General features: G+C 38.7%; 1 protein-coding gene across 2 annotated transcripts; it reads left to right on the top strand.

Moving 5' to 3' along the window:
- Positions 1 to 3,576: 3,576 nt before the first annotated feature.
- On the top strand, positions 3,577 to 43,854 carry CRISPLD1 (cysteine rich secretory protein LCCL domain containing 1). 2 transcript variants are annotated; one of them, XM_004602380.2, is made up of 15 exons: positions 3,577 to 3,665; positions 4,612 to 4,931; positions 23,640 to 23,758; positions 24,449 to 24,581; positions 26,029 to 26,144; positions 26,846 to 26,946; positions 29,475 to 29,615; positions 30,015 to 30,075; positions 30,181 to 30,247; positions 30,366 to 30,496; positions 32,124 to 32,167; positions 32,264 to 32,336; positions 35,507 to 35,582; positions 39,074 to 39,204; positions 42,846 to 43,854. In XM_004602380.2, exons 2-15 carry the CDS (start codon positions 4,674 to 4,676, stop codon positions 42,895 to 42,897), a joined length of 1,503 nt encoding a protein of 500 aa, XP_004602437.1. In that variant the 5' UTR covers positions 3,577 to 3,665; positions 4,612 to 4,673; the 3' UTR covers positions 42,898 to 43,854. The 2 variants fall into 2 exon arrangements, with proteins under 2 accessions (XP_004602437.1, XP_054983837.1); XM_055127862.1 differs by lacking the exons at positions 3,577 to 3,665; positions 4,612 to 4,931; positions 23,640 to 23,758; positions 26,029 to 26,144 and having other exon boundaries at positions 24,514 to 24,581.
- Positions 43,855 to 60,948: the final 17,094 nt, after the last annotated feature.

Here is a 60,948-nt window from a genome sequence, read left to right as displayed (position 1 = left end):
GCCAAGTAGTTTTCACACAATTGTGCTGACTTCACTAGTTTATCAAGCTTTAACATTTAAAATTTTGCAGTTTAAATGACTATATGTTATTTTTATACAAAAGTTTTAAGAATCAAGTACATACACAGATTTCACTCTTACCTGTTATAATAGAAAATGGACTTGGTAGCAATGCGGTGAGAAAACAGGCATTGCCTTGTCTAAAATTGAAAATCTGAGTTATAAAACTATGTAGAAGGTGGAATGCCAAGAGGTGTTTATTCACCCCAAAATGTTCAAGGATAGAATAAAACACACAAGATAGATATACATATGCATATATGTATGTATGCATGAATATATATACACTTCTATAAAGACTATGTATCAAATATAGAGATATATACATAAATATATATTTATACATGTATATAAAGATACATTATAAATGTGTGCAGGAATAGAAAGTAATCACAGCATGAGGAAAACATGACATAATTTGAAGAAAATATCTTCTTTCTAGAAATATTTATCAGAGTGCTTTGAATTGCAAGTAGCTGAGTATCCAAGTATCCAAGGTTAGTATTTAGCATCAGTCAATTATCATTAATTCTAAAATGACAGTCTGACATTACTTTAGAGGGTGAACACCCCATATTAAGTGTGAGGCTTGGAACACGCCACAGGCTTAGAAAAGGTATGAAAGGCTGGGTATTGTTTAGGGCAATTAATAAAACTTAATAAGACTTTGAATAAGAGTGAAGCAATGTGAGGGCTGGAGAAACAGTACAGCGGGTAGGGCATTTGCCTTGCACAAACTGACCTGGGTTTCTTCCCTTGCACCACATATGGTCCCAGGAGCACTGACAGGAGTGATCCCTGAACACAGAGGAGGGATCCCTGAACACAGAGGCAGTGGGGCTGTACCACTGCCGAATACAGCGAATACAGCCCCGAAACAAAAAAGGAAGAAAGGGACAAAGGGAGGGAGGAAAGGAGGGAGGAAGGGAGGGAGGAAGGGAGGGAGAAGGGAGGAAAGAAGGAAGGAAGGAAGGAAGGAAGGAAGGAAGGAAGGAAGGGATAGAAGGAAGGAAGGAAGGGAAAAAAGGAAGGAAGGAAGGAAGGAAGGAAAAAAGGAAGGAAGGAAGGAAGGAAAAAAGGAAGGAAGGCAGGAAGGAAGGCAGGAAGGAAGGAAGGAAGGAAGGAAGGAAGGAAGGAAGGAAGGAAGGAAGGAAAGAAGGAAGGAAAGAGGGAAGGAAGGAAGGAAGGCAGGCAGGAAGGAAGGAAGGAAGGAAGGAAGGAAGAAGAAAAAAAGGAAGGAAGGAAAGGAGGGAGGAAGGAAGGAAGGAAGGAAGGAAGGAAGGAAGGAAGGAAGGAAGGAAGGAAGGAAGGAAGGAAGGAAAGAAGGAAAGAAGGAATGCTAGAAGCAACCAAGGCTTTGCAGTGACAACCTTTGCTATATAAACTGAAGTCTGAAGTGTCACTTTTACACACATTCTGTGCAGACAAGAACGTTAATCCAATCTACATGCAGATTTCTCAGTAACAAAAATGTGAATAGTATCATCTTTGGGTATTCGTGAATGTTACTTTGATTTTTATTCTTTCACATATATATTAAATTAGGTGTGCCAAGATACTTTGAGATATGCATGTTTGACACAACAAATCACTCTTTTTTATATACAAATATGACTTTTAATGCTAACTTGGAAGACAAGGGAATACAAAGTCAAGGGTTACACAATGATTTTTTTCTGGGCAAAGTATTTGGAGTTAAAATATGAAAACTAAGTTTTAATTTAGGAATTCAGGTGCCCAATTTGTACAGTGTTTGAAAATGTTTATAATAAATACACTCGAGTCAATCAATATGTTTAAATCTCACTTCCCTGTTATTTTAATTTCTTTTGTCCCAATTTCTCTTTGAAAATGCTTACTTCAATTTTTAAAAATTTCGGAATATACCATTTAATATATTGAAATACCGCATTTAATGTAATGATATGCCACATTCAATACCTCCTTAGAATTTCAGAATAAAAACTCATCTTCAGTTGCTAGCTGAAGTGAGAGTTCTTTTATCACACACCTTTGGGGTCTTTCATTAGTTTTCCAAATCCTGTGCATGAGTTATTTAAAAACAATTGAAAAATACATATAAGTCTAACAGTCTTTCTGTGCCTAGACTGCTGTAAAATTTTTAAAATTTTACCTCTGAAAGTGGGTCGTGCACCCCTCTTGCATCTCTGTGCCTTTCCGTTGTGGTGAAGTTTCCTTTATGTATTACAGTGAATTTTCCTTTCATGTTCATCAGTGACTAAGATTTATATTTTGGGAAGTGTAGTTGAATGGTGACAGCAGTGTGGGATGATTTCTGAGTTACTAACAGACTGTTTAACTTCTCGTACTCTAGGAAAGAAGATGGGGGTTGGGGATGCAACAGTAAATAGAATAAAAGCTACTGCTTCTACCTGTGTAGGCACCATTACACTGCACTATGTGAACATTGGTGAATTTGAAATTAGAAAACTTCCTGCTACAAACCATCTTAGACGGTCTGCAGTGAAATGGACTCCCCCCCCTTTTTTTTATATCTTTAAAAATATTTCTGTCAACAGCTCAGATTAATTAACTGGGAGACATCCTTTATATCAGATCCAGGAATTTCTACACCATTCGGTACGAAAACAAAACTGTAGTGCCTTGGGACGCAGAGTTACACATTTTATTGGTGAAGCGGAACAGTGCCCCCAGCAATTCCTAGTGACAGATCACCCCATTATTCTAAGCAACAGCTTCCCTATCTGGTCATCATCAAAGTTTAATGGGGTTCAAGACAGCCGCACTGGATCCTGGAAATTGAAATGCCTGGAGAAAAACCAAAGGAAAAACCCCCTTCCTCGCAATCTGCCCCCCAGTTCCACTTTGGATACCTCCGGGACAGGTGGCGGTAAGCCCACCCGGGCTGACGGCGCCGGATCTCTCCCACAAAGGTGGCTTAAGTCTCAGCATCTTAGGGAGGAGCCAGGAGGCCCCTCTCGGGCGCGGGGAGGAGCTGGGCCCCCTGGAATACACCTCCCAGGTCTGCAAAGCCCAGAGCCCGCCCACAAAGGCCCGCGTCCAGGCTCGGCGGGGCGCGGGAGGGGCCGCGCGGCTGCTGCTCGTTCCCGCCTCGGGCCCCCGGCCAGAGTGGGGTGGAAGCGGGGGTGGGCGAGGAGGGGCGCTCGGGTCACGTGCGCGCGCGGGGACCTCAATAAAAGTCCGGGAGCGCCTGGGAGCGGCGGAAGCGCCCTGCGCCCGGGCTCAGCTCAGTGCACCGCGGTGCCACCGAGCCGGACCTCGCGGTGGCTCCAGCTCCTGCCCCCGAGCCGCGCTCGGGTCCCCGCCCCTGGCTCCGGCAGATCTAACGCCCAGGGACGCTGGACCCGCACCCGGGCAAGCTCCGCAGGCCGCTGGCTCCCTCTCGGCTCGCGCTTGGGAGCACTTGCCAGATTCCTCTTCCCGCCCCTAAAGGAGCGGCACAGGCTCGCGTCCCCCTGCAGCGGGCGCCCCGGTGGCCCAAGGACGCGCCGCGCTCCGGCCCTTTCTGGAGCCCCGAGTCCCGCGGTGGGGGTGGGCGGGCGGCTCTGGGAGACGGATCTCCGGGCGGGCTCGGCTCTGGCTGGGAACTGCACACTGGAGAGGTAAGGGCGTTTCTCGAGCGCGCGGCGGGGCTTGTCCGCCTCCCGCCCGCTGCAAACCCTTCTTTTAGTCTCTTTAAATCGTCTTCAGTGTAAGCAGAACTTCAGGGGTGGCCGCCGGGTGGACGGGCAGCTCGGGGTGCCACGCGGGGCTGCAGGAGCTGGTGGGTTCCACCGGCGCCCGCGGGGTCGCGCGCTTCCCGCTCCAGGCAACTTTGTGCGCCTGCGGGGTTGGCCTGGGAACCTTGGTGGCTGGGATGCTTTATCGGGTGGCGGCTTAGGAACAGACTTTCCAGGAACAAATGACTGTTGTGCACTTCTTGACCTGGCTCAGAGCAAACTTTCCCCAGTGACTGCCTGTATTCATTGACGACGTTCGTTTTCTGGGTCCTCTAGATGTACCCGCGAATATCTGTATACACATGAGTCCTTAGTTATTTAATGAAGCATTCATCACCTTGCCGTGGCTAGTAGAATGTTGTGGCTCTTCTAAATGCAAGTCCAAGATGGTCCACTGAGATAAAATAGCTTGAGCCAGAGAGAAACGTGAACCTCTAGACTGATTTAAAAAAATGAAATTTTAAAAAGTAACATAGAAATATCACGTTCTGCGTCTGTAATACGTTTTGCAGGCTATCAGTAACATATGGTTATTGAAAACCAGGTAGTGTATAGAAATGGTTTCCAAACTTTGATTCTTTCGAGCTACATTGTCAATTTTTTTCTAATGCATATATCTTAAAAAAAAATGATTGCCTCTCATATGGGAACGATGCGTTGTGAACGAGTCTCGTGAAGGAAAACTGTGTTGGAGGTCAATTCTTGTTTACATGTGTGTGCATTTTGTTAGCATCATACAGAGAAGTCAAACCGGAACACCCCTCTGTCAATTTTTCATGATTATTGTCTCTCCGAATCTTCACCTTAATCACACTCCATGTCATTTTAGCCCGCAGGAGTGGACGAGCCTGGCTTGGAGATTTTCCCGAGGAAACCGTGAGGTCATTCACTATGAAGGGTACCGCGAGGGAGTGGCTCGGCGTAACCACAGTGCTATTCATGGCTAGAGCAGCTTCTGCCATGGTGGTTCCTAATGCCACTTTTTTGGAGAAACTTTTGGAAAAGTACATGGACGAAGACGGTGAGTGGTGGACGGCCAAGCAGAGAGGGAAGAGGGCCATCACGGACAATGACATGCAGAGTATCTTGGACCTCCATAACAAATTGCGAAGTCAGGTGTACCCAACAGCTTCTAATATGGAGTATATGGTAAGGAAAATTTGCAACGGGTATGTACAAAGAAATTTTTAACACATGATTTCAGCTTTCACGATTAGACTTTCCCTCACGCTATTGTTTGATTTTTCAAATCATTTGTCCTGTTCGAAAACAATTATGAAATTAAAAAAAAGATTTGCATTGAATATATTCCTTGCCTTTTTTTTTTTTGGTTAGTGCTCCTCTCAAAGAGCTTTCTGAAATTCAAAGAATTAAACACCAAAGGATGCAATATTTCTGATAGATGCAGTGATTCTAAGTGCTTTAATTCCTAATCTCTGAAAATACCTTCATAGAAAATGCCTAGACCATTGGTGTGTGTTCTGGCATTTAAGAGACTTAGAAGAACAATTACTTAGGAATTTGGAACCGGTATAAGCTTCTTGAGATTAGTGGGCTTGGCCAATAATTTGAAGAAGCTTCTGGGTAGCGTATCTATTAATATATATCTTTTTGAGTGGGCCTTTATTTCTTACTAATATATACATAACATATTGTAAAGGGGACATTCCAGTGGTTGTCTTGATATCGCCTTCTGAATTTATTTTTCACCTTTGAAATGTGAAAATGTGACCTTATACTTCTACTCTTAGAGTACATTAGTACTATGTTAGGAAATGAAACTGCTTTTTAAGTCTGTCAGCATTTGTTATTAATATACAACTTTATGCCTAATTTATTCAGAAAATAAATAATCTAGAAAAATTATTCAGAATATTATTCAGGATAAATTTAGAAAAGATATTCTGTATAATTATTCTGAGAAATTATTCAGAATACATTATTCAGAAAAAAGATTGGAATACCTTAAAATTAAGAAATTAAAAAATATTTCATACTAGCATAAATTAGGAATGTATTAACAAAAACAGCTAATAAATTGTGATTTGTGTTTGCAAAATGTTTTGTTTGTTGACATTGGGAATAACAATTTTCTTTTGGATACATTGCAAGATACAGTTTATTTAATGCTGTCAAGGCATTTTTTCCTATATTCATTAGTTTTGATGAGTTCTCCAATTAGATAACTTTCATGAAACACTGATCAATTCACATTACCTATTAAAAGATATGGTACATATATATGTGTATACATACACATCTATCAATATATATATACATATGTCGATACACTGATAAATTCATGTAACCTATTAAAAGACATACATATATACATTATATGTATACATATACATATGTGTGTATTATATATATATATATATATATTGATATGTTGGCTACACCTAGTGATGCTCAGGGGTTACTCCCGGCTCTTCATTCAGGGTTTACTTTTGGCAGTGCTCTGGGGACCAAATGCTGGGAATCAAACCCAGGTGGCCATGTGCAAGGCACGTGCAAGTGCTGTACCACTGTACTATCTCTCCAGCCCCAAAGTACTTATATTATTTTAACTGAAAGAGTATTTTACCCTTAGAGAACCCAAGAGAACATTCAGGAAAACTCAGAAATTAAGAAGTGAGTCTGATATTCTCAGGGATTAGATCCTGGCGCTGATGTTCCCCTAGTGGTGTGATTTATTGGGGCTTTTCCCTCATTTCTAGTCTGTGTACTCATACCCCAGGGTTCTTCTGAGGACTGAATGAGATAACTTGTGTAAAGATTAGCACGTTGTCAGGCATACTGCTAGTAACCTTTCTGAGACTTGTAATTAATTTTATGTCTCACACACTTCAAATAAGTTCTATGAGGAATGTTTAGCTCATTTCAAACTTCTGGTCGCATGACATCAGTAATGTCTCATCTTTCTACTTTTTCTGTATTTTAGTGTTTGTCCAGAGTAAACATGAATGAATCCTTCATCCATGAGTTTTCAAAGAGAGATAACCAATTACGGAACTTTTCCAAGTATGCCATTGTATGCCTGTTTCTTGTGAATTGGTACTCAGTGCCTTTTTATTTAAAATAAGGAAGTATTTGGAAGTCCAAACCCACACACACAAAAAATCTGAGAGTATTTTTATTTGTTTTAAGTAGTATGGAAAAAATGAAAGAATAGTCTTGTGATGATTTTCACATCTGACTTCCAAAGAAAATAACAATTGTATGATGTCTGGTTTTAAGGTGTTCATATGTCATTTTTTAAAAAACAAGTTTCTGATCTCATTTTATTCTTGAAATGTAGATTTAGAAACCAGTCAGGGTTTGTGTTGTGTTGCCCTTAGATACTGTTAGCACTGGAGCTACCTGGGCTATTAACTGAATTACCCAGCAATTGTAGTAGTGGAAAATAGCTTTTAGAATACACATTTAAGGGGAAGGTTGAAAAAAAGTCTTTTATTTGAAATATAATTGACTTACATATTGCATAGTAAAAATGTTTCTCAATTTTGGGAAAATAAAAAGTTAAAATTTAAGTAGCCATTTAGCACAGCGGGTAGGGCGTTTGTTTGCCTTGCACGCAGCCAACCCGGGTTCAATTCCTCCATCCCTCTGTCCCTCTTGGAGAGCCTGGCAAGCTACTGAGAGTATCCCGCCCACACGGCAGAGCCTGGCAAGCTCCCCCGGGGTGTATTGGATATGCCAAAAACAGTAACAAGTCTCACAATGGAGATGCTACTGGTGCCTGTTCGAGCAAATCGATGAACAACTGGATGACAGTGCTACAGTGCTTTATTTAAGTATTTAGTTCCTCAACTCTTTCGGTTTCTTTTTTTGTTTTTGTTTTTTCAACCACACCTGGCTCTGTACTCAGGGATCACTCTTACATTGTCCAGTGGAACTATTTATGGTGCCAGGATCAAACCCCCGTTGCCTGCCTGCATTATCTCTCTCTGTGGCCCCTCAGCTGTTTATTATTATAATGTAGCTATTATTTGAGCAGTCCTTCAAAGTGCATTTATTCTGAAAAACCAAAATTCAAAACTGGCTAGAATTGCTACTAATTTTTTCTAGATTCTGCCTCAAAGCTTTTGAATCCATCTCTTCTCTCCATTCTCATCCTTGCTCATTATTTTGCACCTAGGTTGGTAGAACCAATTCCAGTCCAGTTCTGTTCTAGCCCACCTTCCTCACAGTTACTAAAGACACTTTGCCCTCAAATAAATCTTGCTGCTGGAGAAACAGTACAGCAGGTAGGGCATTTGACTTACATATGGCCGCCCTATAGTCTTCTGAGCACTACTCAGAAATGTGCACAGGGATAAGGGGTAAGCCTAGAGCACTGCAGGGTCTGGGTTCCCCACTCCTGACGCCCCCCCCCCTGCAAAAAAAAAAAATCTGTGGTGGTTCATGGTAGAGCCTTGCAAGCTCCGAGTGGCGTATTCGGTATGCCAAAAACAAAAAAAGTAACAATTCTCACAATGGGGACGTTACTGGTGCCCACTAAATCGATGAACAATGGGAGGACAGTACTACAGTGCCAAGGTGGTGGTTAATTAGCTGCATAAAACTATTAACTCCTTAACTCCTGGCTGCTCACAAGTTAGAGTCCACCCAGATTTGCTTTTTAAAAAAAAATCAGATCTTGCCCAGTTAGACCCATAGGCTTCAGCTCTATTGTGTGTATTTAAATCTGTGCAACTACGTTTAATTACTCATTTAATTACTATTCTTTCAAGACAATTCTGTTTTCTCGTGCCTCTGTGTCTCTTTACTCATTTGTTCAGTTTCCTGTGTGTCCAGGCTCCAACCTGTTTTCTAAGGCTAAGCATGAAAGTTGTCTTTCCTGCACAGCCTTCTTCTCTAAGCCCCATTCTCCTGCTCCATTCCTTTCTCGCGCTTAATGTGTTCATTTAAGCCTACTTAGAGTATTAAAAGTTGATTAAAATGAAACATTTGCTTTCCAAGACTTTGCAAATTCCTAGAAGGCTAAGTTTCTTACCTAGAAGAGTAAGACTCAGGGACTGGAGAGTTGGTAGAGGGTAGGGCGCTTGCTTTGCATGTAACTGACCCGAATTTGATCCCTGGCACCCCTATGGTCCCTAGAGGACTGCCAGGAGTGATATCTGATTGAAGAGCCACGAGTAAGCCTCAGCAACACTGGGTGTGCCCAAACGAATAAATAGAAATCATCAGTCATCTCTATGACCCTGCAACATACACAGCTTTTCATTAAGTATTTATAGCTTGATTATTGTTTAATATTGATTACTCTTAAAAACTTCAAATATAGGGGCCGGAGCGATAGCACAGCGGGTAGGGCGTTTGCCTTGCACGCGGCCGACTTGGGTTCGATCCCCGGCATCCCATATGGTCACCCAAGCACCGCCAGGAGTAATTCCTGAGTGCAAAAGCCAGGAATAACCCCTGAGCAATGCTAGGTGTGACCCAAAAAGCAAAAAAAAAAACTTCAAATATAAGCTGAAAGAAGGGACATAGAAGAATTAGTACTGTTACATGTGATGGAAGCATAAAGGACATGTAAGAAAGAGAAATTTTGAGGCTCTGGAATATAGGATTTTACCAATCCCATGGTACTGATATGGTAAACTGAAAATACTGATATTGAAGGTATAAATAACTCATAATAGTAGCACTGTCATCCCGTTCATTGATTTGCTCCAGCGGGCACCAGTAACGTCTCCATTGTGAGACTTGTTACTGTTTTTGGCTTATTGAATGTGCCAAGGGTAGCCTGCCAGGCTCTGCCGTGAAGGCGGGATTCTCTCGGTAGCTTGCCGGGCTCTCCGAGAGGGGCAGAGGAATTGAACCTGGGTCGACCATGTGCAAGGCAAATGCCCTACCCGCTGTGCTATTGCTCCAGTCCAAGTAGCTCACAATATTGAAGTAATTTAATATTTTCTTATTTTCATAAAAAATAATCATGGGCCACTAAAATTTTCCCTGAGTATAGAATAGTAAAAATGTCACATCTTCTGAAACTTATTTAACAGACCTATGTAGTGAGTACCTCTTGGTTACTTCAGAATTATAGAACTCCTGAAGCAGAGGTTCCCAGCTTATGTAGACTGAGTGATAATACTTTGATGCCTTTCTTAAAAAAAATAAAAATAAATTCATCCCCTTCCTGGAAATGTAACTCTTCAAGTAAACAAACAGAAAAGCCCCGCTATAGTCTCCCTTCTCCCACCATCACTGCAGCGCCCCCTAGAGGATGGCATCACCTGCTTTGGAAAATACCACAGCTGAAAGCACCCGAGATTGATGAGAAGCCAAAGGAGTTAATTGAGGTAGAAAGTGTACCTAAGTCTAGTGTAAAGGACGTGTAAAGGACATATGAGCCAATTATTCAAGACTTTCGCCGCTACGATCATTATTTCCATGCCTTAGAGAACTGTTGAGAGACGTTCATCTGGGAGGTTGATGGCTGTGCCTGCTTGCTCTCACCTCACATGTGGGTGAGTCTATGGGCAGAACGTTGGCACAGGACGTTTCCAAATGTAGAACAAAATACATTTAATTCCTTTTGCGAGGCAGCCAAAGGCTCTGAGCCAGACACCACAGTGGTACTTTTGGTTCCTGTTAATGAAAACAATGGCCTATTTCAGTTTGTCATTTGCATCCTAGACTATGCTTAACGTTGGAGATCAAGTTTTGGTTTGGCTTTGCTTGTCTTTTTCTTTCCAGACTTCTGTATAGCAGAAAATTCTACAAACTGAGATAAGGGACAATTTACTGCTAATTTGAGTTTTGCACTATTACTGTTCCTAGCCCAAATCCGGCTTGAAAAAAAGACATCTTTAGGGCTGTGTCATATGTCAGACACTGTTTAGGACCCAGCAGTAAAACACAGCCAACATTCTTGCTCGAATAAAATAGATGTAAAGACCCTGGATCTTCAAGTAACTAGCCCAGAGTCAAAGTGGGGAATGAAGCAGAATTCCAGGATTTAACTGAGAATTTAATACAGGTCATAGTAAAAAAATCCCTCTTCGTGGTTGTGAGTTGCTCCGGCAACTCTGATAATTAATATTTTTTCGATTTTATTTACCATCAGTAGTATCCAAACTAAATGGAGGTTAAAGGTAAGATGGCCTTATAATTTGTTTACCCAAAGCTCAGTGTTTGCATTTTTCTTTTCTTGCAGTTAAAAGTTTTATTGCAACTGTTAATTTCTTTTTTTTAAAGTTGCTTTCTTGTATTGGCACTTGACTGATAATTTTTAAAAGTTAAAATAATTTGAAAGTGTATGCTTATTTAAAATATGGTTTTATTTCGGGGGGCAGTGCATTGGTGATTTCAATATCTATCTGAGCAAAGTGCTCTTACATACCACTTCTTTTGGATTTAGCACTTACCCTGGAATTCTCCATGCTTTAAAGATTTCTCTTTAATGTAAGAGACCATCTAGGACTTTTTAATTTTCGGAGAAGTGAAATCATTCCAATAAGAACACGGAGCACCCAGATCCAGAAAAAAATACCACAAAAATTTGAAATTGTTTTTGTTATTTATTGCTTCATTCAGCACATACTTGGAGTTTACCATCTGCCAAACACTGTTTAGGACCCAGCAGTAAAACACAGCCAACATTCTTGCTCGAATAAAATAGCTATAAAGACCCTAGATCTTCAAGTAACTAGCCCAGAGTCAAAGTGGGGAATGAAGCAGAATTCCAGGATTTAATTGAGTTTTTAGTACAGGTCATAGTAAAAATTTCTCTTCATGGTAAAAATCACCACCTACATGGTGAGATTATTTAAAGTATTTGAGCGATGAAGTACAGACTCTTACTCAAACTTAGGAACTTTTTATCTTGGTTGAGAACAGATAAGTGGTGGCAGGTGGGATATTGAGTGAACATGGATACAAAACTCTTGCAATAATCCATCCAGCCGTTGACTGTAACCAAAAATGTGAGTCGGGTGGTAGCCAGGAAGTGAAGTGAGTGAGAAATGGCAAGTGTGGATAAACACTAAAATCCATTTGCAGTCATAACCTTGAGAAATTCAAGATTTCTGTGTTGGAAAAATAATGAAATCTACTAGCAGCCCCTGATTATTTTAGTTCTGCTGCAAAAATCTAAATCCACCCAGGTCCTTGCTGTGGTGTTGTAAAAAATTGGTAGTAATTTCCTTACTGATTGAAATACTAGTGAGTGCACCAGAGAGACAGACAGTAAAGGAGTAAAGGGGGCCAGGTGTTTCCTCTCTATGCAGCAGCCCCTTGTTCAGTGCTCAGTACTGCAGGGATTGACTCCAGAGCGGAGCCAGGAGTAACACCTTCTGGTGTGATCCAACCCTATTCCCAAACCCATAGATATAAGTGGGATTTTTAATATAAGGTTCTGTTATGGCTACAGAGATTTCAGAAATCACTTTGTTACATGATATACATTTTGTCAAGACAAATCCAAGAGTCAGAGATGATGGGACTTGCACTTTACTGCTGTACACAGTATGATTCTCCCCCTCCCTACCCTAAATCAGTCTACTTGAACTTTAGCCTGGAACACAACAGGACTGTGGCCCAGTTCCTGTCCAGAATACCCTTTCCAGGGCCCATAGTGCATTTGCCAACCTGGGTTTAATCCCTGGCACCCCTGTGGTCCCCAGAGCACCCCCCAGGAGTGATTCCTGAGTGCAGAATCAGGAGTAACCCTTGAGCATCGCCAGGTGTAGTTTAGAAACAAACAAACAAAAATATCCAGTTGCAGTAGTGTTATATAGTGCAATTTATATATAGTGTAATACCAGTTTACTGTCGTAAGGTATGTAATTGAGATTTTATTTGTTTTGGAAAATCTATCACAGACAGATTTGGGTATGAAGTATGGCTATGCAGTATTTGTCCAAAGAGGTAAAAGCATTAGAGTTGCCATTCTCTGTCAGGAAAGAATGTGGATAGACCAGTTTTAAGTTAGAGTCTGTGGCTCAATTTTTAACATTGTAAACAGAAGATTTAACTTAAGTATTCAAGTAGATTGTCTAGGATTCAGTTAGATAAATGACAGTTAAGTGCATGTAATCTGATCTGGAACTTACAGTTAGGATTCATCCATTAAGAGTGATGTTTAGTTAAGGGTATTTCTCTTAGATATTGTTTAGCTGTGCTCTCTTTTATTAATGGAATTTACACAATGTTCAATAAATTATATATCATTTAAGTTCTCATTGAAAATTTTACTAATTCAGTTAGTCAGATGTTTAGTATTGCACATGTTCATATAAGCTATATATGTATAAAATATTTAATTCATTGGAAGATGTCAAAAATTGGAATGTAAGGACTTATCTGGTGAAAGAATTATAGTATAAGTAATTCCTCATTTTCTTAAATATGTGCTGCTGCCTTCATAATTTTAAGAAGTTACAAAAGACTTTTTTACCTGAAACCTATCAACGAAATCATCAGCAATACCATCAAAACACACCCTGAAGCCAGCCGCCTGTTCCATTTTCACTGGTGTGATCCCGCTTTCAGACACTGTCGTCTCTAGTTTGGACTGTAGCAGTGATGTCCTCAGTATTTCTGCTTTCATAAGGCAGTACGTGATTTCATCAAGCTGAAAATAAAAATTTCTTGGGTGTTTTGTTTTGGGGACACACCTGGCTGTGCTCAGGGATCACTCCTGGCAGGGCTTAGGGGAGCCTATAGAGTGCCTGGGATTGAACCCTGGTCAGCTGCATGTAAGGCCTGTGCCCTACCCACTGTACTCTCTCTCTGGTTTTATTTATTTTTTTGTTTGGGGGCCATAACCGAAGGTGCTCAGGGCTTACTCCTGGCTCTGCATTCAGAGATCACTCCTGGCAGACTCAGCGAACCATATAGTGTATAGGGGAAGCAAGGCAAGCTCCCTATCCACAGTATATCATTCCAGCCAGCGGGGTTTATTTTTAAAGTACTGTGGTAGTAGCTAGTACTCTCAAGTGCAGCTATAGACCAAGTAGTGTTTTACAATTAAATTAAAAATAAATGCAAAATGCACATAGTTTAACAGGAAGATTATGGAGATCTTGAGCCAGCTTGGATCACTGGGTTACTAAATTCCTCAAAAACAAGACCCTGGATCTTATTCATTCTTTCTCTCTTTTAATACTTGGTTTAAAATAATAAGATGTGATTAACTATATAGGTAATTGGTAGGAAAGACAACAAATTTACTGCATTGGCACATCTCATAAACCATATAGGTAATACCTCTGTGTATATTAGACACAATTTAGTAAGCATTATATATATACATATATGTGAAACATGATTTAGTTGGCATTGCACATTTTATGTTTTATTTTTAACCAAAAAATGTTGGAATCAATCATCAGGAAACAGAATAGGAAAATAAAGGATTTTTTTGTTCTGACTTTGGAAAGCAGCTAGGTAATGACTTTAGTGATGGAAATAAGGAAAGCTTTAGCCCATTGCTAGTCCAACTTTTCCGTGAGGCACAGTTACAGACTTACAAACTTTTCGTGCTTAAGTTTCAGTCATACACTGATCATGTACCCATCCCCTCCACTAGAACCCATTCTCCACTTTAATGAGAATGAAAAGGTGCTGGAAATCTTGTTGAACGTTTGGATTTTGTGGAGATCAGAGACATAGTACAGAGTGAAAGGCATTTGCCTTTTATGCAGCCTACCTGGCCCAGCTTAGGATTCCTCAAGCACGGGCAGGTGTGTCCCCCCAACAAAACAAAAAGTATATTAACAAAATACAGGTTTTGGTTTAGTCGACCTAGTGTGGTGCCCCACATACTGTATTTGTAACAAGTTCAAGGTGAGGTGACAGCTGCTGTTTTGCAAACCCCACTTCAGCTTTCTGGGGAAAACTTTATATAAATTAAACATGAAATGTTGACTCAAGAATTCATCTTTTCTCTTTTCCTTTTCTTACCTGTAACACCTATTTTATCTCTTTACGGTTACAACTATGAGTGCAGAAAAGCAGAAAATATTTCATTACTTTTAAGAAATACATAAAGGGGCCTGAGAGATAGTGCAAGACCTAATGTGCTTGCCTTGTACGTGGGAGGCACGGGTTCGAGCCTCAGCACCACATATATGCCTTTGACTGCCATCAGGAGTGATTCTTGAGCACAGAGCCAAGAGTAAATCCTAAGCACCCCACCAGATGCAACTCTTTACCTGCCACCTCACCTCCCAAATCCTTAGAAACTAAAAAGATGAATAAACTTGAAAATAAGACTCACCAATAGAATATTAGATATGATACAAGGTTGAGCACAGGAATTCTTTCTAATATGTATGTTGAAGAGTGCGAAGGTATTGGGTACATGACATAAATTTAATTTTTATACTCGTGATGTGGAAAATCCATATCTGAAGTCCTGAGTGACTGACTGATATGTCCCAAGGACCTGTTGTGAGACTAGATGAAGTTGATAGGAAGGAAAGCAAAATGACGAAATGAGTAGTTTATTTTGGGGGGTAGGGGGCACTTAAACTGATGGGAATGAGTAGATATATTTCTATCTGCAAAGAAAGGGCAGAGAGGCTAGTTCATAGAGTACACAGAAAGTAGCATCTAAATCAGTAAACGTAACTCTGTTTTAGAGGTGGATTTTTGCCATTCTTTATTACGTGTCTTTTTTAGCATATATTTTGCTAAGTTCTATCACCTTTGTATATTTTCAGAATTTTGCCTACCATTCTTGTTTCTTGTTAGTGAATTTCTCCTTTTCTTTCAAGACTCACCTAAAGAATAATCTTTTGTCCAGTCCTACTGAGTTATTGTACTCCCTCCCTAGTTCCCTGGCTTTTGTGGCATTTCGTTCTTTGTCTGCCCTTAATTCTTATTTACTGCTGTCTTTTTTTTCTAGCTTTACATTCCTTTGGGAAGAGAGACCGTGTTTTAGAAGTTTTTGTATTCCCCAGCCAACTGACACACACAATCAGCTCAATTTATGCTAACTGGAAGGTAGAAAAGTGGAATGAATAAATAAAAACATAGCTATCTAGATTCTCAATCATGTATTTCAAGTGGGCAGAATGAAAATGAATAATTTATGCAATTTCATTTTGACAGGTAAACCCTACTAGAAAACTGTTAAGAAAACTAGAGCATTTCATTCTTTCCAATGCAAAATTGTGTTTATGTTTTGCATAGATATATGATTATGTATATATGTGTATTTTTATTTCTTTTTTTTGGAGGGTATGAGGCAATCCCAACTTCCAAGCAGTGGTCAGGAATCCAAAGGACTTCTCAGCCAACCAGTGATTCATTGTGAGGTCCAAGGGATGAGGTGCTGCTTGCATCCTGAGATGTCAGGAATTACCCAGCCAGGCTGGTGATGCTCGGGCAATGAACCCTCCATCTGGAAAGGCTTAGGGGATATTGTCATACCCAAAATGGAAGTGGGGTCAGCTATGTGCAAGGTTTGTGCCTTAACCCCTGTGTTTTCTCGCCAACTCCTTAGATAAATGTTTTTAAAACTCAGGAGCTTTTTTAAAAAAGTTTTTTGGGCACACTGAGCAGTGCTCAGGGGTTTCTCCTGGCTCTGCACTCAGAAATCACTTCTGATAGAGCTTGGGGACCACCTGGGATGCAGGAATCAGACACAGGTCGGCCGTTTGCAAGGCAAGCGAACTGCCCTCTGCACTATCTCTCCAGTCCCCAAACACAGTCGCTTTCTGGTTTGGCTAAACTCATCCTAGAATAGTGAGGCAAGGGTCTGAGTCAGTATTGAATTCCAGTGACTTTGAGGGTTAAATTGGAAGAGATGGCCTGATCCCTCCATAGAGATGCAGCCTTCCAGCTTTAATAATCAGAATGCTATGCATTTAGCTGGAGAACTATCTTCAAGCTGGAAATAATGATATGGTAAGAAGCACGAGTTAGTATAGTTTAAACTGCACATAAATCTTTAAAGAATTCCTGAGTACAGTAGTAATCAGCAAAACCTCCACAGTAGAAGAACATTTTTAGATATTTTTCTGGAAAAGTTACAGTGCCTGTGTGGAAGGGACTGTGGTAGACCGCATATGGAGTGTGAGTTAATTATTGGTGAGATATTGTTATGAAAATATGTGCCCAGTAGATGATTGAAAGAAGCATTAGGGTCTGTGAGGACTGATTCATAGCTCAAATATGGAGCCCTGCGATGGTATCTTTTTCCTGGTATGATTTAAAAAAGCCTTGTTACAACCAATGTGACTATGGGCAGAGTTGGTCCATATAGTGCCATGAATTTTCCTTCTCTGTGTGTCTATAAGGAAACATTTCATTGGCATGCTTTGGAAGTAAGAGTTTGACTTTCGTAAGTGAAATATTCATTTTAAGGGATTTCCAGACTTTGGGTCCAGTAACTGTTGAGACTAACCTTGCATATGTTGTCACCTAAATGTCAGGAGTCCTGGGCAACATTAATGGAAATAGCATCTTGGAAACTTAATGTGAGCAAGGTCTTAAATTAGAATGTTTGTTGTCAGAAGGTTCAAAGCAAAGCCATAAGTCACTTTAAAATTTGCCTTGTAGCTACAATGAGATTATTTCCTTTTTCACTGGAACTTTAGATGTCAGTCATCCTATTTTTTTTCAATCATTCAAAATTTGGGGTTTGAGTTTCTTGTCTGTTTGCATGAATATCAGCATTGTTTCAGCAAAGAAAATCAAACAGATTCTAATTTGTTAGGAAGATTGAATTTTGGAGCTAAAGCTAATGGTACTTGGGGCTCACTCCTGGCATTACTTGGTGGATCATACACTGACAGGAGTCAGACCAGACCAGCTGTATGCTAGGTTAGCATCTTAGCCTCTAAACGGCTTTTAAAGAAATAATGTTATAAAAAGAACTGTCACTGTCACTGCTCATTGATTTGCTCGAGTGGGCACCAGTAACGTCTCCATCGTGAGACTTGTTGTCACTGTTTTTGGCATATTGAATACGTCCCGGGTAGCCTGCCAGGCTTTGCCGTTTGGGCGAGAGACTCTTGGTAGCTTGCCAGGCTCTCTGAGAGGGGTGCAAGAATCAAACCCTGGTTGGCCGAGTGCAAGGCAAACACCCTACCCACTGTGCTATCGCGCCAGCCCATAAAAAGAAGAACATTTATCAATATTGAATATGAAACAGGTAACATATTAAACGTTAAAAACACAAATTCTGAGGTATTTTTGGAGCAATAGCACAGTGGGTAGGGTGTATGCCTTGCACGCAGCCAATCTGGGTTTGATTCCTCCGTTCCTCTTGGAGAGCCTGGCAAGCTACCAAGAGTTTGCACCTGCATGGCAGAGCCTGGCAAGCTACCCATGGCGTATTCAATATGCCAAGAACTGTAACAAGTCTCACAATGGAGACGTTACTGGTGCCCTCTCGAGCAAATCGATGAACAACGGGATGACAGTGCTATAGTGCTATAGTGTAGATAAATTAATCTATATTAAGTCATTCAATATTCTTTTAGATATTAGTTGCTCAGGAACAGATGTCAAAAGAGTTTACAGAATGAAAGAATGAAGAGTAATTTTACATATTTGTGGGCAGGCCTAGGACCCCACTCTGTGTGTAGCCTGGAGGACTTACTCCTTGTTCTATATTTCAGGGGTGCAGGTGTTCTCTTTGAAATCTGAACCTCTTGCATTTTTCCTGTAACTACAAAGTCTTTCAGAAACAAGTGAAGCACAGTAGTTAAACACCTGAGGTAATTTCCAATTTGGAAGGAATGCATTACTGCTGCTTCCTAGAAGGTTTTTTATTTGATAACTTAGTCACAAAAACAACATGCACTCTTTTCACATGGGTTGATTTACTTTTTCCATTGATGTTTGATTGTTAATTATATTCTGATAATAGCACTGACAGGGAGAAAGGAATGCGACTTTAAATTCTATATGATGAGGCTTCATTTGGAATGTGAAGCTCAAGTCTCATGAACTGTTCAAATGTACGATTTTGGTAGCCAAACTTGTTCAATCTTGGAGGTCAAATTATTACAATAGAGAGGGATCACTTTGACAGTTTATTACTTCAGGTTTTTTGGATCACACTTTTTTAATTTAAAGAATCAAACACAAGAATTATTTGAGGAGTTTGATTTTGACCTATGATGGATAATTAAAATAATTGTTTTCCCACAAATGTTGGCCCAACAGCCAACATTTTAAGATCATAGTTAAAAAGACAAGCATTTGATTTTCTTCAGCCACTTCTACATTGATGAGCTGCTGAAAAAAATCCCGGAGAAGGAGAAAGTATCAAAGGGAAAGAAAATGAAAGTTACAATGACTGTTTTGCTCTAATCTACTGTGATGATACACCTTACTGGTAAGGTAGCTACATTAGCTATTAAAAATATATCTTGATTAATTTCTAGCTTCCCTTGTCTAATTCAAGAACAATATGGCAGATATACTGTTACAGAATGAATTTATACACTCATTCATATTTTACAAGGGTGGCAGTCAATGGAATTTCTGTACATGTATAGATAACTACATAATTTCAGATTTCTGTAAGTACTATAATTATTAAGATTATTATTTATCTCTAGGCTTACTTCTGAAAATTTTTTTGTCAAGTTTAAGATTTTTCATTATACTTTCCATATAGTGCTGTCTTACTATATGTGGAACCGACTTAAAATACAATTGGAGCCTAAGAATGGTAATTGAATTCTACAATTTTTTAGTAAGAAGACTTCTTTGAAAATGTTTCTAGTCTCTAAGATGGAGCAGCTATGGATGTAGTTGAAAAATAAGTGGTTTTGGTTCCTACACACCTCAAATGAGCATTTTATAAAGGAATGGTAATTTTCAGTTTGGTTTTACTTCAAATTAGCTCTGGGTGAATAGTTCAGGAGGAAAATATGGAAGCCTGCTGGCCATCTTGCTTTAATTTACAAACCTGAACTTAAATAGAAATATATAGAAACAAACCTACATTTAAATGGGATGGGTATGAATTGTTGGCAGTCTAAGAACCTGAAATATTATGTTGTGTCATAAAAATAGACATCCTCTGCTGTTGTTATGTTACAGTATTTCTTCAGTTACATTTTCAGTGCTTTTTTTCCCCAAACGTAATCTTCAGTTGAACTTGACCTAAATATGTATGCTGTACTAGGTTTTAAAATAGGTGATTATTTGGGGGACTAAAAAGATCATACTATGTGAAGGCACATATGTTAAGTGTGGCTGATCCCATTTCGATCCCTGGCACCATGTGGTCCCAGGACTATCAGTGAATGTGGTCCTAAAAGAGCATCAGTAAATATGGTGGTCCAGGTAACCCATGGCATCACAGGACCTCCTCCTCAGGTGCCAGCAGCCTCAGGCCAAGCGGTCAAGTCTTCACAGGAGTGGCCCTCAGGAGCACTGCTTGGGTGGCCTCCCCACCCCCCCAGGAATAATTACTTTTAGTTGTTTTTTATTTTTTTTAACTGAATCCGTGAGATAGACAATTACAAGGTTGTTGCATTATTTGTGGAAATATAAATTGAATCAGCCTCTATGGAAGAGCAGTATAGAAGTTTCTTAAAACATAAAGTAGATCTATGATATGGAAGAAAAAAAAGACATACTATCCAGGGCCTGTTCCCCTGGGAAGCTATCTTGCTTTAGAGGTCACTTGCTCTCTAACTAGATGGATACTAAAAAAAAAAATCAGCATTATACTCATTTGGAGATCTCCCAAGAGTAATTTGAAGTTTAATTTGTTTGGGTAATTAATGGCAGAAATTTGAATGACACTCTTTTATGGTGGTATAAAAATGCAATTGTAAAAATTAGATCTGGTTTAAAAAACTTTAATAGTATTATCGTATGCTATTTGGCAAATATAAGTGCTTGACTGATATTAACTTCAAGTTTATACTTCTAATATCTGTAACACAAAACCAGTCACCTTGCATATGTCAAAGTAGATTTAAGACTTTAATGAAAAGTAGCTACTTCTATTTTTAGTTTTTATTTACTTATAAGTTACTTTGTATTTCTCTAGCTAGTAAAGAGGTATTATCATAAAAATACAATTATACTTTTGTAAACATCTTATGCTTTGGCTTTGATAACATGAAATATTCCTTAAACAGAAAAATATGTGAATGAATAAATGAGTAACATTCTCCCATATGCACCTCTTTTCCACCCTCCCCCCAACCTTTTTTTCCTTTGCCCTATAATAATGATTAGGTTTCTTTTATTCTTTAAAAACTAAAGCAAGGAAACACATTTCACATACACTTTGACAACTTATCTTTTTAAGCTTTTACCTAATCTCTTTTTCTCCACTTAATCTCCCATTCACTTATCAGTACTCTCTGTTATGATTTTTCTGTTCATCATTGATCTAAAATTGCACTTCATCATAAATTAGGCCTTAGAAAATCTTATCTTTTTTTTTCCTCCATGACATTTTGCTTTTCTGGAATCTCTTATCCCATTCTTGTATAGTTTCATTTCCTCCCTTCTAGTTTCTAAAAAGCTTAAGAATTTTTCTTAACTTTCATTAGAACACTTAGTTTCTTTTCCTACCTCACTGATTTTTCTTTTAATTTTAGTAATCACAGTGTTTTTACTTACCTTTTCTGTATCATCTTTCTAATGTAATTTCTCTCTGGGTGATTATCTTTAAAATATCTTTATTTTCACAGAACACCACTCATATATTTCCACTTTATTTGACACAGAGACTGCATGTATAACAGACACCTCACACTCGAAATATGCATAGAACTATGTAGACACACACTTTTACTGCAACAAGCGCTTTGTGGATTCTTTCTCCTAACTTGGTAACTTTATCAGTCTTCACCTCCCCACCTCCTTCTCATCTGCCTTCAGTCATCCATCAACCGGTAGGAATTCAAATTCCTAAACATTTCACTCTGTTCTTTCATCTCTTTGTTATTGGCATAAATTGTGTCCTCATGATCCAGTCCCCAAACTCTTTCTTATCCTTTTAAATATTCAGAGTTCTTTCGTTAATAATGTTGTGGGCTGAACCCAGACCTACCTAACTTTGTTTCTAGGAACACACTGCGATGCTTTTATATTGAATTAGCGATTTGACTGTCAGAACCGGGACACATGGAATATTTCAGTATTGTAATTAACAATATTTTGTTATTGAGGCTGGAGAGAGAGAGAGTACCATGGGCAGGGGGCTTGGCGTGCACATTGCCTAGCCCGGTTTGAGCTCTCCAGCATGCCATGTGTTCCCAAGCACAGAGCAAGGAGTAAGCCCTAAGTACCACTGGGTGTGTCCCCCAAACCAACATACACATACACATACATATATATGTGTTAACATGTATTTTATGAGTTATCTGTACGAGTTACCTAAAAGTATAAATTAGAAATACTCATTGAATATTGAATATAAAAATGTGTACACTTAGGAAATGAGTCAGAAAGAGAGAGACAGACATAGAAAGATTGCACTCATCTATGGTATATAGAATTACAGAGTGGGAGACTAACACCCAAGAACTGTAGAAATAAGTACCAGGAGGTTGACTCCATGGCTTCGAGGCTGGCCTCACGTTCCGGGGAAAGGTCAACTCAGAGAAGCGATCACCAACTACATTGTAGTCGAAGGCCATGTGGGGGAAGGGAGTTGCGGGCTGAATGAGGGCTAGAGACTGAGCACAGCGGCCACTGAACACCTTTATTGCAAACCACAACAGCTAATTAGAGAGAGAGAACAGAAGGGAATGCCTTGCCACAGTGGCAGGGTGGGGTGGGGGGGAGATGGGATTGGGGAGGGTGGGAGGGACGCTGGGTTTACGGGTGGTGGAGAATGGGCACTGGTGAAGGGATGGGTTCCCGAACTTTGTATGAGGGAAGTATAAGCACAAAAGTGTATAAATCTGTAACTGTACCCTCACGGTGATTCTCTAATTAAAAATAAATAAAATTAAAAAAAAATGTGTACACTTAGGAGGGGAGTTTGTTCATCCCCACTGGTTCTCGGGCTATTCTTGGCTCTGCGCTCGGGCATGACCCCTGGTGATGCTCAGGGGACCATAGGTAGTATCTGGAATTTGAACCATTGTTATAATCACAACACGCACAAGATAAATGGCTTACCTCTTGTACTTTCTCTCTGGCTCTAAATGCATGCATGTTTCATAGAAATCAGATGCACTAATCATTCATGTATTTAAGAATGGTCAGTCACCTTGTCTGTATGACAAACATGGAAAATAACAACCTGAGTCCCCTGAGCAATTTATAGTCTCATGAAAAACCATATAGACAAATGCTAATAGTACAGTGTAAGACTGCTAAACAAGAATTATGATGAGTTTTATGAGTACCAAAGTGGGAACTGGTTTTACATTAGAAAAAAATGCAACAAGTGTCAGAAAAGTGTTTATGTAAAACTGGATTGGGAATGGGTGGTCAGGAGAGAGTGTGGCAGTTAGAGTGCACGACTACCTTGGTTCGATTCCCAGTGCCAATGCATCGAATTTTTGGGACCTTCTATTCAACCTGGGGTGTAAGTATTACTGGTGTAACCCCTGGACCTCCTGAGCACCGCTTGGGAGATTCCTCATAAGAAAAACAAAAGTCAAACACTGGATTTTGAAGGGCAATATATAAAAAGGTCAAGTATGTTTACGTATATCCATGTGCACTTGTATAGTTCTAAACATTGGAGTAGATTGCAGGACTTACAGTAGATGGGAGGCAAGGAAACAAGTTAGAAGGCTAGTGCTAACATCTACGGATAAAATGATGTGAATCCAGATTAAGATTCTGAGTTTGCAAAGAGAAAATATAAGCACTCAGCCATACTATATTCTAAAGAAACATCTGAATTGTGCATGATGTATTTGCTTGTTTATTTTTGTACTTATTTGTTTTAAACTGTAGACTTGGGATGTAGAGCTGGAAAGATCTGCGGAATCCTGGGCTGAAACTTGTTTATGGGAACACGGACCCACAAGCTTGCTTCCGTCAATTGGACAGAATTTGGGAGCACACTGGGGAAGGTAGCTTCACGTCTTTTTGTTTCTGAAAATATAAGCATTTGAAGTGATACAAGATGCACTTTTATCACTGCAGACTTTTAAAGGCTTAGCACCTAAAGGTGAAATAAGTACTAACCCAAAGAGTGAAAAACAAATAACCAGGATGATCAACAATATTTTATAACTGTCACTGTCATTTTGTTGCTCATCTATTTGTTTGAGCGGGCACCAGTAACGTCTCTCATTGAGAGACTTATTGTTACTGTTTTTGGCATATCCAATATGTACGGGTAGCTTGCCAGGCTCTGCTGTGCGGACTCGATACTCTCTCGGTAGCTTGCCGGGCTCTCCGAGAGGGGCGGAGGAATTGAACTCGGGTCGGCCGTGTGAAAGGCGAATGCCCAACCGCTGTACTATCGCTCTAGCCCGTAACAGTATTTTATACTTGTTTTTAAGTTATTAACATATCATGCCAAAAACAGTAACAAGTCTCACAATGGAGACGTTACTGGTGCCCGCTTGTGCAAATTGATGAACAACAGGATGACAGTGCTACAGTGCAACATATTAATAATGTGTTCAAGTGTAAGAGATTAATAAATGACACAAAAACGTGTCTCTACCCAACTGCATTATACTATTTTGGCACGGTTTGTTTACTTATGTTTTCCCTACTTTGTTTGATCGGCGTGGTTATTTTCTTTCAAATAGATATAGGCCCCCAACTTTTCACGTGCAAGCCTGGTACGATGAAGTGAGAGACTTCAGTTACCCATATGAGCACGAGTGCAACCCGTATTGCCCATTCAGGTGTTCGGGTCCCGTCTGTACTCATTACACACAGGTATGTTTCTCTGTAGACTGTGCTTCATTCCTCTGAGTTAAATTTAAATAACTATAGAAGAATTTAGACCCTTGGATTTGCACCTCTCTTATGTGAATGCCCTTTGTTATGTCATTAAAAAGAAAGTTATGAACAACAAAGGCAGTTTTCAGAAAAATAACACAGCATCTACTTACATAGATTTTTGCTTAAAAGTTTACATCAGGGACTGGATCGATAGCACAGCGGGTAGGGCGTTTGCCTTGCACGCGGCCGACCCGGGTTCAATTCCCAGCATCCCATATGGTCCCCTGAGCGCCACCAGGAGTAATTCCTGAGTGCATAGCCAGGAGTAACCCCTGAGCATTGCCAGGTGTGACCCGAAAAGCAAAAAAAAAAAGTGTACATCCAACTTGTTGGGAGATTTTCGAGCAGTGCTCCTGGGCTAGGGCCACTCTCACTGATATTCCGCCTTCGTTATGTAGTGTGATGCACATCAGGGTGTGGCAGGCCATGTGGCCGTAACCCCCTTGGTACTGTGGGCCATTGAGGAGGCACACAAGAAGGCAAATGGTTGGGTGAGGACAGTGTGGCCCCAGAAAGTATAACCAAATGTTGGTTACTTTCAAAGTCAGGTGTCAGTCCTTTGGGGGCATGCCCAGTAGTGCTTGGTGCTCAGGTTCGTAGTTTTTAGAACTTCTAGAAGTTCTAAAGGGACCCGGTAGTGGTCAGGATCAAAGCCAGCATGCCAACCATTTGCTCTGCCCATTGAATTATCTCTGTGACCCTTAGGTATCTTTTCATTTTGTTTTTCCAATGAATAGAAATTGTTTTGTTTGCCAGTGGAATTCATTATTTACATGTTTGAAACTTTTTAATTGTTCACTATTTGCATTTGAAATAGGATGTGTTCTAAGTTTCTAAATAAGTAACAAGGCTGATTCTATTAGACAAGCAGAGCTCGCAGCGGCTGAGTTTCTAGAATTTCTATGGCCAGTTATTAGTAACCATAAAGCACATTGTTTTGTATGCCTTGCATGTGACAAGATTAAGATCAACATTGAACTCCCTGATAACCAGTGAGACAATGAAAATATCACATTATATAAGAAATTGGAAGACCTAAATACTTTGCTCAGTACTTTCTGTCTAAGGTGCGAAGAGTTTTGTTTCTTTATTCACAGAAGTATTAATATGGTATTTTAGGTTTGTAAGGCTGGAACTTTTATATTATTTAGCATACATGTATTTTGAGGATGCTGCATTTATAGCCTGACCATTTTTTCCTATAGATTTCTTTGGTTCTTTAAATTAAGTACTTTGCGAGGTCTCTGGAAACCTGTCCATTTTGACATTGCCTCATTTTATCCTGAATGATGTATCTCGAGTTCAGTCTTATATATCTTTCTTAGACATGTTGTCCTTATCTCAGGCTACTTTATCTGAGCCTTTTGCTTTCCTGACACAGGTGGTGTGGGCAACAAGCAGCCGGATAGGCTGTGCCATCAATCTGTGCCATAACATGAACATATGGGGGCAGATATGGCCCAAAGCTGTCTATTTGGTGTGCAACTACTCCCCCAAGTGAGTAGACAAAAATATTAATTTCATTCACATTGTTTTCTTAACAACTTGAAAATCACGCTATGTTCCTAAACTTTCACCCTAATACCTAGTCTGTATTAACCAGGAGAGTGTATTCTTTCAACTTAGTTTACTTCAGAGCAACAATTATGACTGCTTACTGCATAAAATCAAAGTTTGAAAGGATACAGAAATTGACCTGTGGACACAGGGTTCTGCCTTTGTCCCAGCTGTATTCATTGTGCTCCCATGCTGCACAAATATATGGTTATTTTGACTGTTGGAGATTAGCAAATCTAGATTCACCGAAAATGTATTTTTACCTATGTAGAGACTATTCAGATGGCTATGTTGAAAAACATACACAACTCCTCAGTGTCCAATCTGTCTCCACTATGTTTTTATTAAACACAAAACGGAAGTAGATGAATATTCTAGAGTAGAGTTCAGTGTCCTGCAAAACCTTAATTTTACAATTTTCAACAAGGTACATAGTATATTACTTCAAATATTTTCAAGGCAGTGAGGCCACAATTTATATTTAAACTTAGTAACCTAAGAGAACTCTGTGATGAAGTATATAAATATCCTACATCTATAAGCAAATAGTATTTAGAATCATTCTTAAGCAGTTCCATTTTGTATTATCTTGTGCACTGTGTTTGAAACTACCTGTTAATACAGTTGACAATCTCTTTAAGGGGAAATTGGTGGGGCCATGCCCCCTACAAACATGGACGGCCCTGTTCTGCTTGCCCGCCTAGTTTTGGAGGGGGCTGTAGAGAAAATCTCTGCTACAAAGGTATGTGCTGTTTTGTTGTACTATTCAAGTTGCTTATATTTTAAAACCAGCTTCTGCATTGATTTCTATTTATAAATCCAAAAGCACATTTAATTATGACATGAAGCTTCAAGTAAGTCTAATTCTGTTTCCGGTACTTGGGAAAAATTACTGAAATTAAAATATATGTATGTGTATGTGTATATATGTATATATATAGAGAGAGAGCGAGAGCGAGAGCGAGAGGGAGAGAGAGAGAGGGAGAGAGGGAGAGTGAGAGGTAGAGAAAGAGAGACAGAGAGAGAAAGAGGGGGAGAACGATCTGGGTGAAGGATGGACAGTGGTTAAAACTCATACTTAGCCTACAGCTGACCCAGGTATTATCCTGGGTACCACATGGTCCTCTAAACATCAAAGGATGTTGCCTGGATATCTCTGAGAATGACTAGGTTACCCCTGTAGCCCCCAGCACCAAGAAGTCTGAGCAGAGTTGCATCTTCTGAGTGTAAGGAGGACTGGCCCACAGTGGGAAACTTGCTGTAGGGGGAAGAGGACAGTTAGGATAGAAAAGAGACCACAATGACAATAATTGTTAGAAATGATCACTCTGGAAAAGAGTTGAATGCTGAAAGTATATGTGTGTATGTATGTGTGTGTATCTAGATGACAACCTTTCAGTAACTGTATTGCAAACCACAATGCCCAGAGAGAGAGACAGAGAGAGAGACAGAGAGAGAGAGAACCTGCCTTAGAGATGGAAATGACAAATGACAGACATTGGTGGTGGGAAATGTACACTGGTAAAGGGAAGGGTGTTGGAACATTGTGTGACCTAAACCCAACCATGAACAACTTTGTAACTGTGTATATCATAGTGATTCAATAGGAAAAAAAACTTTTTTATTAAAAAAAAGGATTGCATCTTCAGGTCCTAGCATGGAACCACTTGCAGGAGTACCCCCACCCTTTATATAAAGCAGAAACAATCAAACAATCTTTAAATCTTTATAGCATTTGTTAGTCTGTCATATGAATATGTATTTAAAGGAAAATTCCATGATTATTTCAGATAACCATTTCTTATGTTTCCTTGAAATTAGCCTAGAGTGACAAGAAACTTTAGAGTTATATAAAACATTGTTATGTATTGTTGACTAGAATTTTCATGTTTTTTGTGGTAGGAGTTAAGATGTTTAGCATCAATTTTTTTCTGCCATTAAAAACTTATTGCCAAGTCATTATCCTTGAGTCTTACAAACCATAATGAATTGTACTTATTGTTCAGGTGCAAAGTATATAATTTTTTTCTGTCAAAGTAACAAAAAAGGTTTTATCAAAAATATAGCAAACCCATTGGAGAAGTTGATTTCTCAAATGCATTTAATGACCTCAAATGAAAATATTAGTGGGGGGGCTGGAGTGATAGCATAGAGGGTGGGGCGTTTGCCTTGTACGCTGCCGACCCGGGTTCAAATCCCAGCATCCCATATGGTCCCCTGAGCACCGCCAGGGGTAATTCCTGAGTGAAGAGCCAGGAGTAACCCCTGTGCATCGCCAGGTGTGACCCAAAAACCAAATAAAAAAAGAAAGAAAATATTAGTGGGTGCTTATAGCATAAAGATAAACTGAGAAGACACCATTGGAAAGTAATACCCATAGACAGTGTCCCAATGGATAATTTGGATAATTTTTTTTCTCTATGATGACTAAAAAAAAATTAATTGCAGAATAAGAAAATACATGAATAAATGCAAACATTTCTTAGCACATGTAAAAAGCTGTATATTTTCCCTCCATATCTGGTTACCTTTTCATTATAATTAGCAGACAGAAAAGATCCATGCGTGTCTCTGTGCTGGAGGAACCATGTTTTATTTCTAGAAATGCGGCAGTTTTCTTCATTGAGCGTGATACTGTTTTTCAGCCCCAAGCCTTCAGCCTACCTTTCTCTCATTAACAACTCCTGTATTTTATTTAAAGTAGAATTTTCTATGACATCTTAGCTAAATACATTCTGTGCTTGAAATTATTTTCGTTTGTTAACTTTAAATTTCCGCAAATGGAACTTCTTTCTAAAAAAGGAAAATATTCTCTTAAAAACCTATTTTAGTAAATAAGAAGGACGTGTCCATGCTTCTTTAGATCATGTTGTCTTTGGGGAGTATCTTAAATATGACTGGCCTGAAAAATTAAGAAATTATTTCATTTTTTAAGCAAATTTAAATTCAGTAAACCCAGACTTCGTTAGATCACTCTGTAGACTTGGTGGCATGAAAAAAAAATCACGGATGCTATGTTAAAACTAAGTGAACTTTAGAATGATTCCATTTCATATTAACCCAATGGGAGCCAAAGAGTAACAAGAGTTCAAACTCATTAATGTCTGTTTTGCATAATCCAGTGCAGTCTGAAACCAAAACATGCCCAAAAGCAACATGGATTTTTCACTAGTTTAAAATGTTCAAAGGCTTAGAAAGTGAAACATTATTTGGTCATTAATGCATGGGTCAAGTGGAATTCAGGTTAATTAAATAAATTCTCTCCAACAGAGGGTTCAGATCGGTATTACCCTCCTCGAGAAGAAGAAACAAATGAAATTGAACGGCAACAGTCCCAAGTACATGATACCCATGTCCGGACAAGAGCAGATGACAGCAACAGAAATGAAGTGATAAGCACACAGCAAATGTGTAAGGCCTTTGCGTGACATACAGAACTTAAAAAATGCCAGAGATGCAATTTTTTACAAATGCCAGGCCGGAAAGATAGTATAGTGGTCACAGTGCTTGCCTTGCATGTGGCTGACCAGATTCAATCCCTGACACCCCATATGGTCCCCTGGTGAGCAATCCAGGAGTGATCCCCGAGTGCAGAGTCAGGAGTAACCCTCTGCACCACCAGATGTGGCCCCTAGAACAAACAAACAAAAAATTTAGAACAGTTACAACTCAGGAGTAAACCCTCAGCACCACCAAGTGTAGCCCTAAAACCAAAAAAAAAAAAAAAAAAGAATGATAATAGCTGAATATTAGATTATATGTGCTGAGTTATACGCATTTTTGGATTGTCTGAATTATTGTATTTTTTAGCCCAGATTGTGTCCTGTGAAGTAAGATTAAGAGATCAGTGCAAAGGAACAACCTGCAACAGGTGAGGCTTATTTATCTCAGAATCCACTCACTAAATATAAGAAATGTTTTCACTCTACATTAATATGCAGAGAACTTAATTTTTTTCCTTAATTCTTTCATTTAGATATGAATGCCCTGCTGGCTGTTTGGATAGTAAAGCTAAAGTTATAGGCAGTGTTCATTATGAAATGGTAAGTGCTATAAATGTGATTTGGAGATAGAGTTCCTTACATGGATAGAATCTTAAGTCATTCCAAAAACAGAACTCTCTCTATTTCAACATCCTCTCTCTCTTCCTTTTCTTCTAAGCAATCCAGCATCTGCAGAGCTGCGATCCATTATGGGATAATAGACAATGATGGTGGTTGGGTAGATGTTACTAGACAAGGAAGAAAACATTATTTCATCAAATCCAATAGAAATGGCATTCAGACAATAGGGTAAGTACCAGAATAATCTCTTGGATATGATGATTTGCAACTAAACCCATGAAGTAACACGTTCTTTTAAAACAAAACAGAAAAATGTAATTTATAAAAAGAAAAGATATTTAATCCTCACTTCAGCTATGTAATTCCCACAGTCCAAAAGAAAACAAAGTATATGCATACACCGAGATGTATACATATATTCAAGCTGCACCACATGCTAATCTTCCTATTTTTTAATTAGATGTCTTCCTATTTTTATTTATTAGGATTTTTATTTTTATTTATTAGAATCTTCCTATTTTTTATTTTACTTTTATTAGAAGTGCACAAATTTAAAGTCAGTCCTTTAATGTGAAACAAGATTTTTCAGCTATGAAATAATATACTCCAGAGAAGTCCAGTGAATGTGTATCTTTTCCCTATTTCGGAAAAATATGGTTTATTTCATGTAACAATAACTTTGTTCATATGATACATTAATAAGTAAAAGAGAATTTTGAACATTTCTCTAAATATATACTATACTTGCTTCCAGACGTATAGTACAGGGATTCACGTGGATCTGGCTGATTCCATTTCGGTCTAGGCGAGAAATGGTCCCCTGAGCATCTCCAGGTGCCGTACCAGTGCCACGGCCTTAGCAGCACTGTGTCTGAGCCCCTGACATTCCACTTGGTCGAGAAGTCCCTGCAGTAGCTCTCGACTCCCACCTCCCAGGCATGATATGAGACCTCGTCCTCAAAAAAACAAACAAAAAACCTGTATCATGTCACCACTTACCGTTTTTCCATTTAAATATAGACTCAGCAAAACAATGCTGATTATACAATTATAAAACATTATATATGTTCATAGATATATGCACTACCATAAATGAGCCTTATCTTTTGCAGTAAGTGTCGTTTTTGAAAATTCCTTACAAATCAATGAAATCTGGTTTTGGTTTTTGGTGTTTGTCCACAACTGATGGTGTTCAGGGGTTACTCCTGACTTGGCACTCAGGGATCACTCCTAACAGTGCCGGCAGGGTGGGAGATGGGGGGATGGGATCCGAGAGGCATATGGGATGCCAGGGATTGAACCTGGGTCACCAGCATGGCCCTACTGGCTGTACTAACTCTCCAGACCTTAAATTAAATTTCAATACTTAGTGGTGTATCTATTCCTGTACTCTTGTTTTTCAAGAATGCATACGACATGGAGAGATTCATTTATTTGCTTTAAACATTATACTAGATAATCCAGAGAACAAACAGATTAGTAATACATGTATTCCTTTGAGATAATTGTAGTGAAATATTAGTTTGGTGATAGGGAATTAGCACACTAAGAATTTCAATTGTACTGGGAAACAAGAGTATATCTGGTTATTAGTATTGTTTTTGTGCTGTTATAGATTTTTAATATTGATAATGAAAAAAGATCATTATGTAATCTCAGGATGCTGTTCATTTGGTTCATACTTGATGAGAGAATGGATTCAGCATAAAATATATAATGTATTCACCTGCAACTAAATGTCTAAATCATCAAATAAGAATGCTTAAGAAGTACTTGCAGACCCCAGAATGCTTGAAATTATTTCGATGATGTTACACAATGTGAAAATGATTGACATTTATGTTTTTATCTCCAGCAAATACCAATCTGCTAATTCCTTCACAGTCTCTAAAGTAACAGGTTAGCACTTTTTTTAATGCTATTTTCTTAGTACTATCTTACATGCTATTGTTTGCAGATTTGCCTAATTGGCTTTTCTGTGTTCTCATTCTTCAGTTCAGGCTGTGACTTGTGAGACCACTGTGGAACAGCTCTGTCCTTTTCATAAGCCTGCTTCACATTGCCCCAGGTAAAGTGTTTGAAATGTTTTCAGTCTCTTTCACAGTGAACAAATTAAGGGTTTTTTTCCTTGCAATGTCCTATTTTCTTACAAAAACGACATCGGTGGGCCAGAGAGATAGTACAGAGATTACTTAAGGTACCTGCTTCATGTGCAGCCTATCGGGTCCGCTTCCAGCACCGCCTGTGGCCCCCAAAATGATCAGGTGCATCCTGGAGGCTGGCTAGGGGAAAGCACAGCACAGCAAGGCCTGAGTAGCATTCATCCTGGGACCTTCCCTTTGAACTCCAGCTTACTTGGCCCAGAGTGACCAGAAGGGTACCTAAGGACCACTCGGAAAGTCCATCCCCCCATCCACGCCCCCCCCACACACCCCAAAATAAACCAATCAAATGATAGGAAAGAGAGGAGCGATTGGTTGTTCACAAAGTAATAAAAGACTGCAGTGTTGATATAGAAAGTACAGTGCGTTGTTTTGTTAGGAGGGCCTCTCAGTTGCAGATGTGATGTAAGTCATCAGTCCTTTACATATGAGTAGCTAACCTATTTCCTTCTGAAAACCAGGTCTGCTGTCTCTAATGCCAGAATTCTGCTTTCTGGGGGGAGCACAGAGTTCAGAAGTATATGCTTGGGGTCTGGAGAGAGCACAGCAGATGAGGTGTTTGCTTTGCACGCTAGCAGATGTGGCTCACATTCCTGACACCCTACATCGTCTCCTAGTGCCACCAAGTGCAGAGACAGGAATAAGCCCTGAGTTCAGTTGAGTGAGGACCCAAAGCAAACAAAAGAAGAGCATTGCTTGGTGTCTAGCTGTGTTGACTCCTAAGCACGGCCAGGTGGTCCTACTGAACCCCAAACCTTCAGGTCCTAGCATTCATTATGACTGGTCATGGATCCTGTGGTTTTCCTATGTAGGGTGCCCTGAGCACTGCTTTGGAGGCTCCTCAAGTTCTAATTTTTTTATTATTAACTAATGAGGATTATTGCATCTATCAATCTCTTATTTTTTTAAGTTAAGGAAAATCATTTTTTTCAGAGAAATTTATTTAGAAAAATGTGAGGGGGGAGAAAGTGAGGAAGATAGGTGTGTTGGAGAGAGAGCAGAGGCTTCTTCAGAGGGCAGAAACCAGATCTTCAATACATCTTTATGGAACCAGAGATTGTGTAGTCAGTTCGATACTATTTGAAGTAAATAATGTCTGTTGTTGCCTTCCAGTCACACGTGAATTACATGTTAAATATTTCTCTTATGAATGTATAATCTCATTTTATTAGAACTTCACTGTTTTTACTTTTCTAGGGACAGTCTGCAATAAAATTGCATTTTTGGTAATCCTAGGGAATTTTTAGAATTCTTTTATAGTTTTCATAAAGCTTATACTATTATATTTTTATATATAGAAAAGACATTAAATAAGGCTGATAGATGTTGTGATATGTTGAAGAAACAAGATATGTTATTTATTCATCAATATTCTTAAAATATTTTTTTATATGTGAGTGTTATGTAGATGACATAGCTTGGCATTGTGACAAGATTTATGAGGACCAAAGAATAAGTGTACTTTTTGTGGAGCATTCCAGCATAAATGCTTTCTTTTTCTACTAGATAGCTATCTCAGTAGAATAGTCTAGCGCAATATTGTTCAAAGGGAAAAATCATTTACATAAAAATAATAATTTAATAATTACTATTGGCTTGGTTCAAGATGATAGATTTCCCAAAAAAGGAAGTGATATAAATCTTTTAAAATTTAATTTCAACTTTTGCTATCACTAATATAAAATAGTGAAAGTAATGAGCTATACATAATTTTAACCTTAAGTAGACTAGAAAATTCTCATCCTGTTTTCTCTTTGAAACTAATGAAGCCAAGTTTGTATGCTATAGATATGGAAAATATACATATGGAAAAATATATTGAAGGGACAGAGTTGGAAGCAGTGAGATTATAGCGAAATGACTCCAGTGTCCAGATGTCAAATCATGGAGTCCAGATTCACAGTAATTGCATTGCAGTGTTCAGCAGAGCTCTGATTTGGATCTGGGTTTTTATGTGTAGCTGATAGAAATCGCTTGTGAGTCTTATGTAAGGTATGAGCTAAGGAGAGAATCTGAGATCAGAAAAAAAAAAAGAAGGGTTTGGTCTGATAGAATTGAAATGCTACCCATTTTTAGGCCCTCTATAGAAAGAACAGATTTGGGGACTTGAGAAGATTAGGAATTTGGCTTTAAACAAGCTTAATTTGAGATCAAGATATTTGTTCATTCTAAGTGGAGTTGTTGATTAGCACATTTGGAATAGAGAAAAGGTTGCAATAGACATATAAATTTGGAAATCATCCGTTTATGAATGGTTTAAACCATTAAATCAAATTGGTTACCCAAAAAATGTGAAGCAAAAGAGAAATGATGAGATTATAAAGCCAATGACTCAAATTTTCAGTTATCCTTCTGTAAGTAACATTCTTTTGACACCTAGGATACCAAATTTTTAGATTTTTAGAAATCATTCTTAATGTTTCTTCTGCTTTAAATTCAGAAGTTAGAAACCACTTAGGCAGAGAGAAAGAAGGAAGGGAGGAATCAACAGGAAAAAGGGCATCAGTTATTTAGTGGATAAAAGTGGTTTTCTAGTAGAGGATTTAATGCAGTATTGGATTTTTAATGATCATACTGAAGCTTAATGTGTTAATATTATAATCTATTGTTCCTTCAGTAGGAACAGAGGATTTAAAGTATGTGTAAAAAAATAAAAGCAAAGAATAAGATCATTTTTGATTACTAAAAAGAAAAAAACATTGTTCCCCAAAGCTAGAAGTCAGTAAAGCAAAAGTAGTTGTATCTCCTGTCTGGCTTCTAATATTGACTTAATTCAGAAGAAAACCAGTAAGTTGGGCAGCCAAGATGTAACATAAGTGCTGGCATGTGTGAGGTCCTGAGTTAGGTCCCCAGTACTTCCTGCCACCTCCTCCAACTTTCTCACTGCTTGGTTTGTCCCTGGTATCCTTTGAGCATCCCTGGGCCCCAAATTACTAACAGTCATGTCTGTACATCGAGGGGTAAACACTATAGGATATTTAACTTTACAATCTTGAATTGGCTTTTCTGTATACTATCTTGGTTTTGTTAATAGAACAGGTTGAAGTAACCAACTGCTTAATTTATTTTTTTTCAGAGTCTATTGCCCACGGAACTGTATGCAGGCAAATCCACATTACGTTCGTGTAATTGGAACTCGAATTTATTCTGATGTAAGTACACTAATTCATACAGTTCTCTGTATTCGTGTGTGTGTATTTACACATTTATGTACTGTGTGAATAAACTATGTATATATACACTAGCAATAGAATTAGGAAACATATTCTGTCTTAGCTACAGGTTCTCAGGAGAGTTCAACTTCATTACCACTAAAAAAATGAATACCACATAGGAATGAGTACATAATACTTTGTTTTTACTGCAGTTTTCTCTCTATCCTATCCACATATTTTGTCCCAAACACATGATGAAATAAATATTCTGGACACAGTTCTCTTTTCTGTAGTGTTTATTTTAGTTCTCTAGTGCTTGAAATGTAATTTGAATAATTAACAATTTTTCAAATATACGAAGAGCATATTCACTGCCAAGGGGCATTTAAAAAGTGGCATTCTGTCAAAAACAAATAATACATTAGAAAAATCATAGGAAAACAAATGGAGGGGATGTTATACTGGGTGACTCTGAACAAGAATATTTGCTGTGATGGCTTCAGTGGGGGATAAGCACTTTTTGAGTCAGATTTCAAGTGTGAGTTGGTAAAGAGAGTTAAGGAACTCATTCTTAATGGGGTGATTGGATCTACAAAGACATGGGAGGGAGAGCTAATCAGATTCTGGCGGAAGAGCACATAGGTTTGCTTGTAGCTGAGCTGATGCGCATTGCAGCTAAAATTTGCCACTAGTTTAATGTAGGAATAGACGGATCCAGATCTTGAAGCATAAGTAGAGTCTTGAATGTATGCTGATAAATTTAGATTAAGTCAGTTATCGGAACAGTTTATAAAAGAAGCGAGAAATACATATTAAAGTATATTGTAAATATGATCATGAAAGAGGCCTAAAATATTTATCTTATTACCTTGTTTGTCTTGTCAAATTCACTTAAATCTTTTTTTTTTTTAACTTAAGCTTTACTTTGGAGATTGTTCTCCAAATCTGTCTCTCCCAAACTTCAGCTTCCCAGTGTTATTATCTGTACCTTAAATGTACTGCTGGTATCTTAACTTGCTCTTCATCCCATTGATGCTTATTACCTTTGCAATCCTCCTTTGTATAATTTTTCTGTCAAAGTCGTGATCAATCTTTGTGTCCTTCTTTCAATCCTGCTACTTGCTTTTTTTCTTTTAGCACCCAGCCACTCTTAGGCCTCGTGATTGTTCCCTGACCTTTTAAATTAATGTTTAAGTTCCTGAGGGTAGCAGTTTGGTAATTAATTCATAGATCCTTTTTTTTTTTTCCTTTAACGGCATGAAGCATGTCCAGCTGAGAACAGAACAGGCTTACTGCCTGCTTCACTTAAAGCACATAGATACTAAGTCAAGTCCTCGCGCACATTTGTTGAAAGTATAAAGAAATAAATGCATATGAATGAACATACTTAGAACCATCAGAGGTTTCTAAAGAAATCGTTATTTCCAGATTTTCCTTTTAATCACCCAGGCTTGTAATTTTAGTTATGCCTGGTCTTTAAGCTCTCTCCCATGTGTCTACACATGCAAGTCGTTACTAGAGTCAAGATTCTGTTAGAATTTACATCCTGAGATTATTTTTCTTCTTACCTCAGTGAAATATGTAAGTAATTAGTCATGCATTGTGTAATCTGGAAATGTACATACTGCTATTTCATGGTGAGTGCAGAGGAAGAAATTCAACCAAAAACTAACAATTTTTCCATCTTCTGCAAAATACATTCTTTAATACAGGATATGCAGGGTAGTCCCCAGCACTTGTGGGGTGCCACCCCCAGAGAGATTAGAATCAGTCTACAAGTTTGTTACCCCTCTCTGTCTCTCTCTCTCTCTCTCTCTCTCTCTCTCTCTCCCTCCCACTTTCTCTCACTCCCTTTCTATTTAGAGTTGCAAATTGTACATTCTATTTCTTTGAACTTTTTTTCTCATTCATTATGGATGGCATTCTGTTTTCATTAAAAGTACTCCACTCTTTTCACAGAAAAATCCTTCTTTTCATGATGGATTATTCCTATTAAATGTGGGTATTAAAAGAAAATCTCATATTAAAAGAAAATCTCATCTGACCTCTGAACTCATATAGGAATGCCTGCTGATTGCATAGTCATGAGAAAAAAACATACCTTTCACATATATTAAGTGAATATCATATTTCACTTAGGTTGAACTTAGTGAATGTTATATCTAAGCACTCTTACTGCCTTGGGGAAAATGCTAATCACATCCTTTTAAAAGAACAAGATAAATAATTATTTTTAATTTCATTCAGTTGCAAATTGCATTGGGTTTAAATATTAACACAAAACTTAAAATGAAGAAAAAAAAGTTAAAATGAAGGATAAAATGCTTCCTTAGAGAAAGGACATAAAGTTTTAGGTGTATAGAATTTTTGTGATATTTAAAAAGACATGAAAATTATTTAAACAACTTCACATTTGAAGTGATTTAATAAAGCCTGACTAATGTCAAAGTTCAAAATATCACTAATAAAGCAAGGTTATATAATATGTGGATGCTTATGTGAACTTAGCAAAAAAATTACAATTTACAATTAAGTCACCTACTTGAACAAAGAGATTAGAAAATAACACACCAGTGTTATTAGAAAGACCCAGAGGTGGATTGCTCTCCAGAAATAGTTCAAGTGTTCTTTTTTGTGGAATTTCCATAGGCTATCATTTTCTGTTGACAAATTTTGGAAGAAAATGGGAATCAATCAGATGTTAAAATTTTGACACGAATTTAATGGCCAAAGGAAGAGTTAACTTTTAGAAGTCAGTAGTTTAAAAGAATAAAAATGAAAATAATTAACCTATAAAAGTAATTTTCTTTCCCATAGAAATCCCATTCAATTCAGATTATATAATTGCAACAGTGCAACCACAGCAGATTTTTTTTGTAATATTTTGTCAGACTATTCAAACCAGATTGATGAGCATTGAAAAGTTTGGCTGAAGTGATGATTGTTCTTTATATTTTTTGCCTTGAGATTATCTTCTCAGCTATATTTTCTCTGCGTGATACATTACTTAACAGAAAAATCACTCTCCTGTTTAATTTATTTGTATTTGGAAAAGGGACCCTAGAGATTTGCAGAACTATGAGTTGTTTGCAGTTCAAAACTGAGCATAATGAGGCACAGATAATCCAACCTGTGACTTTTTATTTAGCACTGTCCCAGGAGGGTCCAGCAAGGACCTGAAATTTTTCAGTGATAGAGAATCATCAGCTTTTGAATAGCTGCAAAGAGCACATTTGCATTTCATTGCTTTGCTAGTTGAAAGTATCTGTTGTTTGGATGGGCTGGCCTTTGCTACGTTTAATGGGGAAGGAATTCTTTCAATGCTCAGTTCTTGCTCTAACTGTGACTTTGGAAACTCCTTCATGCACAAAATACCATCTTGTAGCTGCTCACAGGGTCTCATGTAGAGACAGATCTGGTAGAAGAGTAGAATGGGGCAAAATCAGTGGTCATTTCCTATTAATCATGGGTGTTCTTTGCTCCTTCAGGTGTCTAGTATCTGTAGAGCAGCAGTGCATGCTGGGGTGATTCGAAATCATGGTGGATATGTTGATGTCATGCCTGTGGATAAAAGAAAGACTTACACTGCTTCTTTCCAGAACGGAATCTTCTCAGAAAGGTAAATATAGGGGGCTGGAGTGATAACACAGCGGTTAGGGCGTTTGCCTTGCACCCAGCCAACCCGGGTTCGAATCCCAGCATCCCATATGGTCCCCTGAGCACCGCTAAGGGTAATTCCTGAGTGCAGAGCCAGGAGTAACCCCTGTGCATTGCCGGGTGTGACCCAAAAAAAGAAAAAAAAGGTAAATATGGATATTAGTATGCACATACCCACATACACACACACACACACACACACACACAACTCACTTGAATATGGATTTGGAGCTACATTGCTTGCTGTGTTTCCTTTGCACACTGTAATAGCTCTCCTGGATGGGAGAAACTACAGTACCAAAGGTGCCTGTCTCCTGCAGCCTTAGAAAAATCAACATGGAAATCGGATTAGGAGTCAGAACCAAGCATTTGTTAATAGATAACAAGGAGATTTCTTTGATCCTCTTTTGGGTTTTCTAGATTACTTTTCATGCTTAATTCTTTTTAGATGAGCTGACTATTTCTCTAATCCAGTTCTCTGACAAAGTGTTTGACAAAAACAATGAGTGTGATTTTCCTCCACAGCCGACTTCTTTTTTTGATTGGACATTGTATGATATAAATGAACTTTCTCAGGTCATCAAATCCTACTTACTAGCCCCTTAGTAGGATGAGTTGTAATGAGTTGGAGAAGTACTCATGACTTAGAAAAGAACCTGTAGTAACTTTTCATATCACTGGTGTTTGTGGAAGCAATGTTAAGTTCCATTATTTTATGTAGCACTGTAGCACTGTCGTCCCGCTGTTCATCGATTTGCCCTAGCGGGCACCAGTAATGTCTCAATGTCTTAATGTCATAATGGTGAGACTTGTTACTGTTTTTGGTATATCAAATACACCACGGATAGCTTGCCAGGCTCTGCCGAGCTTGCCAGGCTCTACCGATTATTTTATGTAGTTACAGAAAACTCTCTAACTTTTACTTGTTTGAGGAATTGTTTGTGTCACTCCTTTTAGTGCTCAGGGCCTACTCCTGGATCTGTGCTCCGGGATTACTGGTGGAGGTTCTCTGGGGACTGTATGTTGCCCAGGATGGAATGGGGCTGGTTGCATGAAAGGCAAGTGCCTTCAGCTCCTTGTACTACCTCCGGGCCCGTAACTTTTAAACATTTACTGAGAAATTTAAAATGACCAATTCAGAGTTGAAATAGTATAGTTTATTTTTAATGGGCACTGACATGTGTATAATGCATGACATCAAGATTGCTTTACATTACTCTGAGTGATATTTTCATAAAAAGACAGATTTGCATCTAGCTTATATTTTCAGGTGATATTGAAAATTTGAGGTGAGGGGTTCAGTCATAGGCCCTGGGGCCTAACTCCGCAGTCTTAGAGCCAGGTTCATCTCCAGGGCCCTAGGCTTAGTGATGCTTTCTCTCATGGTATCATGGTAGATGAAAAAGAAACATAATAGACACATTAGACACATTCATTTTTTAGGACACTCGGCCAGCCTGTTTCTTATGAACAAAAATGTCTGGGGGTGGCCAGAGAAGTACAGAGGGTTAGGCACCTGCCTAGCACAGGGTCAGTAGGGTTTGATCCCTGGTATCCTACATGGTCCCCTGAGTACCAGCAAGAGTGATTCCTGGTGCAGAAGCAGGAGTAATCCCTGAGCATCGCTGTGTGTGGTCTCAATACCCAAAACAAAAAAAGGTCTTGATGAACTTCTGCTGAGGGAAGAAACTGACTCATGTGTGTCTATTTCCTGTGCTTTCTGTACAGACATGTGATATCTGTGTCCTATTTTCACTCTAAATTTCTCCCTAGTATACCTCTGAAGATTTTTTTGTTTGGGGGCCACACCTGGCCATGTTCAGGGCATACTCCTGGCTCTGTACTCAGGGAATCACTCCTTTCCCTGAGTTTAGGTGACCATATGGCGTGGCACGAATTAAACCTGGGTCAGCAGCATGCAAGTCATGCCCTTTACCTGCTGTACTATCTCTCAGACTCAACACCATTTCTTTATTATTATTTTTAAGAAAATAAACTTAATGCAGAAATCTATAGGTATCAAAGGTTTATATTTGATTATAGTGAATAATGACTAATGATATTATTAATCTAATATGTAGGGGTTAAAGCAAAACACCTTAATTTATATTGTCAAATAAAATAGAAATCATTTAAACTGAGTGCATGCCTTACATATGGGAGGGCCTGGTTTGCAGCCAAGCACTGTCACAGACAGTGAGCATTGCCAGGAGACACCCTAGCACCATGCAGTGAGTAACTCCTTAGCACTGCCAAGTAGGGCTCCAAACCGCAATAAATACACAAATTAAAAAAAAATAGATTCTGGGGGTCATGGAGATAGTACACAGGTGTTAGGATGCGGGAATTCCATGGGTTCCGCCCCCAGCATCACCGGGCCTCCTGAGCCTGGTGGGGTGCAGCACACATGGAGGTTATATTCATGTGACAGAGGCCTGAGAAAGTTGATTTATACCAAGCACCAATGCAGTGACCCCGCTGCTCCCCAGCTCTGTAAGGCGCAAGCAGTTTTGCTTCCTCAAGCCCTAGTGCTCAACCTCCAACTCAGTTGGACTTAGGTATCCCTGAGCACTGTCCAGCAAGTCCCCTCCAAAAATTAGCGTTTTTTTGCATTGATTTCAACTTGTGTTGTAAAGTAAGTGCAAAGTGAGATTGAGTACTCACATCTGTGTGTTTCTGTAGACTTTTCTACTGCAGTGAAGAAAGTCTTAGGAATTTTCAGATTGGAACACTGAACCAAGATTTGCCTTGAAACTGTAGACTTGAGCCAAGACAAGAATTCAAAGGGCTGGAGTGCATGCCTGGCATGTGTGAGACCCAGAATCCGATCCCCTCACCAACTAGCCCCCTGAACACCACTAGGTGTAGCCCAAAATGACCCGAAGCACTTCCAGACGTGGTTGTGGAGGCCCCTACACCTCTTAACTTAAGCATCAAATCACCTACTCTGCACAGCTGAGCTGAGTATTCCCAAGAGTAACTCCCCAGGATCCGTGAGCACTGTAGCATCAAATCATCCGCTTTGCACAGTTGAGCTGAGTATCCCCAGGAGTAACTCCCAGGATCCCTGAGCACTGTTGGATACCCTGTGCAAGAAAGAAATGATAAATATTAAAGACAGTAGTAAGTATGATAGCAGGATAATTGAATTGTCAGACTTGGGGAAAAGTAAGTTAGTATTCTAGAGTCTTGCTTAAATATGACAGTGTTTTTAAATTTACATTTAACTTTTAGCCATTGTAACTCATTGAAAACTGAATCTCAATAATCTCCCAGTGAAATGAAATAACAGCTGTTCAATTATGTTGTACTAAATTAAAAGGTAGTTTATATAAATCTCATTCTATAATCTGTGGGGTTCTATATAAAATACTGTAATAACCATTATTACACCTTGAATTTCTGAAGCCAAGCATACAACCCAGATTTAAAGAATTATGTCATTCTCGCTTAGGATTTCCAAAAGCCATAAATTACAGTAGCGAAAGAAATGCGACCATCTGGATTTGTAGAGTTACTTTCCTGACTGTCCTAAGAAAGGATGATTCAGTTAAAGAGTTATATATAAGAATGACATCAACACACTATTTATATTCTCTGCAGTTTACAGAATCCTCCGGGAGGAAAGGCATTCAGAGTATTTGCTGTTGTCTGAATGAAACACACGGAAGAGGATCACAGAGACTATTCCAAATGCCATATTTTAAAAATTTGTATAAAACTGTAACATTACTGTACAGAAGATATCAACTATTTTTCAGCCCCTTGCAAAAGTGCCAAAAGCATACGATAAACTCTGTAAAGTAAAACATGGGACATTATTAGCTTTGGGGAAAATAATGGGTATGTAATGGTTTTAGAAATCCTGTGTTAAATATTGCTATATTTTCTTAGCAGTTATTTCTACAGTAAATTACATAGTCATGATTGTTCTACATTTTATATTATATTTTATGGTGCTTTGTATATGCCACTAATAAGATGAATCTAAACAGTGAATGTGAATGGCCCTCAGAAAATCATTTGGTACATTTGAATTAATCAATTCAAAAAATTGATGAAACCATGTATCTTCTTTTCCCAATTCAATACTATGCTATTTCCTACCCCAAATAACCAAGTAATTTCCACCTAATAACTACATAGTTATTCTTTAAATTTAGACATGGAATATTAAATCATGGCACTGCACTTCTTATTTTGTATAAAACAATTCCTTAATATGCAAATGAATCTGTTAAATGTTTGATTCCTTGGGAAGAGCCTTTGCTAGTTAATGAGTTGACGTTGGTAGTGTTGTTGTAAACCTTGCTAGTGATATAGAGGGTTAAGCATGGATAGCCAAACTGAGGTCACATATTTTCTTTTGTATCCTGGCAAATACTCCTGCGGGCCAGGAAGTATGGTAGCAAAAAGTTTAGCAAAGATACACTAATATGTTGTATCACCATTGCCACTGATGTTCTTATGGTAAATGGCTATGTGTATAAATGTTGCCATATAATAATACCTATAAGGTTGGTATGTTTATTTCTATGAAAAATGCATTGTGCTTTGAAACAAAAAAATCTGTAAATGTTAATTTTGATAATTTTTTTCTGGTGAAATTACTTTGCCCCTATAAACATAGTAAAATTAAATAAGTTTCAAAGTATTATTGGTCTTTTCTATTCTTATTTTGATTTAAGTTGTTTAGAGTTAACCAATATTTGCAAACATCAATTTTTTTTTATTGATGCTAAGGTAAATCTTCAACCACAGAAGTCTTCAAAGACCACGTCATTAGTTTAGATATTTGGTATGTAAAATTAAGTAGATGAGATGATTATCTGGAAGTATTATATTAAGAAGAATTTAGCATCAAATGAGAGATGAATCTATAAAAGGAAAGGAAGTAATCTGAAAGATACAGAGTGCTAAAAGAAGAATTGATAAGACAACAATTCCTTCAGATGGTTTTAGAAATTTAAATAAGGGAGAAGATGGGTGACTTAGGGAAATACAAAGAGTTGGATGCAGAGTGGATGCAGAGTTGGGAAGCAGGAAGTATGGGGGGCAAGGAGCTTATCTTGCATGCAGGTGACCCTGGTTCACTTCCTGGCACTACGTACAGTTCCCTGAATGATCCCTGAGTACAGAGCCAGATAAAGCCTGTGAGAACCCACTGAATGTTGCCCCAAGCCACACCATCCCCAGAAAAAAGGGATTCACAATACCTGCAACCAGAGAGGAGTCCTTATGAAGAAACTTAACCATGTGATCACTTGTCAAGTATTGGCCAAGATCACTTCAAAATATAGGTGACTACAGAATGGAATGGAAGAAAGTATTTGCCTATAATTCATCTGGTAAAAATTAATATCCAATGAGTAATTCCATCAAAAGGGAAAGAGGTGAACAGAGACTTCTTTAAAGGAGATGTACATATGGCCAATAAGTATATGAAAAAAAATTCTCTCAGGAAAATTGTCTGCCATAGAGGCAGGGGGAAGGGTGGGAGTGGGGGTTGGGGGAATACTGGGGACATTGGTGATTAAAAAAATGTACACTGGCGGAGGGATGGGTGTTTGATCAGTGTATGATTGAAAGCCAAACAAGAAAGTTTTATAACTAGCTCATGGTGATTCAATAGAAAAAAAAAAATCTAAAACAATTCTCTCAGACAGCTATTTTCAGGATAACATGACAGTGAGTACTGACACACCAGTGAGATGGATATACACACATAAAAGAATAAAAACAACCAATGCTGCTATGGATGTAGGGGAAAAAGGAATCCTCATCCACTGTTGGTGGAAATGTCAACTGGTTTAGCTCTGTAGAAGATAATATGGACACTTGAAAAACGGAATTGATGCTTCCATATGATCCAGCATTTCCACTTTCTGGCATCTACTCTAGGGGCCAAAAAACTCTAGGAACAAAAGACGGTTCAGCTTCTATTTCATTATAACACTTCATAATAGGCAAGATTCAGAAACAACCTAGGTGTGCAAGAACAGATGATAGGATAAAGGAATCCTGGTACATACACACAGTGGAATATTACCATAAGGATAAAATCATACAATTTTGCCACCACATAGATGGAACTAGAGTGTATCAGGCTCAGGAAAGTCAGTCAGGAGAGTACCAAATGCAGAATCATCTGTCATATGTAGGATATAAAGACATACAATAAAGGAGGGAGAAATGGCCAAAGACAACAGAACTGAAGAGTCTGATCTATAGAACAGATTATACCTGTTGGGAAATGGGAGAGATGGAGGAAACCTGGTGACCATGGGCATTGGTTGGGGGGAGTATGCATAGTGGCTATGAGTGTGGATTTGGAATGATATCATATGAAACTATCAATAGTATTGTAAAAATTGTAGTACTTCAACAAAAGTATACACAGTTTATAAAATATAACCATTTGTATGTACTTTTGGTAGTTTGTTATTAAAATTTCATTGATGTAACATTGGTTAACATGTTTTCTAGGCAAAATATTACCCCACCTCCCACCAAAGTGTCACAACACAGTCCCTAGATCCTTTCTGATAACTACCTACTTGATAACCTGAATTTTTATTTCTAAGATTTTTTCCCATTGGACTGTGTTTCTTAATTTGTTTCTAAATATACCATAAACAAGTATGATTTGATTTGTTTTATTTCACATAATCTCTTCAGATTCCAAACATGTTGTGGCAAAGAGCAAGATTCTATAATTTCTTGTTAGGTGAGTCACATTGCACTGTATTTGCCAGGCCCATTCATTTACACATCTGTCATTTAAGAATTCAATCGACATCACAGTGATTCTCTAATAAATTTTTTTTAATTAAAAAAAAAGAATTCAGTCAGGGGCTAGAGTGATAGCACAGCGGGTAGGGCATTTGCCTTGCATGCTGCCGACCCAGGTTTGATTCCCAGCATCCCATATGGTCCCCTGAGCACGGCCAGGGGTAATTCCTGAGTGCAAAGCCAGGAGTGACCCCTGAGCATCGCTGGGTGTGACCCAAAAAGCAAAAAGAAAAAAATTCAGTTGACTTCTGTGCATTGATTTTGTTACCAATAGCCTGTTATTTGACTATATACATATACTGTTTTTAGTACTTCTTTATTGGATTCTTTAGGGCTTTCTATGTACAAGATCATTTCTTCTGTAAATAGTGATAGCTTGATATTTTTACCCCTCTGAATTTCTTTGATTTCTCTTTCTTACCATTTAATAGGTATGGCAAGGACTTTCAATACCGTGTTTAATAGTATCAGTGAAAGTGGACATCTTTGTCTGCCTGAGCTTAGAGGAAAGGCTTTTGATTTTTCCCTATTAAGGATCATATTATCTGTGAGTTCATTCTGTATGGCCTTAAATCGCTTTTTAAAAAATTTTTGGTTTTGGGCCACATTTATCAATGCTCAGGGGTTTCTCATGGCTTTGCTCAGGAATCACTCCTGACAGTCATTGGGGAACCATATGAGATTCCTGGGATCTAACTCAGGTCAGCTGCATGCAAGGCAATGGCCCTACTTCCTGTACTTTCACTCTGGCCCCAAATTCTTATTTTGTTCTGAGGCTTTTCATCATTAGAGTGTGTTGAATATTGTCGCGTGCTTTCTGCACTACAGGGATGATCATATGACTTTGTACTTCCTTTTATTAATATGATGTATAACAATTGAGTTGAGAAATAAATGGACAATTTACAACAAAGAGTTTAGGTGCATGAAGTGGAGCAATGAGAGTCTCCTTAAAAAGATTATGCTGGTGAAGGAAAATGTGAGCCAAACCCTCCACAACAATGAAGCTAAAGGCATCTTCAAAGATGAAATACCACTGACCAAACATGTGGAAGCAAAGATAAACAAATGGGACTGCATTAAACTAAAAAGCTTCTGGACCTCAAAAGAAACAGCGACCAACATACAGAGACAGCCCACAATTTGGAAAAAATATTTATCCAATGCCCACCTGATAGGGGTTTAATATCTAAAATATATAAGGCACTGGTAGTACTTTACAAGATAAAAACATCCAACCCTATCCAAAAATGGGGAGAAGAAATGAACAGAAACTTTCTCAAAGAAGAAATACAAATAGCCCAAAACATGAAAATATCTCTATATCTCTAATCATCAAGGAGATACAAATGAAAACAACAAAGAGATCTCACACCACAGAGACTGGCACATCAAAAAGGACAAGAGCAGCCAATGCTGATGTGGATATGGGGATAAAGGGACTCTTCTTCATTGTTGGTGGGAATGCTGACTGGTCTAGTCTTTTTGGAAAAACAACATAGACATTCCTCAAAAAGCTAGAAATTGAGCTTCCATATGACCCAGCAATACCACTTCTGGGAATATACCCTGGAGGCCAAAAAACATACAGCAGAAATGCCATCTGCACTTCTGTGTTCATTGTAGCACTATTCACAATACCAGCATCTGGAAACAACCCAAGTACCCCAAAACAGATGACTTGTTAAAGAAACTATAGTACAGCTACACAATAGAATACTACGCAGCTGTTAGGAAAATGAAGTTATGAATTTGCTTATAAATGGATGGACGTGGAGAATATCATGGTGAGTGAAATGAGTCAGAAGGAGAAGGATAGAATAGTTACACTCATTTGTGGTATATATAAAAAATAATAATATGAGACCAATACCCAAGGACAGTAGAAACAGTAGAGTAGAGCCAGTAGACAGTAGAGCCAGGAGGACTGGTCTGTGGTTGGAAGCTTGCCTCAATTACTGGGCGAAAAGGCAATTGGGATAGAGAAGGGATCACCATGACAAAGATATTTGGAAGTGATCACTCTGAGTAAGAACTGTATGCAAAAGCAGGTAAAGAAACAAACAGTACCTGTGTTGCTAACCATAATGCCCCAAAGGGGAGAGAGAGAGATACAGAGACAGAAAAAGAGAGAGAGAAAGAAGGAAAATGACTGCTATAAGACAGGCTTGGGGAAAGGTGCCAGGAGGGAAACTGGGGCCATTGGTGGTAGGAAACGTACACTGGTGGAGGAATGGGTACTGGAGCACTGTATGACTGAAATTCAACCATGATCAGCTTTGTAACTGTGTATCTCATGGTGACTCAAAGAAAAATTAGATTTAAATAAAGTTTCAAAAAGGAAATAAAGAACAAAAGGGGGGGAAAGAACAAAAGAGGACATAAGAGGGAGTGAGGGATGAAGTCATATAGAAACTTATGGGATCTAAGTATCTATCTGGCACATATATTTTGGTTAATGATAAACGCATCAAATGGGTACTTAACTAAGGTAGGTTCCTGGTTATATTACAGGACACAGGCCAGAAAAGTCGTTCTTGGTCTCCTTACACTTTATTCCCTTTTAATAAGTAGATATCAAGAAATTTTTTAAAAATGATACTAGAAGAAGTGGAAGGAGAAGGAAGGAAGGAAGGAAGGAAGGAAGGAAGGAAGGAAGGAAGGAAGGAAGGAAGGAAGGAAGGAAGGAAGGAAGGAAAGAAGAAAGGAGGGAGGAAGGGAAGGAAGGAAGGGAGGAAGGAAGGAGGGAAGGGAGGGAGAACTAAGGCAGGCAGACTATTTTTACACCATTCACAAAGATTCAAAAGAGATTAACTATCTTAATATCAAACCTGTCTCTGAGGCTTGCCTAAGAAAAATATAGGCAAAATCTCCAAGTTTTTGACTTTAGAGGAGTCTTTAATGATTTTACCCCATTGGTTCTTTTATTTAAAAGAACTGAACAGTATACTATACCAAACTAAAACTTTGCATTTTAAAAAGAATGATGAAACCCTTGAGCTCATTTGCCAATGTGTCCTGGTGCGAGCCTCAGGCAATCACAAGCTAACATCAGAGATCGCAAAGCTGTGCAGAGAAGTGATAAAGGAAGACCTCAAACAGAGAAGAGCAGCAGTGTTGGCCGATGTGGCAGAAGCCAAGAAAAGTATTTGCAACACCATCCTATCCTTCGCCAACTATAAGAGCAAGATGACTGCCCTCTGACATCCTGATGGATCTATCACATCTTCCAGAAGGGCAATGGAAGAGGTTATCCACGACTTCTACTCAGATCTCTTCCATAGCCACGTTCACCTGCACACATACCAAATTCCACAGGATGGGTATGTCGTTCCCAGTGTTCTCCCTTCCGAAATCCAACATGCCGTTTTGTCGGTAAAGATGCGTAGAGCACTTGGTCCAGACAAGGTCAGACCCGAACACCTGAAGAATCTGCCGACAGTACTCGTCAATACACTGGCTCGGCTCTTCACACACTACCTGTCTGAATGCAAGTTTCCATCCCAATGGAAAACCAGCAGGACCGTTCTGTTGTACAAGAAGGGAGACATCCATGATATTGGCAACTATCACTTGATCTGCCTGTTGTCCCCATCGTCTACAAATTATTCACTCGAGTCATCCTGAATAGGATTGGCAGAACACTAGATGAAGGACAGCCATGTGAGCAAGCTGGGTTCTGAAAAGGATTCAGCACAATCGACCATAGCCACATGGTGACCAAGCTCATTGAGGTTTTGCGAGAGTTCAAGATGCCGCGCTGTCTAACGTTCTTTGATGTAAAGAAGGTCTCTGATTCTGTTGAGACTGAAGCGGTCATCAAAGTCCTGGCCAAACAGGGTGTTCAAACTCAGTACATCAAGATCCTCCACGAGCTGTATTACGGATTCACCACCAGGATCTCACCATTCTACAACGAAGTGATCGTCGACATAAAGAGAGGGGTTTGGCAGGGCGACACCATTTCACCGAAACTCTTCAGTGCCACCCTCAAGAACATCATGCGACCACTGGAATGGGAAGGAATGGGAGTGAAGATAGACGGTCAGCAACTACACCACCTCCACTTTGCTGATAACATCATTCTCATAACACCATATATCAGACAAGCAGCATGAATGCTGGCCGACTTCAATTGTGAGTGTGCAAAGGTCAGACTGGAGCTGAATCTCATGAAGACAATGTTCATGAGAAACAGACTAGTTCCTTGTGTTCCATTTGCCCTCAACGGAATGAACATCTCCAAATGCAGGAGTTATGTGTACCTAGGCCAAGAACTCAATATGACGCACCACCTGGCACCTGAACTGTGCAGGAGGAAGAGAGCAGCGTGGAATGCCTTCAAGAGCATTGAAGAAGTGGTTAAGAGGATGAAGAATCTTCCACTCTGGGCACATCTTTTTGACTCCACTGTTCTTCCTGCACTAACATATGCCTTAGAGACCTGGACCCTACAAAAACAGGATAAGAACACTATTCAGGTATCCCAAAGTGGAATAGAAAGAGCTATGCTTGGAGTATCATGTTTCACTCAAGTGAGAAAGGAATCTGAAGTTCCAACCTCTATCAAAGATCAAGAATCAGGGACGCTGTCTTGTTCGCCAAGGCATCGAAAATCAGATGGGCCAGACACGTGATACAATTCAGAGACGACCACTGGACTAGAGCTGTTACCGATTGGATTCCACTGGACGTCAAAAGACCATGTGGCCGCCCACCTATGAGATGGTCAGACTTCTTTGTCAAGACCCTGAATGAACAGTTTGAGGCTCTTCCTGTTCTTGGAGTGAGCAGATGCAATTGGGTTACACTAGCACGCGACAGGGATGAATGGAGACGTTACTGGCACACGCTCGAACAAATTGACGAATGATGGGATAACAAGTGATACAAGTGATACACAAAGAATGAGGAATAAAATGAGACACTCCATTCACTAGGAGAAAATATTTGCATATGACACATCAGCCAAAAGGCTAATATCCAGGGATAATAGAGCATTCTCAAAACTCAACAACAGTAAACAATTCCATGAAAGAAAGGTAAAAGGAGATGAACAGATAATTCCTCAATGACATAAAAATAGCTAAAGGGCAGATAAAAATATGTTCACCATTACCAGTTATCAGGGAAATGAAAATCAAAAGGACAATAAGATCTTAGCTTACATAAATGAGAATGAGTTATGTCAAAAATTCTAGAAACAATAAGTGCTGGCCTGAGTGTGGACTAAAAGAACTTTCATTCCCTGTTGGTGGGACTGTTGCTTGGCTCAGCCTGCTTGGAGAACGATTGTGAAACTTTTCAAAAAATTAAGAATACAGCTTCCGTTTAACCCTGTAATTTTACCTCTGGACATCTGCCTCAAAAACAGAAAAGCATTAATCCAAGAGGACATACGCACACTTGAGTTCATCACTATATTGTTTTTTTTATTAAGATCGATTTTATTGTTGAAATACATTTATATTGCAAAAAAATTTTACTGAACACAATTTGTAATAGACCCTTAAAATCTAATAAAACTATAAATAACTGCTTTAAAAAGAAAATAAGAAATTTATATTCCTAATCATTTCATTTAACTTAGGCAACATATTCCAAATCTACCAACTTTTCTGCTTTCCTTGAGTTTCTAATTTATTTTACTCAGTTTTGTTTCATCACTATATTGTTAACAATCGCCAGATATGGAAATAGCCCTGGTGGCAAAGAATAGAGAGTAAATAAAGAAATTGCTTATTCACAAGAAAAGATGAAATATTGAAGCTTGCTCTAACTTGGATGTAATTGGAGAAAGTCATGATGAATGAAATGTCAGAAAGAATAAAAATGCCAGATGCTCTCTCATTTTGAAAGGTATGAGGAAACAAGGTTAGGTTATTAGGCAGTCCTCAATGAAAACAATGCTATGATATGTTTAATAGAATTATGATCAGAGGATGCTAATGGGATTGAGGAGAAGGGATCTTAGCATAATGGCATAGAGATCCTGGCACTCTGGTGGTGGATATGGTATAGCAGCACCACATGTATAAAATACAAATATTGGTACCATAATCAGATGGGCCGGATACGTAATGCGATTTAGAGAAAACCACTGGACTAAAGCTAGATTCCACAACTAGATTCCATGGGAAGTCAAAAGACCACGTGGCAGGGCTGGAGCAATAGTACAGCAGGTAGGGCATTTGCTTTGCATGCGGCCGACCTGGGTTCAATTCCCAGCATCCCATATGGTCCCCTGAGCATTGCCAGGACTAATTCCTGAGTGCAGAGCCAGGAGTAATCCCTGTGCATTGCCAGGTGTGACCCAAAAAGCAAATAAAAAAAAAAAGACCAGGTGGCCACCCACCTACGAGGTGGTCAGACTTCTTCGTCAAAACCCTGAGTGAATGGTTTGAGGCTTTTCATGTTCCTGGAATGGGCAGATACTATTGGGCTATACTAGCACTTGACAGGGACGAATGGAGACATTACTGCTGCCCACTCAAGCAAATTGAAGATCATTGGGATGACAAATGATACAAGTGATTGGTGCCATTGTAAAAATTGATGAAGAAAGAAATAACTAGATACTTATACACAAGATATTTTACTCAAATCATTTAATGAAAATTAAAAGTAATAAAATTCTATGTTGGAGAAAAAAGAAGAGAAAAAATTTTAGAAATTATTAGCAGTAACGGAGTATGTATTTGTGGGGGGTTTTGCTCGGAGTTGAACATTAGTATTACAGATTTTGGGCAGACTCAATTTAGGATATTTTACAGAAATTTTTTTCACTTTACATGAATGTGCAAGTAAAATGTAGTTATCATTTATTAGAAACCATACTTTAAATTTTGAATTTTGATCATTTTCCTAGGATGATGCCACATGTACGATAGTCTCTTATAATGATGAGAATGAAACCACAGCTGTTTAGGCCCAGAACGTAGACATTTGCCACTGATACTCTGCAATATGTGTGAACAGCATTTTGGGATTGTGTGTTAAAATTCCTCATCCCATCCATCTGCTTTCCACTTTCAGTATGACATTCTATAAATTATCTGAGGTACAGAGTACTTGATCATAAGACAAAGGTTTTGAGCTAGATGACTGTCCCCACTGTAAACAAATATAGGTAAGTTTTCTAAAGTATATTTAAATTAAATTGGGGTAAACTATGATGCTTAGCAGGTTAGGTATATTACTTGTATTTTTTAATTTAGAATATTTATGACTTAAAATGGATTTATCAGGATATAGTACCATGCCAACACTTGGTGAGTATCTGCTTCACAATGATGCAGAGAGTCTTTTGCCCGCACGCCTGGCTGTCTTCCCCAGGGCCCCTCAAAGGGAGTGGGCTCCAGCTTCTCTCCCCACCCTGAGCAGAGCTCCTGGCGACCAAAGACCACCAGAGCCTAGCTACAGCCATGCTGGAGGTCCCTCTCCACACGTTCAGACAGGCCTCATGCATGAAGGTACTGGCAGAGGAACCCAGGTGTGTGTAATCCCATCAACGGCCAACATCCAGAGAGAGACTTAAAAGCAAGCTCTCAGAAGCGATATCTTGTAGCCTACTTCTCCCTCTGGGAGAAACTGGCAAGTTTCTGAGAGTTTCCTGCCCACATGGGACAGCCTTACAAGCTTCCCATGGTATATTCATATGCTAAATCCAGTAACAAGCTGGATCTCATTCCCCTGACCCTGAAAGAGCCCCCGGTGCGACATTGTTGGGAGGGCTGAGTCGAGATAGACTTCTAAGATCTCAGGGAAAGGACGAAATGAGAAGTTACTGAGCCCGCTCGAGAAATCGATGGTTAATGGGATTTCGTGATCGTGATCGTGATAGTACCATGCCAAGCTCCTATATCTTAGCTGATTTTGAAGGGACATGGGGGTTACCAAGCAGTATTCAAGAGGCCCAGGGGACTTATTGGAGATTCATGGGGGGAGTAAATCAGTGGTTCAATGCAAGGGTCAAAGGATGTGGTGCTGCCAAGGATTATCTGGGCTTCTCAGGGTGCTCACAGGACCATGCAGTACTGGGGATTAAACTGGTTGGTACACACGAGATTGATAGCAAACCAAAACACAAGGTTATAACAATCACAAAGTGAGGATTCTTAGGAGTCAATGAATATTATTTATTTGTTTATTGTCTTGGGAACCACACCTGGCAGTGCTCAGGACTTACTCCTGGGTCTGTGCTCAGAAATCACGCCTAGAGGGACTCAGGTCATCATATGGGTTCCAAAGATAGAATCTGGGTTGATCACATCCAAGGCAAATGCCCTACCCATTTTTACTAACTTCTCCAGTCCTCATTTTATTTATTTCGATTTTGTGTCTCCTTCCATTAGAATAAAGACCCCAGAGATATCTCTAAGAATGATGTTGAAGAGCATATATTTTCTTTCAGGGAGTCTATGACTTCAGGTCTTAATGAAACAAAATAAACATAGTTAAGAATGAAAATAGTAAGAATACAGAATCTGGAAAGTGTGTGTGTGTGTATGTGTATGTGTTAAAAGAGAAATGTGTGGGGCAACTCACTAGTAGTCTTGTGTGAAGGATATATGTAAAAAATGTAAATGAGCTATTGTATCTCTTGTGAAAAGCAGAACAGAATTACTCTAGAATTTATCATCATGCCTTTCTTTTGTTGAAATTGTTTAATGAACAAAATATCACACTTTGTAACCGCTTTATACAAAAAAGTAGTAGAAATATCTGTGACCTGTTGTAGTCACAAATGAGGTTTTCTAAGTGGAAGTTAAATCACTACAATGCATGTGTTTGAATGTGTTAACCCAAAGAGAATGGCACGTTATATTAGAATTTTATTAATTATTGTGATATTTAAAATATTTAGTGGTATAATAGTGCCCACAAATCTTTACACATACATTTTATTTATGTACAAAATAAATGCATAACATTTAGTAGTAGTTTATGATCACAGGGTAATTGATTTCTCATATTTACATTATTTCTTTTTATATGTACATACTCTATTCACTCACAGCACTGAGAAAGAGTTAAAGCTGTTAAATATTCAATATTTAACGTTAAATATTCACTGCATATGCAATAAGTGTGTATTTTACAAACATTTAAACTCTAAGAATATAAATTAGAAAATACTTTGTGCTTTTAACTGACATTATTAGATAAAAATTTTTAATATGATGAATTATCTTAATTTTTATATGAATTATCTTGTTAAATCATTTAAACATTTTTTTTAAAACATCAATTGAAGAAATACGACAATCCCAAAAGAGAAGAAGGAATGTTCCCCCACAGTGAAAACAAATAAGACCAGCCCATAGATAATTTCTGCTGGCTTTAAAGGCTCTTCCCCAGCTCTTTTGGTTAATACTACATTCTGCCTGACAGTAACTTTCAGTGTAGTACTGCCAGAGAAAGCTAACCTGGGCATAGACCGGAAAAATATTCCTCACGTCCTCACACGTTGAGTAAATCTTTGCTTACTGGCTGCCTTGCCCACTGGTGGGAGCGCTTGACTGGAAAGGAAAAACCGATAGAGCTGTGAAAACTTTGGTTAAAGTGAGAGGGACAAAAAAATTATTAGGAAAGAAGAAAAATTAATTTAACAATTCTTTATTAAAAATTAATTTTAAGGTGATAAATTAAAGTGAGGTATATAATTGACAGCCACCCACCCAACAATTATTACCGATTACTTTGAAAATGGACTGGAGCAATAGCACAGTGGGTAGGATATTTGCCTTGCATGTGGCTGAGCTGGGTTCGATTCCTCCATCACTTTTGGAGAGCCTGGCAAGCTACTGAGAGTATCCCGCCCTCACGGCAGAGCCTGGAAAGCTACCCTGGCATATTTGACATGCCAAAAACAGTAACAACAAGCCTCACAATGGAGACACTACTGGTGCCTGCTTGAGCAAATTGATGAACAATGTGACAACAGTACTACACTGCTACTTTTAAAATATCACAATCCAATAAAAATGTTTTTCAATAAAATTATTAACAAGGTTAGACTCTTACAAGTTATTTAAACTTAAAAGGAACAATTCTTACAAAAATAAGTTAAAGAGTTTTCTTTCAGGAAACCATGCTACAATAGACAAGGAAGTTCTGTTCTTGTTAGATTTTTTAACTAAAATTTAGTGCACATATTATTTCCCTAAGAATACTCTAGATGTGTACAGAAAAATGTATACTGATAACTTATTTCCCTTTGGTTAAAAAAAAAGTCAGACCGTGTGGGGTCTTAATAATTTCAGAAATACTGAAACACTTTTTTTTCTATTTTCTAAACTTTAATCATCAGAATAAATTAAAAAATAATATGTACTCATTGAAAAAGAACAATCAATGTGTTCTGCTTTAAGAATATTTAAAAACAACTAACACTATCAGAATATAATTAATTCTGAACAATAATAATGACAAACATTACAAAAATATCTAATAATAAAATGTATTCAGAGGTTAGAGAGATGAATCAAAGATTTGGATCAACACATGATTTTTGGTGATGTGTTGTCACCTGTTTACCACCATGCATTGCTCTGCTGGTCTCGACCACTACTAGACCAGGTAACAGAACCATATCACCAACTGAACCACCAGGCCTATCATGCTAGACTGAGTGTCTCTGAGATTGGTACCTCAAGTACCACTAGGGTGACCCTGTAAAATTGTTATAGGATTACAAAAGATTCCTCATAGTTAAAACAACCCTGAGAAAGTTAGGTGGCATCATGTCTTAACTTTATACTCCATAGCTTTAATAAATTTGAAAAAATGACAAAATTAAATCAGACACACAGGCTAATGAAATAGAATTGAGAATCCACAAGCAAACTCGCAGATACACGAACGACAAATATACGACAAAGAAACCAATTGCATAAAATGGAAAAAAAGGGAAATTTCTTCAACAAGTACTGTCAGGAATACTGGATATCCACATACAAAGAATAAAATTGCATCATTTTTTAGCACCATGCAAAAAAGTTAATTTAAAGTAAACAAAAGGCTTATATAATAAACCTGAAATGCATAGAAGAAAATATCCATCAAACACTCACGGAGACTAGCATCAGTGATGTCTTCAGTTACTCAGCTCCATTGGCAAGGAAACCAGAACCACAAATGGACAGCAGAAATTACAATTTAAAAACTTCTTCACTACAAAATGAACTATAACTAAAACAAAAATACACCTTAAAAATGAGAGTAAAATCTTGCATAACATAACTTATGTCTCACAAATTACTAATAACCAAGCTACATGAAGAATTCAAAAAACACTAGAACAGAAATACAAGCAGACATACTGATGGACAGATTTTATAAATCCTTAAAATAACTGATTATCAGTTTTGCAAAACAAAACAATAAACTATCAGATCATATCAGTAGGACTGTCATACATCAAAAAGATCAGAAAAAAAAGTGCTTTTCATTGAAAGCAGCAACCTTTATTCATTGTTGATGGGCATGTAAATTGGCCTCTATGGAAACAAGTATGGAGATTTTCAAAAATTATATACAGAACTACCACATGGTCCAGTAATTTCAGTTATAGGTATCCATCCCCAAACCACAAATTTGAAAAGACATATGCATACCTATGTTCATTACAACAATATGTACAAATACCAAGATCTGCAAACAATTCAAGTGTTCAATAACAGATGAATGGATAAAGATGCTATAAATGTACACAATGAAATACTAGCATAATATTAAAAAAACAAAAGATAAAATCTTGCTTTTTGCTACAACAGAGAATTGGAAGGAATAAGTTGGAACAAGAAAAACACATATGGGATGATCTCACTCGTATGAGGTTTCTTTTATTTTCCTTTAAAAAAATGAGGTAACAAAGTACAGTGAAAATAATCACATAGACTGACTATAGAATTGAGGTTACGAAAAGCAGGAAATAGACTGGATGGGTAATTTGGAAAAGAAGCTGGTTCGACAGTGCTGTATCCCTGACATATATAAACATATAAACTCTTATAAACTAATGTTTTCTTAACAAAATCAATATTTTTGTTTGCTTTTTGAGATACCCAGGTATACTCAGGACTGACTGCTAGCTCAGCGCTCAGGGATCATGCCTGGCAGTGCTCAGGTGACCATATGGGGTGCCAGGAATGGAATACCAATCACAACCTACCATACCCATTGTATTATCTGCAGCCCCAGTAAAAATCAGTTTGAGAAAATAACCTGCATGTGGTTGTTTATATTATATTTATACACAACGGCTTCAAACTTGGAAGCAAGCAAGGTTTTCTTCAAAATTAATAAATACATTGTACTAAATACAGATAAATGAAATATTGTTTAGTGTTAACATACCAATGGGTTGTTTAATAATAAGTCTTAGGGCAACTGGTAAATGACATAAAGACAATTTCAAAAGGATTTCATTTTAGCCCTGTATTATTCACAAGCATATCTAAGATGATTTTTTAGATAACTTAAATGATAAAGTTTGGTGCCGATGATATTTAAGCACAGAGCCATGTGGGGACGCTCCTTTGTGCCGCCGCGCGAGATCGACCCCGGAGGCAACTGAACCACTTTGGACATGAGCGGCGCCCCCAAAATGCCTCCAAACTGTGCGCTCAGAGCTACTGGCCCTGGTGCTGCCAGCGAGTGATGCAATTACCAAAAGAATTTTCCCTGGACTTCATATAGAAATCCAAAACCTAATATCTTTTTATTGTCAGCAACGTGTAAATGTTCCTTTTTAGCAGGGCTTACCGTGGGGGGAAACTCCAAACAATAGTACTGAGTTTTTGTTGAAGGGTAAAAGATTGTAGCGATAGAATTTTAGGCAGAATTTTCCCTGGACTTTATATAGAAACCCAAAACTGCGCAGCCGCTGCCGAGGCCGCACAACCTAATGTCATCTAATCATCAGCAATATGAAATGGTTCCTTTGTAACGGGTTGGACTTTGGGGGGACCATAATAGGGTTAAAGTTTGTAGTGACGTGTAATTTCTGGCTGTACTTTCCCTGGACTTTATACAGAAATTCAAAGGCGAGGCCGTTGCCATGGCCGCGCAACCTAATGTCATTTAATCATCACCAATATGAAATGGTTCCTTTTTAATGGGTCGGACTTTGGTGGGAAATCCTAACAAGAATAGTAAGTCTTTTGCTGAAATATTGAAGGCAATCAAAGTGGTAGCCATCTCTATAGACTGAACTAAGCCATATCCCCACGCCGGCTGAGAAGAAATATCCTTGTTTCTCGGGAAGAAACGCGGTGTGGCGTTAACCATAGTATGATGTCCATTAAGCTGACACGGACCTGGTGGCGTGGGAATGGGATACAAGGGAATAAATTATTATGTACTTGGAACATCGGGACGCTGGTGGAATCTCAAGCCGGGGCCGATACCAGCATATTACTTTTGGTTCCAGAAGCTGCTTGCAGACATTCTACCAGACTATCAACTAAGCCAGAGCCCCACGCCGGCTGATGACAGGAAATAATCATCTTTTTCGTTTTTTTTTTTCCCCTTTGTCAGGCAGCGTGGTGATTATTAAACAGGCGTGAACTCGGTGGCGCGGGACGAGGGGGGGAAAAATAGAAAAGTTATGTAACAAACAGCGGGACTTAATATCTCTACATTCTCAGCAATGGAGAGCTATCAAATGCTTCCTTGACAGTAGGACTGTCTTTTCTTTTTTGGGGGGAAACCCTAGCAACAATAGTGAGTTATATGTTGAAACATGGAATGTAACCAAGATAAAGCGTAAATGAAGTGAAACTTATCACTTACAAGGGCGGGGACTGGGGGGGAGGGGGGGAGGTATAATTGGGTGGTTGGTGATGGAATATGGGCACTGGTGAAGGGAAGGGTGTTTGAGTATTGTATAACTGACATAATCCTGAGAACTATGTAACCCTCCACATGGTGATTCAATAAAATTTAAATTTAAAAAAAATGATAAAGTTTAAAGAGAGACTATATCTCCCAATTTGGAAAGGAAAAAAACCTTGTAGAATTTTAAAATCACAGGTCAAATTGATTATTTTAATCATAGAAAAATAAAATGTTTGTATTTACCTAGGGATACATAAATTGATAACTTTCAGAATAAAAGATTATTTTTAATTTCTAGAACTTTAAGAGATCATACTAGTACACACACACACACACACGCACACACACACACACAGAGTATAAACACAACCTGCCCAATGGTAAAATAGGCAAAAGAAGATCAAGAGAAGATCAAGAGAATTGACAACATAGGAAACCCAAAGGGCTAAACAAGTTTTAGGCAAAGTCTAACTCATAAGTGAGAAATATATATTACAACACTGAGACATTGTTTTCTAACTATTGGATATGGGGAAGGGTTAATGTGGAGCAGGCGCAATGACACAACAGGTAGGGCTTTTGCCTTTCTTGCAGCAGACTCAGGTTCAATCTCTGGCCCTCCATAAGGCCTCAGAGCCCAGCAGGAGTGATCCCTACGTGCAGAATCAGGAGTGAGCCCTGAGCACTGCCAGGTGTGGCAGAAACACCAAATTAAATAAATAAGAATGAAAATGGTGCGTGTAGGGAGCAGTGGGGATATAGAAATTCTGTTGGTATGAAGGCTGGCAGTCATTCTATAAAGTGATCTGACAGTACATAGTTGAAAAACTTTTTTATGTATAGGTTTATTCTATTCATCCACTTTCTGTGACCGAATTTTATTTGCTTAGAGTTGTGAAATAAAATAACTGTCTGACAAGCTTACAATTAAACACTTGCCCGTTTCTTTTTATGTCTTTCCTCGTCTCTTTTCATTCTGTCTCATCTCAATAAGACATCCACTGCTGTTGGGGCTGGAGTGATAGCACAGCGGGTAGGGCATTTGCCTTGCACGCGGCTGACCCGGGTTCGA

This window comes from Sorex araneus, chromosome 2 (genome assembly GCF_027595985.1).
Source record: "Sorex araneus isolate mSorAra2 chromosome 2, mSorAra2.pri, whole genome shotgun sequence".
Taxonomy (NCBI): domain Eukaryota; kingdom Metazoa; phylum Chordata; class Mammalia; order Eulipotyphla; family Soricidae; genus Sorex; species Sorex araneus.
The sequence above is the reverse complement of the archived record's forward strand: the minus strand, read 5'-3'. Positions and strand labels throughout refer to the sequence as shown.

Bases quoted from the DNA above. Each gene is read 5' to 3' on its own strand.
- CRISPLD1 (XM_004602380.2), top strand. From the start codon at position 4,674: ATGAAGGGTACCGCGAGGGAGTGGCTCGGCGTAACCACAGTGCTATTC. The intron at 23,759-24,448 runs GTAGCTTCACGT...TCTTTCAAATAG, and splicing joins TTGGGAGCACACTGGGGAAG to ATATAGGCCCCCAACTTTTC. The intron at 30,497-32,123 runs GTAAGTACCAGA...TTTTATCTCCAG, and splicing joins AATGGCATTCAGACAATAGG to CAAATACCAATCTGCTAATT.